The 72,089-nt window shown below is 48.9% G+C and overlaps 1 protein-coding gene across 2 annotated transcripts; it reads right to left on the bottom strand.

Annotated features, from left to right (window-relative positions):
• Window positions 1–13,753: 13,753 nt before the first annotated feature.
• On the bottom strand, window positions 13,754–64,504 carry LOC122388125. Of its 2 annotated transcripts, none has more exons than XM_043378923.1 (7): window positions 64,380–64,504; window positions 39,017–39,257; window positions 33,971–34,194; window positions 30,058–30,359; window positions 28,315–28,452; window positions 19,819–20,028; window positions 13,754–14,474 (listed from the first exon to the last, which is right to left on the bottom strand). In XM_043378923.1, the coding sequence occupies exons 3-7, from the start codon at window positions 34,192–34,194 to the stop codon at window positions 14,287–14,289; spliced, it is 1,062 nt and encodes a 353-aa protein (XP_043234858.1). In that variant the 5' UTR covers window positions 39,017–39,257; window positions 64,380–64,504; the 3' UTR covers window positions 13,754–14,286. The 2 variants fall into 2 exon arrangements, with proteins under 2 accessions (XP_043234858.1, XP_043234859.1); XM_043378924.1 differs by having other exon boundaries at window positions 39,017–39,176; window positions 64,380–64,498.
• Between the last annotated feature and the right edge of the window lie 7,585 nt (window positions 64,505–72,089).

The raw sequence follows: 72,089 nt of genomic DNA, 5'->3' as shown, positions 1-72,089 counted from the left end.
GCCGGAGTAAATCGACTGACAGCGGGGTGGCCAGTACCGACTTACCGCGATCACCCGACTCGCATGCTTTGGTATTTAATGTTCACCCCCGTCCTGCAGCATCACACGTTTCTTCGCGGGACATTACTTAACCGGCGGCATACGTCTCCTCGCTGGGACGCCTGGGGTCCTAACCATCTCCGAAACTACCTACGTCGCTTATCGAATGTCATCCTGCGCTGATCACTCAATGGACCGATAGCGGACCTAACCTATCTTTTAAAACCGGGCGGGGTCACTAGGTCCCTCCGGGCTGCCTGCATCGTCTCCGTATAGCCACGGCTTTATGGGGCCCGCGCCGGCAACCGAACGGATTAGCCTTCGTCGGCTATGCACTCATCCTCAATAATCGATCCTCAACTCGCTCTCATCCTTTCTCCTCACTTCGCGACTTATTGCACGTATCCAGGGCTTAACCAAGCGAGGCCTACTATTTAAGTGGGGTCTATCCGAGCTGAGCTTCATTCAGGAAATCCGATTCCTCTACGTGTACAGTCTTCTTCCATTTCACTCGCTTCTCATCTCCCTCCTAACCCGTAGCCGCGTCGGTGGACTTCCCACGCACAGGGGCGTGACGTGCATTATCTGTCCCCTTGGAGTCCCTTATTCATCTTAGGTGTGGGTTGACTTTAGTGGGGAGGATTTACTGAGACTCTAGCTCGAACTAACAACTCGTCTTTCTCGTTCTCGTCCTCCACCGTCACCCCCTTTTTTCAAAGTTAAGCCACCGACCAGTGCGGACCAGGCTGAGCGGAAATCCCTTAGTTGAGGCCGTTCTGGGTTGGAAAATGGGAACGTATGACCCGGCCAGTGCTGACCAGACGAGGACGCTGTTAGGCAGGAGGATGAACAGCTCCTGTGCGGGCGCTGTTAGGCAGGAGAATGAACAGCTCCTGTGCGGGCGCTGTTAGGCAGGAGGATGAACAGCTCCTGTGCGGGCGCTGTTAGGCAGGAGGATGAACAGCTCCTGTGCGGGCGCTGTTAGGCAGGAGAATGAATAGCTCCTGTGCGGGCGCTGTTAGGCAGGAGAATGAACAGCTCCTGTGCGGGCGCTGTTAGGCAGGAGAATGAACAGCTCCTGTGCGGGCGCTGTTAGGCAGGAGAATGAACAGCTCCTGTGCGGGCGCTGTTAGGCAGGAGAATGAACAGCTCCTGTGCGGGCGCTGTTAGGCAGGAGAATGAACAGCTCCTGTGCGGGCGCTGTTAGGCAGGAGAATGAACAGCTCCTGTGCGGGCGCTGTTAGGCAGGAGGATGAACAGCTCCTGTGCGGGCGCTGTTAGGCAGGAGAATGAACAGCTCCTGTGCGGGCGCTGTTAGGCAGGAGGAGGAGAATGAACAGCTCCTGTGCGGGCGCTGTTAGGCAGGAGAATGAACAGCTCCTGTGCGGGCGCTGTTAGGCAGGAGAATGAACAGCTCCTGTGCGGGCGCTGCGTTGGTCTTAGGACAGGAGGATAAGCAGCGCCTGTGCGGGCGCCACGTTTGTTAGGCAGGAGGATAAACAGCTCCTGTGCGGGCGCTGCGTTGGTCTTAGGACAGGAGGATAAGCAGCGCCTGTGCGGGCGCCACGTTTGTTAGGTAGGAGGATAAACAGCTCCTGTGCGGGCGCTGCGTTGGTCTTAGGACAGGAGGATAAGCAGCGCCTGTGCGGGCGCCACGTTTGTTAGGCAGGAGGGTAACCGGCCAGCACTGACCAGACGATAACAAGGGGTGGAATCGGTTCAGATGTTTGAGGCCAGCCTGGCCACTCCCGTGGTCTCCGAAACGTGTATAGTTCTGGTCGTCCCGTACGCTGTACTACCAAACCACTGAGCCAATCACTGACGGCCGCGCCGGCCGGCTCCACCCACCTTGAGCGGGATCGGCCGTACGGGCTCGACACCTATTGGAACCCCATCGGATTGAGGACACTCCCCTCAGCTGACCATATTTAACGGGGTACGGAAGGACCCAACTCCCGAGTAGCAAGTCTTCTCGAAATGTCCGCGCATCAGGTTCCCGACGGTGAGGCCCCTGCGGCTCCTCCAGCGTTCTCCCCCGAGGACCTGATGGACGACGAGGGGAACTTGGTGTGGGTTCCTGAGATCGTGATCGGGGTCGATCCGAGCCGGATTTCTACGGCCGAATTTCAAACCGAAGTCGGCCGCCGCCTGCGTAAACTGCAGGCCCGATTTCACCCGGACCGACCGACCGGGAGCGCAGAGATGGCGAGGTGAGTCTCCTAGGTTTTCCCTGGGTAATTTTGTTGCTGTTGTTGTTGTTTGTTTTGTTTTTGTTTCACTGCAGCGCTTCTCCCACGACTGTTGATCGTTTGTTGCCTAGTGACGTCAATCCTAGCTTACCCGTTTCTCTGGTCGACCGTTCCTAACACCGGTGCATTTCTTTTCTTCCCAGGGTCGTTAATACGTGTGCCCGTGTCCTACGTGACCACGGTGCACGTTACCTGAACTGGGCTCGGAACGGTGATATTCTCACCCCCTTTTTACTTCTGCGAGCGGCGATCAAACTCCCGTCTCCTTTTGTGGAGCTAGCGGAGGAGGCTAGAAACGCCTTCATGGGTCTCCTCCAAGGGATGACCCGCTCGCTCCAGCGGGAGCGCCGGTCGTCCGCCAGAAAGATCTACGAGATGGAGAAACAGCTGCGGGCGGCCGGCGAGCGGGAGGCCATGTTGGAGGCCCGCCTAGCCGAGGAGGCGGCGGCGCTGTCCGCCGTGACGCGGCAGCTGGAGGTTGCCGAGACCCTCTCGGCTTCCAGGGAGGCCGAGCTGGCGATACTACGTCGCCGGTTAGAGGAGGCCTCCTTGGCGACTGCCGCCGCCGAGGGGACGGCCGCCGAGCTGCGGGTACAGCTCCGACGGTGGCCGGACTTGAATCCGGCCCGTGTGCGGCGCGCTCTGGCCTTGGCCATGGACGGCAAGCCAGGGCGGAAGCTACGCCACGATTTAAAAGTCATGTCTCAGCGTTTTGCCGCCGTCGCAGAATAAAAAAAACATGTCGTGGAAACGCAGGAGTTTCGTCTGCTCGTTTGGGAGAGTGGTTTCAGTGAACTGATCTCACAAACGATCCCGTGAACCTAATTAGTTGCCGAAACCTCGCAATTAAACAGCCCGGGAGTGGGGGGAGGCCTACACCGTCAGATACTACCTCCACTAGCGACTCAGATGATTTGCGACGTATTTAACAACCTAACTTACGATTGCGTAATGCCCGCTCTTTGCCGTGCCCGACGTTTCCCTCACTTCTGAAATCTAGCGATGTACCTCGGTGACAAGAAATAGAGGAAAGTTTTTTCTTTTGACGTGTCTGTATTGAGCACTTTGTGAGAAGTTGGTGACGCAAACCCACTTACAACCAGGGCGCAGTTACGAGACCGGAACAGTCAGTCTAACGGGATGCGAGAAATTACTACTCGATACAACGAAATATGTTACGACACGAACACTCAGGTAGGCTCCTTTCATCAGTATCTATTCTGCATTACGGCGAACCGCGACGGTTAACTCAATTTGTAGAGTTGGGGATTTCCAACACACGCTCACCAACAACGGAAATTTTTCGGCACCGGCCAGTCGATCTGTCAGCCCTTCCGCGACGCTTAATCCTATGAGACACACGTGGGGTGGCAGCCTCGGTCGGCCAGCCGGCCTGGCGCGTGCCATGCCGCGCGCTCCCCTTCTCTAATCCCCCCCGGTCTTGGCCGAGCGGCCCGCCTACCGTGCCGCGCCGCGCACCCTCCCCTTTCCCTTTCATTTGGGTCGGGAGCCTGTCATCGGGCGCGCTCCCGCTCGCTTCCCCTCCCCACATATCTACCCCCCGTCCCAGAGACGCCCGTCGGGAGGCATGGGTCAGCTTACAAGAGGGAGGGAGAGTAGGTCATTATGGGAGATGAAAGGGGGCGGGCATTATAGCGGGTGGACTGGGAATGGCCGTCTGTGCTCCGAGAATGACTGACCTCCTTGAAGAGAGTAGGCTGCTGCTGCGTCGTCGGCTGCTGCTAGTGGCACTCCCGCCGCCCAGGTGGATCGTCACCGAGTGTCCCTTTTTCCTTCTTGCTCTAGTTTAAATACTCCTGGTGACGTCATTTCAGCGATCCAGTTTGGTGGGCGGAGTAAATTTGGTGAAGGGACATAGGTACCGCCCTCGAACCAATGCGATGTCTTCTTCGGCTTGAAGCACCGCCCCAGTTCCTCGTGATTTGATGGCGGTGGCTGTGCATCCCCTCAGGGTGTAGTATTGACGGTCCTCCCAGCAGCCCCTGGGGCGTGCCACCCTCTTTTCCCAGATTCCTGGTTAATTGTATCGGAAATGTGGGTCGTTTCCCCGCTCCCCTTGTTTGGTGCCCCACTGAAGTCCGGGTCGGCTGCTGCGCCCTTTCTCTTGTTTGGCTTCTGTCAGTAATGGTCCGCTTGATGAATGTCCCCATCGGGGTGCCGAGCGTGGGACCAAGTCCTGTTTTCCAAAGGTTCACTGATTATGACTCGCCACTGGCAGGTGGTGCGCTCTGGCATGCTATTTGTTGACTTCAGAATCCGGGTTCTCACGAAGTGGGGGGGGGGGGGTGGTCACCATAGTGGACCCTTGTTGTCAAAGTCGGCTGCACCGCTTGCATTGGCGCCAGTCCGGGGCGGACATGGGGTATCGCAACCGATTTAGCCGGCTGGCCGTGCCTGTGCGGCGCTCGCAGATGGTCATGAGGCCGGCAGTCAGAGGGTTAATAGCTTTATTTGCGTGGACGGCCCGGTTTTCCATTTATCAGACGGCATGGCTGATCGGCGTCCTGGTCCCAGCCGTCCTGTTTTCGTCGGTGTCGGGTACAGCGGCTATTTTGGGCCGGCCCGAGTTCGCCGGTGCCCGGCTGAACCCGGGACGCGGTCGGCCTTCCTGCGGTCTGGTCCATTTTGCTTGTGGCACAGCTTGCTTGTTAAATTTAAAAAAAATGTGGCGCATCTGCGTTACAGCCCCCCAAAGACAAATCAGGGGCCATCATATAATTTGCCCCCTTAAACAACCGATGGGCCTCGATGGGCGTAGGGGCCCTGGCTCTTACCGGGTCGTCACGAGGCTCAAGAAACCAACGCCAGGTATTATGTAACAGCCCCCATACCGGTCTTTGAGTATCCTGACTTCTGAGGGCGCTTCAGTGGCCTTCAAGGGCCCACCTTGACCGATGAGGGCCCACATCGACCGATGAGAGCCCACATCGACCTCCCAGGGCCCTCCACTGGCCCTTGAGGGCCCTAAAGCGGCATCAGGAGTCCCCCAACCGGCCTTTGAGGGCCCCACACTGATCTCTTGATGGCCTCATTTCTGTCTCTGGGGTTCAGGACTGACCTTTGGGTGCCGGTCACTAAGAGCCCGCATCGACCTCTGAGGGCCTCAAACTAGCCTTTGAGGGCCCTGTACTGGTCTCGAGGGCTCCCAAACTGGTCTCTGGGGGTCCACGCCTCTAATGGCCTCATTTCTTTTTCTGAGGGCCCAAGACTGGCCTTTGGGTGTCCCCGAGGGCTCGTACTGACTTCTGAAGGCCCGATGCCGGTCTCTAAAGGTCCACATCGGCCTCTGAGGGCCCTATGCTGACCTCTGGGGTCCAACACCGACCCATGCTGGTCTTTTAGGGCCCCACACTGACCTCTGAGGGCTCCACGCTGGCATGTAAGATACCACACCGGCATGTGAGGGCCCACGTCGGCCTCTGATGGTTCCAAACTGCCCTTTGAAGGCTCTGTACTGGTCTCTGAGGGCCTCACACTGCCGGTACGGACCCACGCTGGTCTTTTGAGGGTCCAAACTGGTCTCTGACGGCCCAAACTGGCCTCCTGGGGCCCAACACCGTGGCTTCGGACGGCCCAATTTCTGTCTCTGGCGGACAAAGACTAACCCTTGGGCACTTCTGAGGGCCCTTACTGGCTTCTGAAGGCCCGATGCCGGTCTCTTAGGACCAACATTGGCCTCTGAGGGCTCACCCTGGCTTTTGAGGACGCTCTGTCCGGTCTTTTAGCCCGCGCCCTGGTGGGGGGGGGGCTATTTTTTGCCCCCACCCCCTCCAGACTTTTCGATATATCTCCAGAACCGCTGCGCCGATCGTCACCAAACTTTCAGTACCCTCCCGGGCATCAATTTTACACATTGTGACCAAAAATTTTTCCAAAGGCTATGATAGTTGGCCGCAAATGACGTCAGAGTGACGTCATGTTCTGCCGTTTTCGACCAAAAAAAAGGCTTCGCCGGAAGAGCTGTCAGGCCTATATCTTTGAAGATACAGAAAAACATCTCAGACATAAAAGATGTAGAATTACCAGGGCTACTAAACTGCTATCTCGAAATTTTGAGATTTTTGAATTTGGACCCCCAAAAATCAAAAAAATATTTTTTTGAAAATATTAGTCAAAAAATCCAAAAAGTTTTTCGATTTTCGAAAAAAAAACGGAATATATGTGATAGCCCCTACCGATTTCTATTCACATACCAAATTTTAGATTGATACCTCTTTTTTTGGCCAAGTTATAGTGAAAAAACTGTTCAAATTTGATGACGTCAAATTTTCCAACTCGATTTTTAGCAATTCTAGACCACGTAGCGCAAAACAAAGACCACCATTAGACTCGCCGTGACGAGCTGCATCGAATCAATACCCATTTTATGCAAAAATATCAACTTTGAAATTTGACCTTTTTTGACCTAACATTGACCTGACCTCCGCCAGTAAGTGACCTAAACCGTTCCTGATGGTCTTATAACCAACACCATTGAGTTGGAAATGAAAAATTAGCCATAAAACATGCATCGCACAGCCCTAGTAAAATTGGGTTCATCTGTTGACCCTTGGTGACCTGACCTGTGACCTGACCTGGTATTATCAGTGACCTCTAATAGCAACATATGTACTAGGCAACTGACGCCCTATCGCTTATTTTAGATAAAATGCGTTTTACACGATGTTATAGCGCATTCCCTATGAGACCCGTGAACGGGAAAACATTTTATCTTTGACCTGACCTGTGACGTCATCGGTGACCCCGAGGTCAATGAAATTGGGTTTCCCGCGACAAATTTGACAGGGCTTTCGAACGCCGTTTGAATTTTGCGGATCCGTTCAGTAGTTTCGGAGATACGAGGGGGGGGGGCAATAAATAGCCCCCCCCCACCAGGTCGCGTTATAAACAGACCCCACCTGGGCGCGGGTTAGGGCCCCATACTGACCTCTGAGGGCTCCACGTTGGCCTGTAGAAATCACACTAGCCTCTGAGGACCCACGTCGGCCTCTAATGGTTTCAAACTGACATTTGAAGGCCCTGTACTGGTCTCAGAGCCCAGAGGGCCCTAAAATGACTTCTAAGGGTCCCAAACTGGCCTCTGAGGGCCCCAAACCGGCCGCTAAATGTCTCACACCGGCTGCTGATAACCCCATTTCTGTCACTGACACCCAAGGCTGGCCCTTGTCCCTTGGGTGCCTCTGAGGGCCCCGTACTGGCTTCTGAAGGCTCTATGCCGGCCTCTGAGGACCCATGGCGGTCTTAAGGGGCCCTGTGGTAGTGTGCTCCTCGATTGTCTCCCTGGAGCCGCCTCTGCGATGACTTGCCTGCCGGCGCATGGGCCGACGGCTGGGGTCAGCGGGCGCGGTCGGAATGTGGACCAGTCTTGTTCGAGACCCAATGCAAGCGGGAGCCGTACTGTCGCTTATAACAGGCCCCACACTGGACTCTGAGGGCCCCAAACTGGCCTCAATGGGCCCCAGCCGGTCTATGGGGTCTCTACACCGCCACTGATGGCCCTATTATGGTCTCTGGGGTGCCAGGTTAGTCTGGTCCCTGAGGGCCCACATCGGCCTCTGAGCCTGGGGGCCCCATACAGGCCTTTGAGGGCCAATACTGGCCTTTGAGGGCCCTACACCGACCTCTGAGGGCCCCGAATCGGGCTCCTCTGAGGGACCCACACTAGCCTCTGATGAACCCACTCCGGCCGCTGGGGGCTCAAGATTGAACTTTGGGTGCCTCGCACTGGGCTCTGAGGGCCCACATTGACCTCCGAGAGCTCCACACTGGCCTGTAAGGGATCATATTGGGCTGGCCTCTGATGACCAACTGGTTTTGGAGGGCCAGTACTGGCCAGTGGCCAGTCAGGGTCCCAAACCGGCTTTTGAGGGCCATAACCGGCATCTGATGGACCAAACCGGACCCTGGTGGCCCAAAACAGGCCTCAGAGGGTCCCGCACCAGACTCTGAGAGTCCCATTTTTAGTCTCTGGGGTCCAAGGAAGAACTTTTGGCGTTTCATGCCGTCCTCCAAGGTTCCCTGCCAGTCTCTGTTGGTCCCCATGTCGGAATTTCGGAATTTGAGGGCCGTTATCTCGTCGCAGCGGGCCGGCATTAAGGTCTATTACCATATCGGGGTCACATCGGTTTCTGAGGGCCCATGTCTGCTGCCAAGGGTCCCTGATCTCTGATAGTTCCATTTAGGTCTTTGACAGCCCGGGCCTGCCCATCATAGGCGCCTCATGCTATCTTCTTTTTCTCTGCCGATCTCGGAGGGCCCCTGTCGATCTGTTTGGCCCGTGCAGGTTTTTAAGGGCCGCTGCTAGTCTCTGAGAGCCCCATGTCGTTAGTTGTGTCTATTTTGGGTCGCATTGGCACCACACATGTCTCTTAGGGCCCATACCAGTCAAGGGGTCCCACATTGACCTCTCAAGGACCAACGCTGGCCTCAAGGGCTCACACCACCTCAGAGGTTCCGAACTGGCCTTTGACGACCCCGCACTGGCCTTTGATGACCCCGGGCCCGCACTGGCCTCTGATGGCTCAGGCAGGTCTCGTAAGACCCACGTTGGAGTTCAAAGACCCATACTGCTGTGCGAGGTCTCACCCGGTTTATGAGGGTCAATTTCAATACTGGCCTTAACCCTCGCCGGCCGAGGGGGGGGGGGGCGGGTGCCGCCCCCCCCATAGGGTTTTTTCGCGATAGCTCCGAACACGCCGGCGATAGAGAGCTGAAACTTGGCATACCTGACCTTTGATTCAAGCCGGATCTTTTGACACCAACCGCATTTCCGGGTCATGTCAGGTCACTGACCTATGACGTCATAAGTGAACCTCTGCACGGTCTTCAGATGTCGCAACTTCGCAACGCCCTCACTGCCAGAGGAGCTTTCACAGGGAAATGAAACTTGCAGGAACTGGTATCCATGAGGAGTCCCACAACTTGTATATCTCGGATTTTTCCTAAAGGTCATACGAGGTCAGGTCATTTTCGTGACCTCACCATTATAAGTCAATGGGGAAAAATGAAAACTGCTATTCTGGCGCCGGGAACGATCTCCAACTATCTCAAGCACACAGAATCGTGATTTCATACACTCCTTGCAAGGTCCCATGCGTCACTTTTGCAATGTTGACCTTGCGTGACGTCATTTATGACGTCATTAGGGTCATATAAGTTTTTCGTCAATAACTTCCGATCAAATTGAGCTAGCGAGTCGGGAAAGCCACCAATGGACTCAGGAAGACCTGCCGAATCGAATGATATGCGATATGACCTCCTTCGACCAACTCCGTGACCTGGGGGCGCTGACCTGACCGTGACCTGAGGTCAACACCCTAAGATGACCTCACCCAAACAAAAAGTATATCATTCGACGCGCCTGAGCAAGGCGAACACGATGCTGCCAAAATCGCGGCTCTGCGGCCGTTTTTTGCGAAGTTATTCACCAAAAACCAAACCGTACCTTGGGGCACTTGACCTGACCTCAGAGGTCACCGGTTGACCTAGGACCTTAAAATCGGGTATCAATCTCTGCGTCTTGAAACGGCGCACACGCTCGTTTTTTCCGCGACGCGCTAGCTCCACCAGGGGCGAAACGGCGAGGGGGGGGTCGTACCCGCCCCCCCCCCTCGGCCGGCGCGTATGTAGAAAACCAATAGGTCCGGCGAGGGTTAAATGATCTTACGCCGGGCTTATATAAGGGTCTCATACTGGTTTCAGAAGTTTTCCGCTACTTACGAAAAACTTCAGGGGGAGGGGGGCGGATATTCCCCCCCCCCCCTCCGCGCTACGCGGGTTAAGCTAACACACCGCCCCCCAGCGAGGGTCTACAGGGGCCCCTTTGCCAATTCGCCCTCCCCCCCCCCCCAACGCCAAGTTTACGTCCGTACCTGGTGGCGCCCACTTTCGGACTATTGCGCCCCTCGGAACCGCTTTGGGCGCCCTTTCAGGGCTGTGCAACCCCAATAAAAAACAAAAAAATCCACCCCTGGACAATGGTAAAACAGTGCTATTATATGATATATGCAATCAGTTAAGCAAATACCGTAAACCGGGGTGAGTTGATATGGATTTTGAGGTTTTTCTATATTTCTTTAAAAGCCTCATTCATTTACGGAATTCTTTTTGTGCTAGTTTCATGGCACATGCCTTGGGGAGGCAATCAGCAAAAATGAATAAAAAATGTTTATATTAAGCCCCTTTTTTAAAACGCCAAAGTTCATATCAACTCACCCCCTGGGGGGGTGGTGAGTTGATATGGTTTTGGATTTATCAAAATTTCTCGGCTAGAGAAGCTCAGAGGTGAGTTGATAAAATGCCAGTGTTTAAAAAAAGGATGAGAGAACACATCCTGAAAGAAACCGTCAGAAAAAATGGTAGTAGTTTGGCAGCAGACCTCACATTCATGAAAACGCAATCATGTCCAACACAGCGCTATATAAATAGCTTGATTTTAGCAGCATCATTTTTTTGCTTTATGATGCTTAGTTTCACTTAGAACATTCTGAACTTGGCTAGTCACGTGTCCTCAAGCCAACGGTATCAAAACTGCCAATATATTTTGGAATTACAAGTGTATTTTCTTGTAATTAAAACACATTGTCAGTTACGGGTCAAGGTTGATATGCCTCTGACAGAGATAATGGATTGAAATGAAAGAATACATATGCTTCTGAGCTTTTGTTGACTGGTAGTCAACAAAATATTAATGAAGTGAAGTGAAGCGAATCTAATTCGGACTGTATTCTATCAGGTGAAATAAGCGACATAAAACAAAATTCGGCATCAAAGGCCAAAATTAACTCTCGCACTTATAGGCGGTCGAACGGACCACCTCGGCTTTTCGCACATAACTCGCGCAAAAAGCGGCTGATCGCGACGAAACTTTCAGTACCTCTCGAGTTTATCAATTTTACACATGTTTTAAAAATTTCATGACCCTGATCCAAATGGCTTTTGACTTGTTACCTGATTCTCGAGACCATGCTTGGCCGGAATCGCGATTTGGCGTATGTCGGCTCACATTATCCGCGCATTTCCATTCTTTTTGTGATTGTAACGTCCAAACATGTGAAATGATGTTGGTCCCATGCAGTATGGTGGGGTCAACTGTCAAGGTCACCTGAAGGTCAGGTCAGGTCATTGACCTTTGGTGACCTCGGTTCACTTTTTGGAGTTTTACATGTTCCTAGGGTATTTTTTTCGGGCCGATTTCGAATTTAACATGCATTTGATCATTTGCGAAGTAGTTTTAGTGCCTTCGTAACATGTTACGACACCGTCAGTGGTAGTTGACACTTGACACTTCCTATGGATAGCCGGCAGGACACCTACTGGTTGACCTGACCTGACCTGACCTGGCCTAAATGTACGAAGACATCTGTGATCAAAACTAACATGACATTCGTGATCAGCAACCCCCCAAAAATAATAACAACCTCGCTTTACGAACTTCAAATAACCCCCTACTTTCCAGACTTCTGGGTAATTGACCTGACCTGGAAGGTTAACCAATGACCTAGGACCTTAAAGTTGGTTATCATCGGCTTCCTCGCGTCTCGGGCAACACGCTCGTTTTTTCCGCGAAGCTCTAGCTCCATCGGCCAAACGACGATTGGATTCCAACAGACCCCCCGTCCCCTATACGACAGACGCTGGCAAAACACGAATACGGGCGAGGGTTAAAACACCAGTCAATTTCTTTATATTGGTTGTTCCATTTCATTTTGTCACTCATTCTCGGTTGGCAACTGCCAAGCAGGAAAACTAATCAGTTTCACGAGATCAGAATTCCCGCGCTGAAAGCCATACAGAAACGACAGTTCTGTTTTTTCGAAACTACGGATAATTATAGCAATTTTTTAATCTGTATGTATATAGGTATTCTATAGTATTCCTTTGTAACTTGTAGGGAGCCATCTTGTGACTTGACAGGGAGTTGTGCTGTGCCTTTTGCATGTTAGGTATGTCCACAGAAAAAAAAAACACTTTGGGGTCACTAATGTTAGTTGTCGGACCTTTGTCCCCGTCTTGAGTTGAGGTGTTTCTTTCGCAACGTATCGGCCAGTTACTCTCCGGCCGTCGTCAGGTGTTTTTTGACCCTCAGAAGGGCGTGGATGTTGGTGGCGTTGCGCCGTACGCGTCATACCGTTCGAAAGCTCCTGTAGTCAGCGGGAATCGAACTCGGGTTTCCCCGGTGATGGTCCACGGTTCTAAGCACTCCACTATCGAGGCAAATATGACTACCGCCAGAGAAGTTACTGGCTGAAACGTTGTGAAACTAACATCTCAACTCAAGACGGGGACGAAAGTCCGACAACTAACATCAGTGATACCTCGTCTCAAGCATTCAGAAAAGCTAAAGCTTTGGGGGGGGGGGTTGCTGGGGTGATGCATGGGGAGAGAAAAGGAGAAGAGTTGGTCTAATTGGCTTTGTCTTACCTGCAGACCCATATTTCATGCTAAGTTGCATGCATACCAGCCTGGTATCAGCCCTTATCATGCATATCAACTCACCACCTGATGGCATATCAACTCACCACCTGTCACTTTTCTTAAAATTTAAAAAAAAAACGTTGTTATAGATGAAACCCAAAACTACCTGGGATCAACAGTAAATTGATGGTAGATTCTTTCCCACTGCATGTTGTTCCATGAATATCCACCGTCTCTGCTGTAGGGTGGGGACTTTTCCTTAGTTTCAAAATCAGAAGAAAAAAGGACTTTGAAAAAAGTAATGTGTTAAGAAGGCACTGCACCACATGCATGCCTTTCTCAGCAATATGCATCACTTATTAGTTGCTTCACTTCACAAAAAAAAGAAAACTGAAAATTGGTTTACAAATGGATGAGCAGCACACATTTTAACATTTTTCGAGCAATTTATATCAACTCACCACCCCATATCAACTCACCCCGGTTTACGGTACATTGAACTTAACACGCGCAGTGGAAGGGGGGGGGGGGGGCGGATTACGCCCACCCCTCCTGTTTTTCGCCAATAACTCGCGCCGAAAGCATAATATCAATGTGAAATTTCGGCTACCTATCCAGAATTGAATTGCGGATCTTCTCGTGCAAGAAGTAAGAAAATCGGTTCACAACTTTTCTAGTAATAGCGGTGTAAAGTCAAACATCCTGCCGCCGCCGCGGCGCGGCGGCGCGGCGGCCGGCGCTAGCCGTTACGCGCCGCCTGAATTGTAGACTGTGCCGGGGCGGGACGGTTCCGTCTTTACATCGCGCTCCTTACCGCTGATTACATTAGATTCGCGTCAAATTCGGTGAGAAGACTGAGAAATGTACAGGCAATCATATGGTTAAAGAATTTTGAAAATCGGCCGGTAAAAACTTGAGTTATGAGTGTGTAAACACAAAATTGTGATTGCCGCGTTTCCCGCGTCGGCCGATGCCGCTTCAGCCGGCGACATCTTACCCTTAGCAGGCTTCTAACTGCCATATTTATTGTTGGATTATCTAGAAATTCACCATACATACTCACAAATGTTTGCTCTTTCGTATAATGAAACATTAAAAAAATCGGCCGGTAACTTTTTGAGTTATCGGCGTGTAAACGCAAAAAAGTCGCTAATATGGCAGATTTGACCACATTTGACCTCATTTGACCTTGAAGATATTGACCTAGGGTCATGAAATTCACACACAACAGAGTTCCCCATGGCCTTCACCTACCCTCCAAATTTCGTCTTTCTAGCTCCAGTGGGAGCTGAGATCTTAGGGGGGGGCGACATCCGCCCCCCCCCCCCCTTCCACTGGGCGTAGTACTCGCAACCCTTCCACTGCGCGTGTTAATTGAACAGTGCAACACAATTGTTATGAGTATGATCAACTAACTCTGAACGAATATGTCACTGAGTGAACAGTCCTCCTCCATTTTGGAGCTCAGTTAGCTTCATTATTTCGTAAAGCACATTGGCTATGTATCACACCTGTCTCCATGAGGTCCGACAACGGCACACCGTTACTCGGTGTCCGCCATTCACTGAGCCCGTATATCAGCGGTCTGTCCGTGCTGCCGCTGCTCACCGTATATCTCCAGTACTGTGACCGTCCGTCCCAGGTCAGCCAGGCGGCTGATGGTGTCGGCAGCCACCCCCTGGAGCGACACTGACAGACCACGAACCAACGGGTTTAATTCCGGCCACCTCGGCTCCGTCACCTCCGGCCCTGTCGGACAGAGCTGTGTCAGCCGACTGCAGTCGGACAGAGCTGCCGCCAGCTCCCCGCTGCACCACTGACACCAGAGTGTCAGACACTGACACAGCCAGCACTGACACAGCCGAGCGGCTTGAGAGCGATATTTAGCACCACCTATCATATGCAAATGTGCGAATATCAACAACATAAGTAACTGCGACATTCCCTCAGGCCTCAGCTCAGCACATGCGTTATAAACAGTGAAGGTATAAGGGTAACATCAAATTGGCAGTTTAACGAATTACACTACACTGTAAACCAAATTGACAAGTCTTGCGTAAGATAACCAATCATCTCTTGGTATATTTACCAACTGATACTTTTTAAACAAGCCATTGTCTGGTGCATTGCTTGTCAGGTGACAACTACGAGTCAATAGTTACTATGCACACCAACTTCTCAGTATCCAGACCAACTCTACATTTGTTTCAACGTTTGTTTCTTAACCAGTTTTGGAAACTTGTTTCCGCATGGTTATTCAACCGGCGTCTGACTTGTACTGGTCAGCTGGTCAGCATACACATGGTCAGCTGCGCCTGACGTCAGACTTGGCGGACCAATCAGCGGTCGCCTGCAGCCGTTGGCGGGCCCCGGCGATGCAGGTTTCAAACCAACAGTCGTTGCGCGACCGTCACGCGATGGAGCAGCGACGAGGGCTGTTCCAGAATTTGTGCAGTGAGAAGTGAAATCTGTGAACTGCGGTGTTCGTGCTGTGAGTGATGCCCCCGCTGGCCTGCGGGATGCACTAACCGTGCCTACCCGCGACCGAGGCGCCTCGCTTCCCCTGCGTGCGCAATGTAAGTGGGCCAGACCTGTGCACGCACATGTGAACAGATGTTTTGCGGTCGGCGGTTTCTTATATAAATACATTTATTTGCCTTTAATTCAACTCTTTGTATTTTTAACTTACTGATGGACATATATGGGCTGTAAAAGCTAATCTCATGATTTATTAAAAGTTGGCACTCATGATTTATTCGAATTATCTGCGTGATCGTGCAACTGCGACGATTGTTAGGCTTAGTGTTCAGGAAATATTCGTCATACGGGCAATGGGCATGCTATACTTCTGGCTTGATGCGGTGCACAAAACCATGTTCTTCCACATGGGCATCAATTCTTGCTTCAAAGACTTATATGATGACGGTGCACGATATACCTACTGGGGTTAGCTCATGCATTCACCACATCCATTCGAAAATATGCACTCGGAATTGTCTCCAGTCATAGTATTAATTACGTGACCGTAATAAATACTATTCATTCCAGAAACTTCCGAATGGATGTGGTGTATAACCCATCAGTATTTCATCAACAAACCAGTTTATCAACAAACCAGGGGTGGGTGAACCAACAAGGAAACGCCTATGCCTATCCAGAAGTTGGTAGGTCCACAAGGCTCAGACTAGTACATCAACAAGGCGACGCCTATGCGAATTGGAACCAAACTTGTAGATAAACTGTTAGTTTGTTGGCCAACACGCCTGGGGTTGGTGAATCGACAAGGTATCGACAAGGTGACGCCTATGCGAATTGGAACCAAACTTGTAGACAAACTGTTAGTTTGTTGGCCAACAAGCCTGGGATTGGTGAATCGACAAGGTATCGACAAGGTGACGCCTATGCGAATTGGAACCAAACTTGTAACAAGGAGCCAACTTGTAGATTTGGTTTACAGTGTACTCGAAGCAGTTGCAAGGTAAAATTAGCCCTCATCTACATTAAAATTAGCCCTCATGTATATGATTGTTAATTAATAGTGATGTCAATTACGGAAAATTGTGATACCGATACCAAACCAAATACCAACAATAGCAATGGAAAAATACCGAAACCGAACCGACTTGGGAATGGTGAGGGAAATACCAACTATTTACCAAGTTCTCAGCCTCTTTTACATTAATGAGGATTCATAATACCAACAAAATACCAAATGCATTCGCTTTGAAATACCAAATACCAAGTTGGTATCGGTTTGGTATCGGTATACCAAAAAGTTGGTATCCGATTGACATCTCTAATTGAACATATACACCTTTTTTCAATCCGAATCGGCATCCGTTCATTCAATTACGGCAGCGGGCACCTTATCTCGACAGGCACTCCAACAACTCGACACTGGAGCACGCATTTCGACACGTTTCACGGATTTAGACTAGCATCTGTTGATATTCGACCAGGGTCATTGAACAACGGCAGGGGCATTTAATATCGACAAAGGGCATTCTGTTTTGTCATATTGCATTTTATGTCGGCAGCTTGCAGCCAAGCTAGACAATGGTCAATTTATCTAATCAGTGAATTAGGCAACTCTTATCTTTTCGGAAAGGCATTTTAAGAATGTGCGTTTAAACGTTCCACGGTACTGTAAAGAGACACTCAATATGGGCGCTTGGTTGCTAAGTAACCACACCTTTTTCAATCGGAATCGGCAACCGTTCATTGAAATACGGCAACGGGCACCTACACCTTTTTTCAATCCGAATCGGCATCCGTTCATTCAAATACGGCAGCGGGCACCTTATCTCGACAGGCATTCTAACAACTCGACACTGGAGCACGCATTTCGACACGTTTCACGGATTTAGACTAGCATCTGTTGATATTCGACCAGGGTCACTGAACAACGGCAGGGGCATTTAATATCGACAAAGGGCATTCCGTTTAGTCATATTGCATTTTACTTCGGCAGCTTGCAGCCTAGCTAGACATTGGTCAATTTATTTCATCAGTGAATTAAGCAACTCTAATCTTTTTGGAAAGGCATTTTAAGGATCCGTGTTAAAATGCTCCACGATGCTGTAAAGAGCCCCTCAATATGGGCGCTTGGTTGCTAAGTAACCACACCTTCTTCGATCCGAATCGGCAACCGTTCATTCGAATACGGCAACGGGCACCTATGTAATTTCGTCAGTCACTCTGGAACCTCTGGAACACCAGTTCGTCCTTGCGTGTTATTGTGTGACAATGTGGAAGCACAGGCAAATCCAAAGGGTGACTGGGGTCATTCGGGACCTCGCTCCGGGCGGATCCAAAGGGTGAAGGGGGTCATTTGGGGCCTCGCTCCTTCCCACCGCATCCAAAGCATAACGTTGTTTTTGCCATGTTTCTTGCATGAAAAAAGAAACAAAAATATTGGTTTTTCCATTTTTGTGGACCTGTCGACACATCGTGAGTGGTGCTGACCGCCAGCACGGATGGTTCAGGTCTGCCGAGATGGACATGGGTGTGTCACCGAAGAGCGACAGCAATGTTTACAGGACGGCGGTGTGGTCAGCCATTGGTCAACTGCATCTCTGAGTCTGGACGAAAAAAAGACTGCCGTCCAGAAAGGTGGAAACGCAACGGGCTGACCCTTTGATCGTTTTGGCCACTTCTCCTTACCGAGGTCCGAGACCATTTTATACCAGCGCCGGGTCAGCTACCGCGGCTCACCGGTCACTGGTAGACTCACCCCAATGTTCCCTCCGCACGATCCTCTTATCTCACGACTTTGACTTGGCTTGCAAGCCTACTCACCCTCCATCTACAGAAAAAAAAAAACACTTTTAGACCTCAAAACCACGGCTTTGGTGTACTATGAGTTCCATTAGTCCTCGGAAAGTCTAACAAAAGGAAAATGCCATAAATTCAAGTGGTAAGCATTGGAAACACATCAATATACAAAATGTGGTATGAAATTTGCTTGATTTTGCTTGTTATAACGCCAACGAAACTGAATGACCATTGCCATTGTAAAATGAAATTTGCCTTTTTCCAATGCCCGATGTCACAGTCCTATGCCGTGTGCCGAAGTCCATTGGCCAGTGTCGAAACCACGCTCAATGTCGAAATTAAATGCCCCATGTCACGCTGCTGCACTATGCCGAGTTTGGAGCGTGGTTTGTCGAAGGCGCACTCCGGCTGACGTTCCTAATGCAGATCTGCCGAAACTAACTGACCGGATGCCGATTCGGATTGAAAAAAGGTGTAATTTCGTCAGTCGCTCTGGAACCTTAACACCGGTTCGTCCCTAACATCACCCGCTTCCGGCACACAAACTGACCTCATTCGAGGTCACCATCCTTGCGTCACTCTGTGACAATGTGGAAGCACTGGCGAATCCAAAGGGCGACGGGGGTCATTCGGGGCCACGCTCCTGGCGAATCTAAAGGTTGACGGGGGTGATTCGGGGCCTCGCTCCTCTCAACGCATCTAAAGTTGACAATGTTTTAGCCGTATTTCTTGCATGAAAAACAAAAATCTTGATTTTTTTCATTTGTGTCTATCTGTCGACACATTGTGAGTGGCGCTGACCGCCAGCGCGGATGGTTCAGGTCTGCCGAGATGGGAATGGGCGTGTCACCGGAGAGCGGCAACAATGTTTGCAGGACGGCGGTGTGGTCAGTCATGGTCAACTGTATTTCCGGACAAAAAAAAAACTGCCCTCTGGAAAGGTGGAAACCCTGCGGGCTGACCCATCGATCGCTTTGGCTGCATATCCGTAGCGGGACAATTTACCGGCGCCTTGTCAGCCGCCGCAGCTCACCGGTCACTGGTAGACTCACCCAAATGCTTCCTTCGCATGATCTTCTCATCTCACGACTCTGACATGGCTTGCTAGCCTACTCACCCTCCATTCACAGAAAAAAAAAAACGTTTAGACCTTAAAACAACGGCCTTGACGTACATTTTGTATTTTGTGTTCCATTACTCCAAGGGAAGTCTAAGAAAAGGAAAAAATGCTATAAATTCTAGTGGTAAGCATTGAAAACGCATCAATATAAAAAGTATGGTTTGAAATTTGTTCGATTTAACTTGTTATACCGCCAACGAAACTGCATGACCATTGCCATTGTAAAATGAAATTTGCCTTTTTCCAATGCCCGATGTCACAGTCCTTTGCCGTGTGCCGAAATCCATTGGCCAGTGTCGAAATCACGCTCATTGTCGACATTAAATGCCCCATGTCACGCTGCTGCACTATGCCGAGTTTGAGGCGTGGTTTGTCGAAAGCGCACTCCAGCTGACGTTCCTAATGCAGATCTGCCGAAACTAACTGACCAGATGCCGATTCGGATCGAAAAAAGGTGTATATACCTATTACATACATATAGACACCGCGTATGCATTGGTATAACTTTGTATGTTTATGTATTACATGCATGCACTTCATACAGCTGTAAGCATTGCAAGTTGCAACCCATCCCCCAATGTCATGCACATGCAACGCTGTGTTTTGTTGGCCAAATCTGATTGGCTCGTCCATTTGCCGTCTTCGCTGACCATTTGCATATACCGGCATTACACGTGTGATCCGCGGTATGTACCTCACCTCTGACATTGAGGAAGCTGAGACCCTCCGGCAGCTGTCCCCTCAGTCGCGGGAGGTCGGCGGCGGAGACTGACAGGCGTTTCACAGTCTCCCGTGAGCTCCGCAGCTTCGTCAGCTCGCTGTCACCGACTCCGGCCGGAAGGATGACAGTGTTTGGGCCCACCCTGATGATGGCACCACGAAGTTGACTTGGGATAGTAGTCACTTGTGCTGGAAAGGTGATCGAACCAATGTCAGGCATTGGCCTAGGTCAAACATAAGTGTGCGTACACTTACAGGTGTAGCAAACACAAAGTAAAAACTGTTTGTGGCTACATTCAACAATGCTGTGATAATTCCGTGCTTACACTGTAAACTCAGTTTGACAAGGGGTTGTCGTACAACGACGAGCGTTTGTCAAAAATACTAATAAAGGTAATGTCGAACAATGAATATCTTGTCATAGTTGGTTGAATCAACAGGGCAAATATAAGTATCAGCCCCAGCACCTAGTCGACCATTCATACCATTGACGAGGATTATGGAGGCTATTGTGAAAACTACTAGGGGCTTATTCGTAATATGGAACATAGATTCGCTTGTGATTTGTAATTTATATCATTGTCGAAAGAACCAGCTACACCTTTGCAACAATACTGATACATACTTATGTAATCTATGTCCTTGTAGAAGGTATCAGCTACACCTTTGCAACACGGACTTAGTTACGCTAGTTAGACATGTTAGTGTAACATACACAAAGCTGTTACTTGTTATATAGGTGGCGCCAAAAACGTTTCCGGTCGTTTTATTTTGAAATAATTTCAGTTGCGCGCCAACCGCCGTGCAGTGATGTGGCCTCCTGCGCACTTCCGTGAAAGTGGTATAGGTATAGTTCGTTTTTTTTCAAAAGGACTCTGGCCCCAAGTTCATTATCGAAGCTCTCACGTGAATTTTGGCAGCTTTAGCGTCTGGCCAAGAATTTCTTACCGAAAAAATATTCAATTTCAAATTATGCTCGGTAAGTACCTGGAAATTGTGTCTTAAAAAATGAACATACTATGATGACGTCACTGGAGGCAGCAGGCATCCAATTTCCGAACGACGTGACAAAGTGTCGACGAATTTGGGGGAAACTTCGTTTTTCGCTGTTGCCGAAGTTATAATCGAGTACGCGGTTCCGTCCATGATAGTTATACGCCACATTGCAATACAAGTTCGACAGCATGACGTAACCAATGTTCTCATATTATGTTCCAAAACGCACGTATGGAAATTATCGGGAAGAAATCACATGTTAAAATTAGTCGACGTTCGATTTTCTCAGGTTCAGTTTTTGCCCGTTTTGCTCGCTAAAACACGTGCTTATTCGAAAATCATACTTGGAGCCAGAGTCCTTTTGAAAAAAAACGAACTATAATAACAGTGTTCGGTTGCTTTTGCCATTTTTTATTGAAATGTATACGTGAAAACTTTATCACCAGTATAACGCCTTTTGGGGCGAGTAACGGAGCGAGCGAGAGGGTTAGCCTTGCACGTGCGAAATTTCGCCGGGGTACCTCCAACTGACTTGTGCACGGCACCCTACTAACCGGTCTCTAGCGATGTGCCAAATTTGAGCACAATCGGCCCAGCCGTTCTCGAGATCTGGAAGCGGCACCCTGCACGTGCGCACGTGCAAAATGGGTCCCAACTGACTTGTGCACGGCACCCTACTAACTAGTCCCTAACCGTGTACCAAATTCGAGCGCCATCGGTCCAGCCGTTCTCGAGATCTGGAAACGACCCCTGCACGTGCGCACGTGCAGCAGCACCCCAACTCTGGCACATGGATATGCAGTGCCTAGTGGGTGCCTACCTACATGCCAACTTTCAGCGCAATCGGCCAAGTAGTTACCGAGAATTTCTAACAATTACAAAAGTGACACCTCTTCGTTTTGCACGTGGCACGTGCATAAGGTGTCACCCACATGCATCAGGAATAGTCCAATACTTGGTAGAAGGAATGAAGCTACCCTACAAAAATTACCGCATGTAAATCGGTCAAGTGGTTGCGGAGATATAAGCGTCGCAGAATCGTGACCACGGCCGGCCGGCCGGCCGGCCGGCCGCTCATACTCAGAAATTTCCGTTGTTCTACGTAAGACTCCGCTCGCTTCGCTCGCTCCGTAAAAACGATTATAATTACCTAAATTAGGTACGTGTGACTATCTGAACAAGAATATTCACCAGTATAACGCCTTTTGGGGCGACTAACGGAGCGAGCGAGAGGGTGGGCCTTGCACGTGCGAAATTTCGAGGGGGTACCTCCAACTGACTTGTGCACGGCACCATACTAACCGGTCTCTAGCAATGTGCCAAATTTGAGCACAATCGGCCCAGCCGTTCTCGAGATCTGGAAGCGGCACCCTGCACGTGCGCACGTGCAAAATGGGTCCCAACTGACTTGTGCACGGCACCCTACTAACTGGTCCCTAACCGTGTACCAAATTTGAGCGCAATCGGTCCAGCCGTTCTCGAGATCTGTAAACGACCCCTGCACGTGCGCACGTGCAGCAGCACCCCAACTCTGGCACATGGATATGCAGTGCCTAGTGGGTGCCCACCTACATGCCAACTTTCAGCGCAATCGGCCGAGTAGTTACCGAGATATTGCAACAATTACAAAACTGACACCTCTTCGTTTTGCACGTGGCACGTGCATAAGGGGTCACCCACATGCATCGGGAATAGTCCAATACTTGGTAGAAGGAATGAAGCTACCCTACAAAAATTACCGCGTGTAAATCGGTCAAGTGGTTGCTGAGATATAAGCCTCGCAAAAGCGTCCGCACGGCCGGCCGGCCGGCCGGCCGGCCGGCCGCTCATACCCAGAAATTTCCGTTAATCTAAGGAAAGACTCCGCTCGCTTCGCTCGCTCCGTAAACACACCAAATGATCATGTTTTTTTTGCATATAAAATAAAAATATATTTTAACCCTATTAGTGGCAGGCTCCTGGCTACCCCTATTAGTGGCAGGGGGGCTGTTTACGACCCCCCTGATATCTCGAGATCTAACGGGCCGATTTTCAAAATTCAAACGGCATTCGATTTCGCTCAACGTGATCTACATTTCTAAAAAAATGTCAATAGGGGGGTAGAGGGGGGTAAAAACGGGCAAAATGCAGATACATTTTAGACTGTTTATCACGGCCAGGTTTCTAAACCAATCTTAACGCAACTTTTGCCGATCGATAGAGAATGAACCAGGAATTCACATGGATCCTAAAAATAAGCATTTTCAAAAACCATAGGCGGATACAGAGCATTGAGATTGGGGGTACACAAAAAGTATAGTAAATAAGGTTTTTGTTGGTACTGTTTCTAAAAAGGGTGGTAATGGTCTTGTTATGTTACAATTTTCTTATGAGAGAACGACTACAATAAACAATTGTATTGGTCATGCATAGGCGGTGTCAGGGCACCTATGTTGGGAGGTAAAACATAACCCCCCCTTTTTTGGACGCCTGGATCCGCCTATTATAGCAAAAATGTGTCAAAAGAGGATGCACAATTATTTTGTATATGTTATCACATGATATCTTTCATTCACTGTTCGTAAAACTGGTGCATACAGTTATAATACATCAGCATCGTGATCTTCGCCCAAATGACTCGCTTCACGAATAGGACCCCCCATTCCCAGTGCTCTGGAGCCGCCCCTGGTAAAGTTATGAGCTTGAAATTTTCAGGGAATGTGCCCAATTTAGTTTTAGGAAAAGTCAGAAAATTTCAGCATCGTAGCTTCAGCGGTTTCGGAGATATTCCCGAAAAACCTGAGGGGTGGATGAAAACAACCCCCCCTGCCACTAATAGGGTTAAATCAGTACATTATATTCCGCGCTAAGCATACTTTTCATATTGTCAATTTATCAATAGGTATGATACCTTTTAGAACCCTGTTACATATTTTGTTCAGCACTGTAATTATTCCATGTTTGTATCGTTATCAATATTTCATCACCAATCCCACGTCGGATACAAGCCCCAATCATTGATCATCACCATTCACCACACGACTTGTCATCCTACGGCTTACCATGGCTTATGGCGTGCGTCTTACCTTGGGATGAGGCAGCATTACCTACCCACATAACCCGCGCCGGGCCGGTGCTCTGAGATTCCGCGCCGGGCCGGGGGGGGTGGTGTCTGAACACCCCCCCCCCCTTCTAACTCGGCTCCTGGGCCACGTAGCGACACGCGGTAAGCGGCAATCGAAAGAACGTCCAAAATAAGGACGAAAACACTTCGGTCATTTTTTGGGTCAGGTCAAAGGTCAGGTCACCAGAGGTCACCAAAGGTAAAATGTTGACTATTTCAACATTTTGGAAACTGCCAACGGCTATCTCGGGAACCGATAGAGCTACAGCGCCGCGGAAAAGCGCATTCGATAGCCCTTTTACAGGCCTTTCTGAGTAATGTTCTCAGATTTGACCTCAGGTCAACGGTTTAGCCTCCAGAGGACAAAAACTCCAAAAATAGCCGTTTTTACGAAAATCGGTTTTTCGGCGATAACTTTTGACTCAAAAGAGCCATGACATTACTTTTGCCAGCATCGTGTTCCTCTCGTCGAGACGCGTCGAGTGAACTATAAGTTGACCTTGAAAGGTCAACTTGAAAATTTGACCTCAGGTCAAGGTCATGACCTGACCGGAAAAGGTCATGTTGCATATCAGTCGATCCGCAACGTCGAGCCGAACACATCTAAGGCGTTTTCAGCGCTCTAGGACGCCTCTATCAGAAGTTATTAGCGAAAAACTGTTAGATTCTGTTCGTGACCTGAGATGACCTCGGGGACATAACGAGGGGTCACAGTTGCCATTTTCTGGTTCAGTGTGTCAATTTTACCTACATCTCGATGTTTGAGAGTGTCTAGAATGGCGTTCGTGCAAAACAGACGCTTTTCAATTTTCTCCCATTGACTTATAATGGAGAGGCCGCAAAATTGGCCTGACCTTAGGTCACCGATATCAAAATTCCGAGATATACATTTTGTAGATACTGTTGCTCTAATCAATCGCTGAAAGTTTCAAGGCAATCGATCAATCGGTGTAGCTATGACGAGCATTCTTATTTTTTTCTGAGGTGAGGTCACTTGGCGTGACCTGGTGACCTGACCTAAGGCGACCTGGGTCTGAAGTTTTCACAACATGTGCGGAAAAGATGTACCAACAGGTGTGCCAAAAACGGCGGCGCTCCGCGCCGCCGTTTTTGAGATATCTGCGAAAAACCGCAGGGGGGGTGTTCAAACACCCCCCCCCGGCCCGGCGCGGGATAAGTATGTGTGTGCTGGGTCCAGTGATTCTTGGTTTGATTTAGGCTTTGGAGGTCCAGGGAGAAACTGATTTAACTTATTTATAGATATTTGCTGAAAAAGACTATGGCAGTGCAGTACTTTAGAAGAGATTACGTTCAAAGCACGGTGCCGCCGGCCTGTTTCTCCGTTCTTCGTGTCCCCGTGTCGCCCCTGGCCCCTGCCCCGTTCAGGAGCGCCCGGCAGCGCCACCTGCACCTGACCAGTCCGGCAGCGTTTGGGGTCGCCTCGCACCGCCGACAATCAGCTGACGCGGCCGGCGGCGAGTCTCAAGGTCACTGGAGGTCAGCCGGGCCGCGGCCCGCCGGGGTGGCCGTGACGTCACAGCCAGCGAACGCTGAGCGCCGGAACAGCTACTGTTGTTTATCCCATAGGCGTAGGAACAGGGGGGCCAGGTGGGCAAGTGCCCACCCACTTTTCGAGGTGGGGGGCCAACCATGTGTTTTGGCCCACCCACTTTTTACTCGAGGCCCCTCGTCTCGATTTGAGAGGACGTCGTCACCTTCCAGAATAAACAAACTCGGTAAAAATAAGTTCCACGAATCCCCACGCACGGACTCCAAGGGGCCGTGATTGATCCAAGGAGGGCCTCTGTTCATACTTATCAGTCGAAGCCCCTGAGACTGATGGCCTGAGAGGCCCTAGTGGATCTGAGGAGGCCCCAATATCCACACTGGTCTGGGAGGCCCCTCCATCCACACTAGTCTGGGAGGCCCCTCCATCCACACTAGTCAGAATAGGCCCCTGACACTGGCGGTCTAGCCGAGGCCCCCTACCCTCACTAGTCAGAGGAGGCCCATCTATCCTCAATAGTCAGAAGAGGCCCCTGAGACTGATGGTCTGGGAGGCCTATCCATCTACACTGTAGTCAGAGGAGGCCCCTGAGACTGATGACCTGAGAGGCCCTTATAATCACACCAGGCAGAAGAGGCCCATGATACTGATGGACTGAGAGGCCCTTCTATTCATACTGGCCACAGGAGACCCCCAAAACTTTCGGTCTAGGAGGTCCCTCAATCCGGCACCAGTCAGAAGAGTCCCCTGAGACTGATGCCCTGGGAAGCCCTTATATTCACACTAGGCAGAGGAGGCCCCTGAGACTGATGGTATGAGAGGCCCTCATATTCACACCAGTCAGAAGAGGCCCCCGAGGCTGATGGCTGTGAGGCCCTTCTGTTCATATAACTGGCCACTGGAGACCCCTGAAACCGGTGGTCTGGGAGGGCCCTCTATCCACACTAGTCAGAAGAGGCCCATGAGACCGATGGTCTGAGAGGCTCTTATATGCATACTGGCCACAAGAGGCCCCTGAGACTGATAGAGAGGTCCACTCGTAATGAATCTGAGGGGGCCCTCTATCCACATTTACACTTTTCTAGGGAGGCCCCCGGGATTGATGGTCTGAGAGGCCCTTTTATTCATACTGTCCACAGGGGCCCCCTGAGATTAATGGTCTGAGAGGCTCTTCTATTTATACTAACCAGAAGAGGCCCCTAGGATTGATGGTCTAACAGGCCCTTCTATTTATACTAGCCAGAGGAGGCCCATGAGACTGATGGTCTGAGAGGCCCTTCTATTCAAACTAGGCAGATGAGGCCCCTGAGAATGATAGTCCGAAGAGCCATGCGGCGGCAACTGGCCGTGGCCATATTTCGGCTCGGTAGGGCCCTACAGAGCTCATGAGAGCACCTCAAGGGCTCCTAAGTAGACACGCTTATCCCCATAAGGGTGCCACACCGGCTTCTGAAGGCTCCTTGTAGGCATCTAAGGGCCCTTTTCGGCCTCTAACGGCTCCACCCGCCTGTGATGGCTCCACACCAGTGGTTATGAGCGCCACACAGCGGCGCCTTTGAGGGTCATACTAGTGTCTCTTAGGGCCCTATATCGGTGGCTCTGGGGGCCCCACACCGGCGCCTCTGTGGGCCACCACACCTGTGCATCTCAAGGCTCTATATGTACATCTGAAGGACCCACACCGACACCTCTGAGGGCCCCACACCAGTATCTTGGAGCTCTGAAGGCCCCACACCGCGGTGACTCTGAGGACTCACCGGCTCCTGAGAGCACCATGTTGATGTCTAACGGCTCCACAAGGCCACTGAAGGCACCACGCGAACTCTCACTGAGCTCTAATGTCCATGTACCGGCCTCTGAGGGATTTAAGCCAGCGCATTCATAGCTCCACACCAGCAATTGTAAGGGCTTCACACTGAAGTATCTGAGGGTTCCACACCGGTGTCTCTAAGGGCCACATACTGGCATCTCTGAGGGCCCCATACCGGCGTCTCCGAGGGTCCACATCTGGCGGGCACCCATCAGCGACTGAAGGTCCCACACTGTCGACTCCGAGAGCCCCATCTGCGTCTGGGAGCACCATGCCGTCTCTAAGAACCACAGCGGCTCCTCCGTACGAAAGATGGGCGTCTGCATGCCAAAGGGGAGCGGTTCTGAGACAGTAGGGCACCTACGTGCAATAGAGAGGCGCCTATGAAGCCCATAGGGGCGCCTCAATGCGAAAGAGGGGCGCCTCTGAGGCCTACATATATGGGCGTCCACATGCAATAGAGGTCAGCAAATTGCAATTGATCAATGCCATGGGGGTGCATTCATAAGAAACAGGGGCGCCGGCATGGCAAAAGAGCATGGCCTTCAAGTGTCCATAAGAGAGAGACGCCTATGATAAGCGCACATTGTATGCGACAACGGGGCGAGTGTGGGACATATAGGGATGTCTCTGATGACTATAGGCACATAGGGCGCTTATATGCCAAAGAGGGCGCCTATGAAGCTAATGGGGGCACCTGGGAAACGACGAAGACATTTGTGTAAGGGTTTTCAGGGGTCATGCGCCGTTTGCGGCAAATAGATTCTAAAAAAAATCGGAGGGGGAAGAAGTTTTAAAAATGGTGCGGACTTTCCGCACTGTTCGCTTTAGCGGTTACGCCCCTGGGTACATCTGCCCGATCTCAGAAGCTAGATTTGGAGGTCATACTTGAAAGCAGCCAGCAGGATGAGGCAAAAGTTGGAGGCCCCTGAAAATAGGAGGCCCCTGGAAAAGGAGGCCCCTTGACAGGGTGGCCCACCCACTTTTCATGACGTTCCTACGCCCATGGTTTATCCCTTCCTAGCCATTCATATATGAGTAACTTCAACCGCTGCTCACCATCCGTGACTAGTAGGGTAATCCGTGACCCCAGCTCCGTGGCCAGGTGACTGATGGTGTCGGCAGCCACTCCCTGGAGAGATACTGACAGACCACTCCCGTACCGTCCAGGCCACATCGACTTCGTCACCTCCGGCCCTGTCGGACAGAGCTGTGTCAGCTGACAGCAGTCGGACGGAGCTGCTGCCGGGTCGGGAGGCGGCTGACACTGTGGTGTCAAACCCTGACACAGACGACACTGACAAAGCCAGGGTCGATCGGCACTGTTGGACAGTAATTGAACACTGTGCACAATGCATGCACTACGCTTATACATGCGTCAGTTAATTAATACAGTTCAGTACATACAGGTCATACAGGTTCAGTACATACAGGTCATATTCGTTTGCAATAGTATAAAGTAGGTATGTACAGCCCACCGCTAAAGTAATGTAGGGTTTTACCAATCTCAACGGTTGGCTTTGACTGGCGATTGTTTAACCCTCGCACGACCAGGCCATTTCTCATAACACGAACGACCAGGGGGGGGGTTGTTACGACCCCCCCCTGGCGTTTCGAAACGGAAGGTCGTAGAGCTTAGCGGAAAAGACCAACGGATTGCTCTCGCCGAGATCTCGCGATTGGTGGTATATTTTTTGGTCCTAGGTCAACATTTGACCTACTTTTGACCGGTCAAAGGTCAAATTTTCGGAAAAATAGACTTTTTTCAACTTTCGGCGGCGATTGCGGCAAAACGGTGGGAGATATCGACTTGAAACCTTCACTATCGTGTTCCTTGATCAATTCTCTATCGTTTGGTATGTATTTCGTTTCCCTAGCTCTAAAAATGGCGCGTTGGGAGCGCCGGAAGTCGGCAAGGTCACAGTCGGCGGCAGAAATTCGAAAAATCAAAATTTAAATTTTTGAAATCTGATTGTATTTTTGGATTTGGGAGGTCCATTTGCTCCCTGTAGAAGCTAATATTGCTGCATATTCCCATTGAGGTGACAAGAATTAGCAAAATAGTGGTTCGGGCGCTTTTCAAAAATAGTACCGGACGCTGTTCCTCTTGTGACGTCATAGCTCCGTGACCTGACCTGACCCGGTCAAATTTCTTATACCATATGATAGCCAATACTTGCCCCAACATGCATGGGAAGTTTCATCACGATCCATCAACCGATGTCCGTACCACCGGCAGGAAACCTCGGGCGTTGACACTCAGTTTGTGAAAATCCGGCCGGAGGCTGTACCTCTTATGACGTCATAACTCCGTGACCTGACATGACCCGATCAAATTTTTTTCGGCAAAAGATGCGCAAAGGTTGCCCCATAAGGTACCCAAAATTTGGCGGCGCTGCGCGCCGCCGTTTTTGCACTATTTCCGAAAAACCTCAGGGGGGGGGTTGATACAACCCCCCCCCTAGGCGTTCTAGGGTTAATGCGGAGTGATCGAAAAGAAGATGTCAATAGCTAAAGTTGCAGCTGCAAGGGTGACGATACATATAAGCTACATTTCAAGTTTCATTGTAGTCTGGCTAATCGTTCCTAAGCTTCAGAAGCAGAACATACCCTTGACTGAAACCCCACATTACTTCTGCTGTGAACTGTACAATACAGTGGCTAATATTTGTGTAGCATGTAGGTAGCATGGCACACATATGTCCGCTGAACGTTTATCACTGAAACTGTTACTTTATGTACCATGTAAGTACCTACCACCATTCAGAAGTAATAGTACGCGTTTCCTCAACATATTCTTACCGGCAACGTATAGCGTCCTCAGTGACGTCGGCAGCAGCCGCAGCCACCGCCCCGTTCCGAAGGACGGGACCCTGACGGTCAGCTCCTCCAAGCGGGGAAGACTCTGCAGGAGCGCCGTCAGCTGATCCTCGCCAAGGGCTGACGGAGCGTCGAACGTCGTCACGGTCCTTAGCGCCTCTCTCAGCACTGTGGTATCACTGTGTGCCGGTGGCTGCGGCTCCGTCTGTACCGTGACGTCACTGACTGCCGATGGCTGGGGCTCCGTCTGTACCGTGACGTCATTGGCAAGTTTTCTAGCCCTACTGAAGAAAAAAAGAACAAAGTCTATAAATCCACTGATCAGGCATAACAATTCCGCACTTATTGTCGGCTCATTTGATATTTCGATATACCTTTCCATATCATCGTCGTCAGTAATGGCATCGTCAAATCTACTCGGTTGTATAAAATCGTTCAGAGTTAATTTGATACGACTCTGAACGATTTGATACGACCGACTAACTAGATTATGTGACACGATTGCTGATGAAGACATGTAAATAAGTGCGGGATATGGTGCCCCGAACTGGCCAACTTTATGCAGGACATCTGTCGAAAACTTGAACAATATGATCGAGACTAGACGGCTGACTTGCAAAAGATGGTACGAATTCAAGGCATGTTTTTTTAATTGGGCGGAAATTACAATTACAAGCTACTCGACCTTCAAAGACCTACTGTTAACGCCAGACCCCTTGAGACCCTATTTTTTCGCGATTATGTTTAAATGCGTGGAAGAATTTCAACCAAGTTCAGGACATGGCCGTTTCAAAACCTGCCGACACTTTTACAATTTAGATATTTTATCGCCATCTCAATATTTCAGGCACTTCTCATTGACTCGTAATGTTAAATTTCGAGCAAGATTTTCACCCGGTGTGTAGAGGCTATCACCAGTCAGTCTGTGATACGTTATGACGTCACAGCTAAGCCCCGCCTCTGTGGTCTTGGCCTGCGGCGGTTTCGGGCCGGCGCGCGGTCACTCGCGCTGTGGCGGGGAGCAGGGACGGTCGAGCGGTGCCGAAAGCCGGCGGAGTTGTGCGATAACGTCTTGGCTGACAGTGCCCAAAGAACGACATGATGACTGAGGAGCCATAAATGCTCAATGCGCATTGCTTGCACATTACTGATATGTTCGCTGATATTTGTTTTATTTTTATACGCTGCAAATGACGGGCAGATGGCATATAACTGACATAAGGTTAGGAAATATTCACCTGTATTTAACCCTCGCCGGCACAGGGGGGGGGTTGATGCAACCCCCCTAAGGTTTTTCGCGAATAATTCGTGTAAAAAGCAGCCGATCGCAACGAAACTTTCAGTACCCTCGCATTGATCAATTTTACACGTTTCCTGAAAATTTCATGACCCTGACCCCAATGACCTTTGACCTGTGACCTCTTTTCCGTGACCATGTTTGGCCGAAATCACGATTCGGCGTATGTCGGCTCGCATTAGCCGCGCGTTTGCAAGCTTTTCGTGGTTTCAAACGTTCAAATATGTGATTTGATGTTGCTCCCATACATTAGGGTGGGTGTCAAGGTCACCTGAAGGTCAGGTCAGGTCACTGACCTTTGGTGACCTCGGGTGACCTCGGTTCACTTTTTCGAGTTTTTCATGTTTATAGGCTAGCTTTTGGAGCTGAATTCGAATTTAGCAACCATTTGAACATTTACGAGTAGTTTTGGTGCCTTCGTAACATGTTACGAAGCTGTCAGAGGCGGCTGACTGACACGTATTACGAATACCCGTCACAACCCCTACCGGTTGACCTGACCTGACCCGACCTGGTCTAAATGCTTAAAAACATCATCTCTGATCAAAACTAACACGATATTCGTAATCAGCACCCCGGAAAACCACTTAGCAGCCATACTTTACGACTTTCTAACAGGTCCCGATTTTCCCGGTTTTCGGGTCATTGACCTGACCTGGAAGGTCACTCGATGACCTAGGACCTAAAACTTGGGTATCATCGGCTTCCTCTCGTGACGGGCAACACGCTCGTTTTTTCCGCGAAGCTCTAGCTCGATCAGGGGCCAAACGCGAGGGGGGTCGTACCAACCCCCCCCCCCCCCTTGTGCCGTCGAAGGACTCAAAATGGCCTGTGCCGGCGAGGGTTAAAGCCTATGGCGTTGCAGATAATGCGATAATGGGATGTCGAATGTCACCAAGTAGCTGCCGATTTGTACATCGCTATGAAACCATCGAACAACGCAATAATAAGTTAATTGCCTTCGCTTCACATCTTAACCCTATTCCTGGCGGGGGGGGCCTCAGGAGCCCCCCCCCCCCCTGAGGTTTTTTGGTTATTTCTCCCAAACGCGTTGAGCTAGGAAGCTCAAATTTTCTGACTTTTCCTAAAAGGCTTCTACGCAACATGTCTGAAAATTTTGAGTTGATTTGACCTCAGGTCAGGTCACCAGAGGCGGTTTGGTGACCCTACCTCAGAAAAGTTTGCAATCACGCCAGAGCTAGAGTTTTTGACCGATCAATTTCTTCTCTTCAGGCCTTAGTTAGGGTACCAGTATGTGCAATTTGTATATCTCGGAATTTTGATATCGGTGACCTAAGGTCAGGTCAGTTTCGCGACCTCCCCATTATAAGTCAATGGGGGAAAAATCAATTCCCTGTTTTTACCACTAAAATGGGTCGGAATGGCCCCATTTACCATACATGACTTCATATACGATCAACCTTCACTACCTTGAGGTCTGTTTTGCTGTTGGGCAGCTGTGAGGTCATGTGACGTCATCAAAGGTCACCAAAGGTTTTTGGCCAATAACTCCGTACAGGAACAAGATACAGAAGCGTGGATGGTCTCATTGTGTTCAGCTCGTCAAGACGCATCGAATTATATACATGATGACCTCGAGGTCACGTGACCTGAGGTCAACCTTTGACCTTGACCTTTCGAGGTCAACATATATATCATTCGATGCGGATTGACGAGAGGATCACGATGATGCCCTTAGTTTGTTCCTATCTTGACTAATTCGAAAGTTATTCGAGAAAAACTCTCTCCATATCTAGCGCCGCCATTTTGACTTTTTCGACCCCTGTAACGTCATCTTTGACCTGACCTGAAAATGACCTGAGTAAAAATTGTAGATCTTGACCGTGCGTATCCGATGCCGTTTACCGTTTGTCGCTGCGATGTGTAGTTTTTGAGATCTGAAGCGGGGGCCGAATCGGCCCCCCCCCCCCCCCCCCCGCCAGTTTCTTGTCCCGGCGGAGCCCGCCAGGAATAGGGTTAAGGCTCGCTCGTATTTCAAACAGATATCCTACATCGAAAATCGTATTTGTTAGGAATCGTTAACGCACGTGTGAGTAGTGGGTTGAGGAGTGATGGTCATCTTGGTCCTATATTACAAGAGTCAACAAGAGCCTAACATTTACTTGACCGTCTGCTGCAATTGATTCATAGCACGTGAAGCGTCAGCGAAATTCATAAAGTCCTTTACAGATGGCAGGGGTGTCGTTTGTACAGAGGTCGCTGATGGGCACGGGTCAATGCTGCAGTCGTGGGCGGAGCCAAATGTCATATGGCGTATGAAAGCCTCTATCCAGGATGGAAAAACAGTTAACATTACGAGTCAATGACAAGTGTCACAAATATTTAAGTGACAACAAAATGTATTTGAAGAAAAAAAATCGGCAGGTCTTGAAACAGCTCCTTTCTAACTAAATATGGTTGAAATTATTCCACGCATTTAAAAATAATCGCGAAAAATTAGGGTCTCAAGGGGTCTGGCGTTAACAGTAGTGGTGGTTTATTTCTTACACCTTCTACAAAGAACGTTTACTTCTCACCATGACAGCTCTCCGAAATATCTCAGCCCCCACAGCCACCCCTGCTGCCTCCCAGTCTCACCCCTGGGGACGGCCGGATGGCGCCGCTCGCCGGCGGACCTCCTGCCGCAGATCCTCCACCACGGTCTGGCGAGTGGTCCGCTCCTCGATAACTGCCTGCTCCAGGCGGACCATCGCACCGTGAAGTGCGGCGTACTCCCCCTGGACTTTGGCCACCACTTTGCTCAGTGCGGCCACCTCCCGGCGAAGGGCGGCCAGGTCTTCACGCACATCTGTCATCTCCATCTGGAATGCAGAATTACAGTTTTTTACGTTTCTACTAATCATAAAAAGGTTACATAGTACGTAGCGTTACGTCGTACGCATTACGACATGACGTGCAGATCAATCACGTCACAAAACGACATGTCATTACTATTACGACATGTTTTGTCATGCAACCCGTATTGTAGCATACCAGGCAGGCAAGCTTGGCAGGCAGGCAGACAGGTCTTAGGTAACCAATATCAAAATTTACTATCGTTACTAGTTTTTCGCAAAAAAAACGAGATAATAAAGACACGTTTATCACTACGAATGTTTACCCCGTGGCCAGGCCTTTTTCATAACGCGGACGGTGCAGGGGGAGGGTCTGGTTGAACGACCCCTGGCGATTGGCTCCTGATGTACTTAGAAACACCAGATGTATACTTATAGGATGGATCGGATGTATAGGATACAGCCAGTCACACAGCAGGACTGACACAGTCACACAGCAGGACCTCGGCTAAGGAATTTCGACTGGGGGATGGGGGGCAAACCAGACTCCAGTAATCAGAATGTCATATACCACCTAATATGCACCGTATAAGCGGACCTTTACACCATACCTAACATTCATACCATATACCGTAGGTAACGGTATACCAAAATTCTGCCTAATCAGTTAAGCATACGTAAACATGTCTAAACAAACTTCTATCAAAGGTTTGGAGGCCAGCGTAGGGCCTTCAGAAGCCGAAGTCGAGCCGTCGGAGGCTAGCATGGTCATTTAGAGTCCGCTTTGGGACCTTAAATAGCCAAATGTGGACGTGGGGCCCAAAGAAGCCAGTGCGTAGCCCTTTTAGACCAGCGTGGGGTAATATAAGGGCAGCGTGGGTTCCTCTAAGACCAGCGGCGTGGGGTCTTCTAAGCCAGATTGGGGCCCACTGGGAACAGCTCAGCTTGGGGCTATCTAAGGACAATGTAGGCCCTCTTAGGTTAACGTGGGGCCCTCTGTCCTCTGAAGTCTAAGGTTGGCGCTGGGCCCTCAGAGGCTGGCGTTGGACCATCAGAGGCCACCTAGAGGGCCTCGACGGTCAGACTGTAGCCCTTATGCATGTTTAACCCACAAGCCGCTGGATGAGACATAAAGTTGCCCCCCTTTACATTTTGCGGAATATCTCCGAAACCTGATAAGCTACGAACGTGAAACTCAAGGTAGCTTCAAATGAATACCTAGGCAATGTTTGAGCAAAATTTGGTGGTTGTAGCACTTAAGATGGCGTCAGAGTGACGTCATAAAATATTGTCGTTTTCCTATACGGACCGTTTCTGATGTCGCTGAGCATGAAACTCAACTGTAAATGAACTAGACAGCACCTGCTGTCATCTTGAAACACCTAAATACACTTCCATCTAGTTCCTGACCAATAATCGGCCCTTTATATACGGTCCCATATATCTGATACATCGTGAGGAAACTGGAGAGTCGCAAATCTATAATTTCACTTATGACGTCACTGTGACGTCATTTCAGATGAAATCGACATTAAATTTGGACACAACCTCGGCTATGTATTCAGGAAGATATGTGCAAAGTTTCGCTTCATTATCTCTTCGCGTTGCGACGATATCGTCGCAGAAGTAAAGGGGGGCAACTATATGCCCCCCCCCCCAGCGGCCGGCGGGTGGCGCGGAGGCCCAGCGGCCGCCGGGTACTTTAACCCTCGCCCGTAAACGCTGTTTTGCCACCTTCGCCCATGCAGGGGGGGGGGGGTTGGTGCGACCCCCCCCCCTGGCGTTTGAAAACGAAGCGTCGTAGAGCTTAGCGGAAAAGACCAACGGATTGCTTTCAACGAGATCTCGCGATTGGTGGTATATTTTTTTGGTCCTAGGTCAATATTTGACCTACTTATGACCGGTCAAAGGTCAAATTTTCGAAAAAAATCTAACTTTTTCAGATTTCCGCGCCGATTGCGGCAAAACGTTAAGAGATATCGACTTGAAACCTTCACTATCGTGATCCTTGATCAATTCTCTATCGTTTGGTGTGTATTTCGATGTCATAACTCTAAAAATGATGCGTTGGGAGCATCGGAAGTCTGCAAGGTCATTTTTGCATTGGGTCACGTCAGGCGTGTGACGTCACTGACCTGACCCTGACCCAAAATGAACTACAAGAAACAACCGACGATGCCTGAAATGGATAGCAAATTCGAATTCAGGGCATCAAAATACCCCGAAAAGGCATACAAGTGCAAGAAGTCATTACAGGTCAACCGAGGTCACTGACCTTACCTTGAACTTTAGTGACCTTCAAAATGTCAACGGACATTGTGCCAATGTCAAATCAGCCAGTTGTGATTCTAAAACAATCCATCAGTGCGTCAGGTCAGTCGGCATTTATACCAATGTGAAGCAATCTCCAATTTAGCGTAAATCTGGCCGGAGGTTGTTCCCTTTATGACGTCATAACTCCGTGACCTGACATGACCTTGACAAAAAAATACCAAAAGTTGCGCAAAGGATGCCCCAAAGGGTACTGAAAATTTGAGCAGGCTATCTGAAGCGGTTCGGCGTGTAGCTAAGAAAAACCTCAGGGGGGGTTGCACCAACCCCCCCCCCTACATGGGCGAGGGTTAAACAAGGATTACACGACACTTTCATATTGTCATCCTCAGTGACCTGACCTCTGTTACCTGACCTGGTATCAGTGACCTCAAATAGCAAAATATGTGTTTCACGCTCAATTTTTGCGCGGGTTAACAAAAAGATCGGTTTTTTATTTTGTTTTACATTTTAGGGGATTATTTCAAAAGTCACTTTTTTAATTTGGGGTTCAAAATCAAAATAAATATATAACAAACAAGATAGCAGTTTTGTAGCGCTGCTCGTTTTATATCTTTTTGTTTTTCAACATTTTTCTTTATCTTTAAAACTTTGGGCTTGGCAGCTCCTCCCATCAAACCTCTTTTGGGTCGGAAATGCCTGAACGTGACGTCACTCTGACGTCATTTGCGGCCCACCTATCATAGACTGTGGAAGAAAAGGTAACGAGGTGTAAAACCGATTTACAAGAGGGTTCTGAAATTTTCGCGGCGATCGGCGCATTAATTTGGGAGATAGTGCGAAACGACTGGAACGGGGGGCATAAAATGCCCCCCACCAGGACGCGGGTTAAAAAGTTGTCATTGGTTCCCCTAAAGTAAAGGTAATCTCAATATTGTGGATACGCCGCTGGATGTTCTCTACGGTATTAGACTAAGAGCAGTGTAAACACGGGCGACAAAATATGAAAAGGAAATAGGATTGATTGACTTTCACATTGGGTTTGACAGCTTGGAGAATATTTATTTGAAGCGCATTATATTTACTCTTACAGGGTGGGCAAAATCTCGTCACTGCCGGGGCAACTGGCAGCCACTGCGGGACATTTGCCCCCTCCCCAGTAGCGCGGAACACCTTCAATTAACCCTCGCCGGACCTATTGGTTTTCTACATACGCGCCGGCCGAGGGGGGGGGGGGCGGGTACGACCCCCCCTCGCCGTTTCGCCCCTGGTGGAGCTAGCGCGTCGCGGAAAAAACGAGCGTGTGCGCCGTTACGAGACGCAGAGATTGGTACCCGATTTTAAGGTCCTAGGTCAACCGGTGACCTCTGAGGTCAGGTCAAGTGCCCCAAGGTACGGTTCAGTTTTTGGTGAATAACTTCGCAAAAAACGGCCGCAGAGCCGCGATTTTGGCAGCATCGTGTTCGCCTTGATCAGGCGCGTCGAATGATATACTTTTTGTCCGGGTCAGGTCAACTTGGGGTGTTGACCTCAGGTCAAGGTCAGGTCAGCACCCCCAGGTCACGAAGTTGGTCGAAAGAGGTCAAGTCGCATATCATTCGATTCGGCAGGTCTTCCTGAGTCCATTGGTGGCTTTCCCGACTCGCTAGCTCAATTTGATCGGGAGTTATTGACGAAAAACTAATATGACCTTGATGACGTCATAAATGACGTCACGGAAGGTCAACATTGCAAAAGTGACGCATCTAACCTTGCAAGGAGTGCATCAAATCACGATTCTGTGTGCTTGAGATAGTTGGAGATCGTTCCCGGCGCCAGAATAGCAGTTTTCATTTTTCCCCATTGACTTATAATGGTGAGGTCACGAAAATGACCTGACCTCATATGACCTTTAGGAAAAATCCGAGATATACAAGTTGTGAGACTCATAATGGATACTAGATCCTGCAAGTTTCATTTCCCTGTGACATCTCCTCTGGCAGTGAGGGCGTTGCGAAGTTGCGACATCTGAAGACCGTGCAGAGGTTCACTTATGACGTCATAGGTCAGTGACCTGACCTGACCCAAAAATGCGGTTGGTGTCAAAAGATGCGGCTTGGATCAAAGGTCAGGTATGCCAAGTTTCAGCTCTCTATCGCCAGCGTGTTCGGAGCTATCGCGAAAAAACCCTATGGGGGGGGGGGGCGGCACCCGCCCCCCCCCTCGGCCGGCGAGGGTTAAGGTGGGGGGGGGGGGGCATTGCCGACTTTTGGTCCCATTCTTTCCATGCAACGCCCATAGGGCTTATGTTAAAATGCCGAAATCAAGGGGACACGGTTCCCCGGTGCACCCCCCCCCCGTTCCGCCCCTTATGCCCTCTTCCCCGTTAATGCATGTAAGCACCCACATCCAAACACTCAGACGGGTACCTAGCACACAGAGAAGACACACAAAGTCTCACAGAATCACATACACACCGTTACACAAACACATGTAGTCTGACTATAGACACAGACGCACAAAACACACTCAACAACAGACACAGGGACACACAGATCCCCCCCCCTCACACACACACACACAGGTCGGTCCTGCTCACCTGATATTCGCCGCCTCCGCCGTGGTCGGCTCCGGTGGACAGAGCTCAGTACCGTCCACACACTGTTGGACCACCCGCTCTGTCGACTGACCCGGCCGGTGGACGCAGTGCAGCTCGTGCGGCTCCGGCTCCTCCGTCGGCCCTTTGTCCCGGTCTGGAACTGCGTCGGACATCAACACCGCGAGTCGGTGTGTCGGCAGAATCGATCGTGTTCAGTGAGTCGGCGGCGCGGCGTTCCAGACTGATGACGTCAGCGGGGGGTCACCAGGGTTACAGGGACAACACGGGCCGCCGGTCGATGTGCAGCAGCACCCTCCACCCCTTCCCTTCCCTTCCTCAGTACCCGGGACAACTCTGCAACTCGGCAAAACACAACATAGTGACGACTGACGAGCAGGCATGAACGGTTGAAAAACAAAACCGATGATAGGCGTAAATGGGTAATGGTGAGCGGTGGCGCAAAAGGACCGCTCGATTTGCATAGGCCGTGAACAAAGGGTCGCCGCCGCCGCCGCCGCCGGGGAGTCGCGGTGTCGCGGCCTGCAGCCGGCAGCGGCCCCTCCCCGTCGGAGCAGCGGAGGAGGGTGCGTGCCGCGGGGAGGGGAGCCGGCGGCGGGGGAGGGCGCCGGCACCTGCCGACCACCTGGTGCCCCGCGGCGCCCCGGCGCCCTCCAGCCAGGCGTGACCGCGCCGCCGGCGCCCTCCCCGCCCTTGACCAGACATAGACCCACCGCCGCCGCTGCGCCGCGACCGCCGCCAGCGCGAGCCGACGGTGACCATTGTGACGCACATTGGACGGGGCGTGCGCCGCGCTCGCCCCCAGTGCGCCGCATTCGTGCTCAGCCGTCCGTGAAATCCCATTTGGCGCATTGTGCGAGCGGGAGACGCGTGCGGCGGCGCCGTTGAGAACAGGTGGAAAGGTTTCCCGGCGGTTGGGTCACAGCGCGCAGGCCAGCGGGCGGCCGCGGGCCGGGACGACAACCGAGGTCCTTCGGCGGCTCGCCGACAACGTTGACAAATCGTGTTTTGTATTTTACACTCGCACAAGGTCGCACGGGTCGCCTGTGCGACACTGTGCCAAATTTGTTCTCAACGAGAATAAAGTGAGTCGGTGACAAGCAAAAATCGGCACGGAGCACCGTACCGGAACTTATGGCCATTTAGCACGGTATGTCGGTTTACCGCGGACCATGTAAAAGGCACAGTGGGTGGCGACATTCCTTCTTGCACTGGTCGTTTGCCGCTGGCACTGTCAGGGAGCCGACCAAGGTAACTACGGCCCCCCCTCGATAAACCAGGAATTGAGCTGAGCTGCTCACACCTCGGTACATACCGAGAGACAATGGCGCGGCGTCTTCCGTGGGTGAAAAACCGACATTTTTCTGGCTTTGAAAATTGCAGCCTGCATTTGAAAAAAAAAATGCATTTGCATTTGAGCCTACAGTGAAGTATGCAAAAGTCAAACAAATATGTGACGCCTCAATCAAAAATGAATTTATCGCTGCTTTTGATAAAGCTATTTTAGATTTACACCGAAAGAGTAGTACCTTGCTTGAAATACTCGTGCTTCTACCTCATGCTGCTTGTCACGGAAAATTTATTTTCTACCGTGGATCTGGTAAGGCACTAATGGCTCTGTCCACCACCACCGGTAAGCCACCAAGGCTTGTGGTAGGCCATCATCACTGTAAGACATCATGGAATGCCACCAATCAGGGTGGTCACATTGATCTGTAAAGAGCTGCTGATGGGCCCCGGTAGCTCTGTTTGCTATACACTTCGTCAGGCGTGTGACACATTCATGGCAGCTGGGACCTGACCGATAAACTGTGGCAAACGGTGGCGTGCAGATTTCTACCGTGAAACCCACCAAACCCACTCTTTCTCTTGATATGCAGACATTAAAAATCCGACAAATTGTTGCGAAAAGGAAATCGAAAGTCAGGAGCAATTCAATGCATAACGCCTTAATTCCGCTGCACGTTGCTCCACTACCACCACACGGCAGTGTGTTGGTAGCTCAGTGCTCCGCCCGTCTGTGACCACTGCACGTGTAGCTGACCACGTGTGCTGCGCCCCCCCCCCCACCCGGTGCGGCAGGCGGCCCCTTTGTGCGCCCGCCGGTGTGACGGCCTCCCTCCGGCCCGGAGCAGGCCGGTCAGCTCTGGCGTCACGGCCCGTGACGACCGTCACCGCGGCGGCAGGGGAGCGTCACGGCCCGGCGCCCCGGCCGGTGAATCGGGCCACCCGGCGCCGCCAGACGGGCGGGAGCGTGGGGCAATTACCCACTGCCCACCGCCGCGGGCCCACGATACAGGCCAGTGATAGAGTCGCTGCACCAGTCACACCGGGAGCCATCATTGCCATCAAAACCATCAACACCAGCTGCATGGTCAACCCTGGCCGGCAGCCGGCAACAGCCCGACGTTCACTGAAAAATATAAAACACTGGTCGGGTGTTTTATCAGTGTATTATGGGTGTTAAGCACCATTAATGATGTATCATGACACAAATAGCAGTGTCATTACCACGCTCAACACCGTTATTGGTGTAATGGCATTGCTTGAACACGGTTTAAGGTGTCACATGACACTTGAAATAACACACTTGGGGTGTAATCGAGGTGTCTCAACTCCCATCTAACACATTTTTTGGTGTTACAGAGAAAACATAACACCCGTTAGGTGTACTGAGGGTGCCATGTCATCCCTTAAACACCGTTTAAGGTGTCACACGACACTTGAAAAGCACACTTGGGATGTACTCGAAGTGTCGTAGCTCCCATTCAACACTCCTTTTGGTGTCAAAGAGAAAACAAAACACCCTCTGGGTGTATTGAAAGTGTCATGTCATCACTTAAACACCGTTTAAGGTGTCACACGACACTTGAAAGAGCACACCTGGGATGTAATCGAGGTGTCGTAACTCCCATTCAACACTCATAGCAGTGTCATTACCCCGTTGAACACCGTTATTGGTGTAATGACATTGCTTGAACACCGTTTAAGGTGTCACATGACACTTGAAATAACACACTTGGGGTGTAATCGAGGTGTCTCAACTCCCATCCAACACCTTTTTTGGTGTTGCAGAGAAAACATAACACCCGTTAGGTGTACTGAGTGTGCCATGTCATCCCTTAAACACCGTTTAAGGTGTCACACGACACTTGAAAAGCACACTTGGGATGTACCCAATCGAAGTGTCGATCCCATAAACACTCCTTTTGCAGGTGTCAAAGAGAAAACAAAACACCCTCTGGGTGTAGGTATTGAAAGTGTCATGTCATCACTTAAACACCGTTGAAGGTGTCAGTGACACTTGAAAGAACACAATGATAGGTATCATATCACATCACATCACAATGTAGGTATTGAAGTGTTATGAAATGTAAGTGTTAGCTAGTATTATCGTAGGGGTCTGAGCCGTAGGGGGTCTGAGCCAGGGAATGACTAACACCGTTCGTATTCTCTTGGTACTTCATGTAGTTATACATGTTATTGTTTAGCTGGGACAGAGACATTCTAGCATAAACATATTCAAATTACCAGCTTCGTTTATTAGTTACGGGAGCTTTCGAAAGACGTTCGTCTTTCTTCGTCAGCCTGTCTTTGCACTGTCAGACACCCTTGAAATTCCCTATGGGTGCAGTTGGGTAGATGGCGCTGCTGTGCTGTATGGTGTACAGAGTTTGCATTTATATTCTAATGGATTTGCTTCAACTACATCAAATAAACAAATCCACGATAATAAATAAATAAATTCATATACAATACTTCAAAGAAAACGCGCCGGGAAAATATTGGGAACATAATGCAGCCCTAGTAGCCCATGTTCAACCGTTGGCTTCCATGCGGCCGGCCGCCATACTAGTTTGAATCGTGCGCGACTGCGGGCGGAGGCGCTGGTGGGATTACGGTGTGTTGGGAGTATAAGTGTGTGCAAGTGAGTTAGAAGTGATCGTGAGTGGTGTCTTGGTACTCGAAGAGCTCCAGTTTTAGCAAAGGTGAGCTATTCTTGGCTAGCAATGGCACTGCTGCGGATTCCGAAAGACATGGTACTGGCCGCTGGGGGGGGGGGGGGATGGCGGCATACCCCCGATAGGGGTTCTTTAATATCCGAAAAATATATCCTCAGATTTTTTTCTCTTGTGTTGGTGTGCAATTTAACACGCACCCTGCTTGGGTATTTATCCGAATTCGTAACCCCACTGGAGAGGGGGAGGGGGTTGGATTCTGCTTATTTCTATTATGCTCCGCATATCCGTGCTGCTAGACTGATTTGCGATGCAATGTGGTGGCATTTGTTCCCTGCAACCTACATTCTGTGTGTAACTTCATAACGCTGTATCATATAGGTATGCATACAACTTATTGATTCCCCATTGGGTACAGGGTGTCAGGTACAAATGTATCACTGGTAGTTTAAATGAATTGTTTATAATAACAAGGTTGAATAACACCAATGATGAAAGTGGGTGTTCAGTTTATCACACATGTGAGCGTCATTCCCTGCAATGTCAGTGTTTGTTATCAATTTTACACCGTTACGAGTGTTACTAGGGTGTCTTAACAGTGTTGAAGTACACCCTTAATGGACGCCTGAAGGATGAGCTTAAATTCCAAAGGGCGTTAAAAACAACGTAACCCGAAGCTGATATTAAGGGAGCCTTAGATTAGGTCAAAGGTCAGCAGGGGCGGATCCAGGAATTTTCGGGAGGGGGGGGGCGGCAAGTCGAAATAGGGGCGACCTGGCAATCCGGGGGCGCTCCATACAAAGGGGGCGCCAAACCGTCAAAATCGGGAGCTAAAAGCCCGCGCCGTGCTAGGGGGCGTTATCGCGCTCCCCCTCAGGTTTTTCGCAAATATCTGAAAGACGGCTGCGCGCAGCGTCGCCATTTTCAGCTTACCTTATCATGCATCTTTTTCCACATGATGTAAAAATGTCTGACGCGGGTGATGGAAGGTCAGGTCACCAGGTTATGCCAAGTGACCTAGCCTAAGAAAAAGTTCAAATGCTTACCATTGCTATACCGACTGAACGATTGCTTTGAACCTTTCAGCGATTGATGAAAGCAACACTACTCATGAAATGTATATCTCGGAATTTCGATATCTGTGACCTAAGGTCAGGTCAGTTGTGCGACGTCTCCATTAGGTAGGTAGGTATAATTAAGTCTTTGGGAGAAAACTGAAAGGCATCTCTTTTGGACGAGCGCCGTTTTAGACAATATCAAGCATTGGGATACATATAAAATTAACACACTGAATAAGAACATTGCACCTAGTGTGACCATTCATTATGTCCCAGAGGTCATCCCATGTCATGAAAGGTCCGCAGCAGTTTTTTTTTAATAACTTATGATAGATTCAAGCTAGAGCGATAAAAACACCTCAGCTGTGTTCAGCTCGACGATACGCATCGACTGCTATGCAGCATGACCTTTCCCGGTCAGATCATGACCTTGACCTGAGGTCAAATTCTCAAAATTACCTTTCATAAGGTCAACCTTTAGTTTGGTCGACGTGTCTCGACGACAGAAACGCAATGCTGGCAAACGTAATGTCGAGACTCTCTTGAGTCAAAAGTTAGTGCAGGAAAACATTGTTCTTAAAAAGGCTATTTTTAGAGTCTTTTGCCCTCTGAAGGCTAAACCGCTGACCTGAGGTCAAATCTGAGCGCAGCTTGCAGAAATACTGTTAAAAGGGCTATTGAATGCGCTTTTCTGCGGCGCTATAGCTCTATTGGTTTTCGAGTTATGTGCCGCTGCTTCGAAAACGGAAAATTGTTGAAACAGGCAACATTTTACCTTTGATGACCTCTGGTGACCTCACATTCGACCTGACCAAAAAATGACCGTTTTATTTTCGTCCTGTTTTTTTGACGACGTTAGGCGGCACGGGCGGACATCGATAGCAGCGCCTCTATCGGTCACTAGGAAAAGCTGGGCTGTAGGCGACGAAATACCGGCTGAGTTGTCACACGTTGAATAGGTTTATAATAGACATCCGTCTTGTGAAAAAGTTGAACTTTTGCCTTCAATATTTCTAAAGGCAATTTTAGAAGTGTCTTCACATATATTACAAAACCGTTTAGATTATTGTATTCACTTCAAGCCTTCCCTATTGTTCTTGACGATGATGCGGGAACTATTTCTAATAAGTGTTTCTAGCTTAGTAAAAGAACATATGGTGCAAACGATAAAAAAGCATAAATGGAAGATTTTGAATGCAATTTTATCTAGCAATTAATGCTAAATTCTCTACAGATCAAGGAAAAGGTGCATGCTAACTGATAATTTAAAGTTCTTGGGGCCAGTTGTTTTCTTCTTTTCTTACGTCGCCCCAATAGCCGCGAATACACTTGTGATAACGCCTATCGATCTTTCGAATGCCGCTTATCGCGTGTCACTACGCGGCCCAGGAACCGAGTTAGACGAGGGAGTGTGCCCCCCCCCCCTCCCCAGCAGGACACGGATAACTCAGATCACCAGCACGGCACGGGTTAAAAGTCGTAGATGGGCACCGTTACCCTAGCCAAAGATATTAGCAAAAAGGTGACCTCCATTTACTGGTGGGGCATTCCACGATAGATCGACCAAAAAAAAAATTAAATTGACACCCTCATATTTTATTTTTCGCTCAAAATTGGTGTATAGGGTAGAAATGGGCGGGAAAACCAGCTGTGGCAAGGATAATTTTTTTTGACCTACATTTTTCGAGATATAGCCTCGGGCAATTCCTGGAGGTCACGCAGCAACCCTATGTTTGGCGGCTCATAACTCAGAGACTATTGATTTTTGTATAAGGATAACTTTATGTCTTCCAACTTAAAATTAACCAAGGAAACTTTTGGCTATCTCGGATTTTCGATTTTCGAAAATTTTGGTCACGTGACCTCTTGACCTATTTTTTGAAGAGTGACCTTGACACTTTCCCACCTGAAAGTTAAAATTTGGTCTGATGACGATTCAAGCCTTATCAATGGTCGTTCATATGCGACAATAAAAACATGGCTATCGGCCTGCATTGACCTCAGGTCAGGTCATCTTTGTGACCTGCCCATTATAAGTCAATGGCAAAAGTACCGGCTAGGCCACTAAAACGCATCGGACTGGTACAGTTACTTCATAATCATACCATATTAGGTTATTATTGATCACTCTGGTGCAATTTTGCATCAGTGACCCGCGGAAAGGTCATCCGAGGTCACATTATGACTCACGACATTCATATGCCTTTTATGTCTATATCTTTTGATAGAATAGGTATAGGGATTTGGGAAACACATCAATTAGTTCACTTTGGCCAGGCGCATCATGCCATACGCAGCATTATATGTTAAGGTCATTTCGTGACCTTGACCTAGGGTCAAATTTTGGTCAAATTTCATATTTGACCTTTCGAAATAAAAACTTATACAATTCGATCCGACTGGAAAAAGCAAACACGATGGCGCTATTTTATACATCTGACTTCATAAACATAATAAGATATTGGCGAAAAACGTTTTTATTCCGTGAAAAATGTTTATTTTCAGCCAGATTAAATAACAATATTTTGGCGTGGTAAAGGCATTCGAGGTGCATAGACACGTTGGCGTAAGTACTTGTACCTAAGCAATTCACGCTCATATGACTCGGTGTTGCGGTCATTTCTACAGGTACCAATCTAAAAAAAAATAGCATAGGTAGATATGTGATGATCAGCAGTTTCGTACATTTGGCATGAATAATAATCACTCACATAAATCACTCACAAGCTCGCTTCGCCAGGGCCAAAACTGTGAAGGGGACGAGACAGTACCACAGATTCTGTCCAGTTGACCTGACCACAGTCCGCGTCCACGAGCTTTCAGAAGATCGGGAGGGCAAGGAAGTCAAAGTGTCTTAGATAAGCACATACAAAGTAGACGAGCTTGGAAAGTTGCACTGTTGGATCGGACCAATGTTGTGTTGTGTTGTTGTGAATATGTTGTCGGTTTGCTGTGTGCCGTGCGTGCCGATTAGGGTGTACATAGGAAAATGTTTTATGTGAGTGATTATTATTCATGCCAAATGTACGAAACTGCTGATCATCACATATCAGCTACCTATGCTATTTTTTTTTTTAGATTGGTACAGGGACCCGCAGTTGCTTCTGTACACACTAGTAACGGGTTACAAATAAAAAATGAGACTTTTTTAAAAAGCGTATATTTCAGCATTCTGAAGCCGTGTCTCATCCGTAATAGCCTTGTTCGAAGCACCGAAGCTTTGCGTGTCAGCCTCAGAGACGAAGAAGCGTTTCGTGACCGCCGTCCGAGACGCGACGCACCTTGGTCTTGACACCTCTCATGAGGTTCTGGACGATGTTCAGGTCGAGCTTCTTCAGCTTGGCGCGGATCCGTCGCTTCAGGGCACCTGCTGTCTCAGCCTCCCAGTCGCCTTCGTACACAGCCTGCTTCAGGTGGCTCCAGAGCCTCTCAATTGGCCGGATCTGAGGTGCTGCTGGTGGGTTATGGGCACGTGCAACCGTTGGAATTTTGAGCTCCTTCAGCTTCTTGGTGACTGACGTCTTATAGTGAGCCGTGGCGAGGTCAGGCCAAAATATGACCTTTTTTCCACGATGGTGGGTTGTTATGAACTTCTTCACAATAGGTATGCAGTTCTTTTCGTAGAAATCTCCGTTCATGGCATTTCCTTCTACGAATACTGGTTCACTCATTCCTTCGCTTGAGATGGCCAGCCAGAGCATCACTTTTTTGGGGAACTTGCCTTTCTTCGCAAACCGGACTGCGGAGGGCGTGTTCTTCTTATCGCTTGTATAGAAGCCCTTATTGGCGACGCAGCTGTTGTTTTTTAATGAAAAGTACGTCTCATCGTCCATGATAATAACCGTTTTTCCACTAGGTTTCATTGCAGTCTTTCGAAGGATAGTGCAAGCCGTCTTCTGGCGTTTTTTCTGCTTTTCAGTAACGTCCGGAACGGTCTGTCGCTTTCGGTACTTTAGTGATGTTTTACCCTTGAGTATCCATGACACATATTGCTGGCTGATACCGTATTTTCTTGCGGCACGTGGCTGTGACGCCCCTATTTTTTCCTTCATGTCTGTCTGGAGACGTTGACATTTTGCCGGGGGCATTTTCTTTGCAGGACGACCACTCCCGCTCTTCCGCGACAATGGCACACCTTCATCACACTGTCGCATGATCCTGTATAGTGTTGATTTAGGAACGTGCATGTTTTTGAAGTGTTTGTATGTAAAAGCTTTGCCCTTACTCCAGTTCTCCATATAGAATTGTCCAACGACCTTTCGACGTAGGCCACATGATATTGCATCAAAGGGTGGCATGGCTGCACTGATATTTTTTTAATTTCATGTCATAAAAAACAACAATCACGCGCATCCACACATGCAAGATTTGCGGTTGCACGAGCTTTTCATGCGGAGAAATAACGCAAGCAAAAAAGTCTCATTTTTTATTTGTATGTCTATATTTCAGCGTATTCTTTGCCTGTGACACCGTTGGAGGCGAATTGGGAAATGATTGTGTGCTTATTAAAACCACCATCTGAAGGGCTTTAAACTGATGTGCTGCTCTCCTAATTCAGTGAACTTTTTATGGCTATATCAGCAAAACATTGTTTTCAGCGCTTTTTCCTGCCCCATTCCTTCCGAAACCTGGAACCGCTTATTCCATTTACTCCTGCCATCTGACGATGGTCGTGCTGACTACTAGTTCCGGCGCTAGTTACTGCTCCAGTTTTGCACCCGGCACAAACTCAGGCGGCACCGGGCCGTGGCTCGACCATGGGGAGGGTCGGACCGAGCCGACTGCCTGGGGCGCGATTAGATCGGACGCCCTGCTGGGGAAGGGGACGGGAGTGAGGGGGAGTGGAGGAGGTGGTCACGTGGTCCGTCCAAGCTCGCAGACGACCTGACCTGTCCTGCGCCCAGCCATGTTCCATGATCCAAAATGGCACGACAGCTGTGGAATGCCTGGAGGAGACGCTTCGAAAGCGAACTTCAGCAGCACTAATTAACCATATTCTGTGGATGACATCGATGCAGTAGTTATCTTTATTTTTTAAAAGATATATTTCAGCAGTTTTTTAAGCACATCATGGAAGCTTATAAACATTTGTGTATGTTATCGGCAACCCGGCTGGCCAGACCGAGACGGTGCCGCATTTAGTTCTCATCGATGTTAAACCTATACACTCATTTTCCTCCACTGACGAAGGCACGTTGTTGTCCGAAACGTTTGGTTTTATTCGCATTGTTTTTTTATATTGTCATTGTCCGTGAGAAAACATACTCATATGGACTGGTCTCAGTTCATATAGAAATTGTTGCACATTCATCAACACAGATAAAATGAATGTTAGCCCTCACCACACATATAAGTAGAGGTAAGTAGACCGCGCCCGCTGTTTTACACCAATAAATCGCGGCAAAGCGAAGGATTGCGACGATTCTTTGGTGCCCTGGAGTTAATCAATTTTACAACTTCCCGGAAAATTAAATAGCCTTTATCATTTTTGCATCTTGTCTGAGCATTTTAAATCCCTGAACCAAATTACCTTTAACCTGTGATTATTTTTCTCAAGATCATGTCAGGCCAGAATAGCAATTGAAAGTCAGCGCACATCTTCTGTGTGTTTCCATAGTCGTTTCGTGATTAGCAACGTGACAACATGTGAAATATACTATCTAATGTTTGTCTCATTAATTGTTGTGGGTGCCAAGGTCACGTGAAACTCAGGTTGTCATTTACTTAAAATGATCTCGGTTAACTTCCTTAAATTTACACCTTTTTACTGTGGTTTTTAGGAAGTGTTGGTTTGAAATTTAGCACCCATTTTAGCATTTGAAAACTAGGCATACTTAGGTATCAGTTATAGTGCCTATGCAATATGTTGCAAGGCTGTAAGTGCTGGTTAACATTCTATATAGCCGGCAGAACGCCTAATGGGTGATCTGGCGTGACCCGTCCTACCCCAAATGCTTTAATACATCATCTTTGATCAAAGCAAGTGCAAATTCGGAGCCAGAAGCAAGCCAAGTCCCAGCAAACTTCACTTGTAGAAATTCTAGCAGGACCCAATTTTCCGTGCTTTTGGGTTATTAACCTGATCTGGGAGGTCAACCAGTGACCTAGGATCTCAGCATTGACGAGGACATAAAAATAATTGGCTTTTTCTCGTCAGCGATGACCAGGACCCTCAAATCATCGGATTTCTCTCGTCACGAGCAGCACGCTCTTTTTTATTTTTCAGCGAAGCCATGGCTCTTTTTATCAAGGGCCGAATGGCTGAGGGTTTCTACGCCCCTCCGCTACATGTAAGACGCTGAAAAGAAATGCCTAAATAGGTGAGGGTTAAATATCGATTGCTTTTTAAGTGCCGAAGCCCGAAACACTTTAATTTACTTCGATAGCAGTTTTTAAGACCAACGAGCTCGAATAATATAACTTCTTGAACAATGTAAGCACCACATAAAATGAATCGTGAGAGAAGCGGCTCAAGATTAAGAAACTATGAGACACTTAATAAAAAACGGCATAGATTAGAAACTGCACCTAACTTGCACTGGTTTTTAAACCTTTTCGTTGCAGACTGGTAGATTAAATTTTAGGATTGATTTCAGCTGATGCTCAAATGGAGCTTTTCATTCGTTCATTCATGCGACCATCCAATTCCATTCATAAAAGAAGCCAGTGACAAAATTGTTCATTTTAGATAAGTGTGAAATACAAACTCAATAAAAGTTTAATGATACGGCAAATTTGACAGCTTTTATATGAACAGACAAATAACTTTAACGAATCAAGGTTGCGAGCCCCAAATAGGGGAGAGTGAGGTATAGATGAGCCAAGGGGCAAGTTTAGCCACCCCATGTTTCTCAGCTCCTGTCCTATGGCGCTGATTGACTTGAGCTTCCACGTGCCGTTCGCTTACGATGCTGCAGTCTTTCACGTGAGACGGCAACGTTCTCACGCTCAGCACCCGGTAACATGTGGTATCGCCCCTGATAACTAAGACATGTTTTGCCTTTAAAATGAGATGGTTGTTATCTGCGGTGCATGGTTATTTTCCTTAGCCGGTGTCATTAATCAAAAATGCAGATGAGCCATTTTCACCTGGGGGAAGATGAGCCGGATAAGCCATTGTTGTCTCCGCTGTCGAAAACCAAACTGAGCTGCGCTTGTTTCTGCTGAATAAAAATGGTAGGAAATTGTTTTTCTTTGTTGATTACACAAGTTGTAGGTGATTTGCCGATTATCTGAAGGATAAAATGATTTCTTCCGTGATAGAAAACTTGACGAGTTATTGGAAGGCTTAAAACAGTCACTTTTTGATGGAGGAAAAAAAAACTTTGCCATAAGTATGTATGTCATGGAGTAAATAAAAGAGCCAACTCTTCGCCGCGCCCGGGAAAAGAAGAGGTTCGCTTTTTCAATCCATGCTCAACTTTCCCCACGACGTGTCTCAACTTACCCCGCCCATGGGGTAAGATGAGCAACGTGCAAGATCATTTTTGACGTAGCCTTTCAGTACAAAAATAAGCGGTATGAAACATTTCTGGCCACCATTACATACGCAATGACCACTCTGTCCGTCCAACCCGTAAACGCAGAAAAATGATCAGTATCAGTCAAATCAGCCTGTAGCTTACGAAAAACAAAAGTGGCCCAACTTACCTCATTCTTCCCTACGTTACACAATTGAGGGCATTCTTAGGCCATCACAGTATTTGTCAACAATTGTTGTTTGGGGGGCTGGGGAGGGTGGTTACTGGCTCATAAACTGTCCCCTCCCCCCCCCCCCCCCCCAAATACAAGAAAACGAAACTGATCATCCGCGAAAAGAACTATTAAGCTCGAACCAAGGTGACGAATCGATTTATAAGTATGCAGGATGACTAACGATGCCACTTTTTGACTTCTTGTGTCAAATAAATTCCATCATCTGGATAGCATTAGCACGTCAACATTCTATTTGACATTTTACAACAAACGTATACTATTTGGCGCGACTAGCCTCATAAATGTTCTGAAACTAAAACCGTTTCTTCGCAATGAACTTGGACCACGTCATCCCAGCTTATGCACGACAAAAATAAAATAATGCTTCAGGATCACTGGCCTGAATTCGAATGCTTAAAGTTTACTCAAAACCGGTGTGGCTGAGGCACTCTTCGCCACATCTCGTGACGGCCACCATTGTATTGCATTTTTCGGTAAGCTATAAGTTAATAAGGAAAGCATTGGTGAGTGGGTTGAAAATAGCCCCCCCTCCAACCCCCCCCCCCTCCTTCTTCTTGAAACATAAGTAATCGAAAGATCTGGCGATGGTTTATCCACCTCCTCTGCCGCCGCGCTGCGAGGCCTCGATTCGTTCGGTATGTGGCTTCCTGAGCGGTCCTCCCCGGAGGCAAGGTGAAAGGTCATGGCCTGTATCAGAAATTTATACGTTGCTGAATATGTTTTATAGTTCTTCCAAGGCCTTGGACACCGTTTTATTATATCGGATAAACATTGCACTTTCTTGTCAATCAATATATTTAACACGCGCACTGCAGGGGGGGGGTTGTTTTCAACCCCCCCTGTGGTTTTTCGCAGATCGCAAGAAAACGGCGGCGCGCAGCGCCGCCAAATTTTGCATACCTGTTCTCCCAACTGTTGCGCACCTTGAGTGAAAATTTTGACCCCAGGTGACCTATGGTCAGGTCACCAGGTCAGGTCAAGTGACCCTACCTCAGAACGTAAATTTCGAAGTTTGCAATCCCACCAAGCCCACAGTTGTTGAGATAGGATCTTGAAACCCGCAGGAAGTAGTAAGGGCATCACGAGCTACAATTTGTATATCTCGGAATTTTTATATCGATGACCTAAGGTCAGGTCATTTTTGCGACCGGCCCATTATAAGTCAATGGGAGAAATTTCAACTTACTCTGAATGCCATCCTATGACTTCAATATGCTCAGGATCATAGTATTACAGGTCCCTGTTGGTGATTTCGCCGAAACATATCACTTGTGACCTTTGGAAGGTGACCTCCAGGTCATCTGAGGTCACCTGAGGTCACCAACGGTTTTTCTTCAATAACTTGAGATTGAATAGAGATAGAGACTCCGTTCGACGTTTATCGTGTTTGTCTCGTCAATGCGGATCGAATGATATGCAACATGACCTATTTCGGTCAGGTCATGACCTTGACCTGAGGTCAAATTTTCAACTTGACCTTTCGAGGTCATATTATATATCATTCGATGCGCCTTGATGAGCTAAGAACGATGGCGTTCGAATCAACTCTCTATCTCTTCTGTGTAACGAGTTATTCAAGAAAAACTACCGCGAAATTCCCGTTGTGAAAATCGTAACATTTTGTCTTCGGTGACCTCTGGTGACCTCGTTTTTGACCTAGGACAAAAATGACCTTAGTATTTCCTCTAGATAACATCCCGACCTATCCAACGCCGTTTACCGCTTGTCGCTACGTTGCGCCGTTTTCGAGATCTCAGGGGGGGTTGTTTTCAACCCCCCCCCCCTGCAGTTCGTGTTCGGCTCAGACCCGCTGCAGTGCGCGTGTTAAAGAAAACTTGATCATAATCTTATACTGCGGCAATTGTAGTTCTGCTTACGGTTGCCTCTTTATGATACGGGCCACCACCACTTCCACTGCGCTGGAGCTCAGGCGTTCCCCACTCCCCACTACGGACCAGCCCTCGGGCTAGGTGTGTTAGTACTGAGCGCAAACCTGTAGTAGTCACGTGACTTTCATTCACGTAGCGGGAACGGAAGCTATAGGCGATACCAAGGACGGGCTCTGGGGAGGCAACCGGCGCGGAAAAATAGCACGATTGTAGTTTTGGAAGAATATCTGTTGCGGTAAGAGGAATTATATAAAATATACGTGCTAGGAGCAAACATGTGTTATTCCTCCATACTTTGCGCTACATTTCCTTTCTCCAATGGCCAGCACTTAGCAAATAATAGCGCAATTCTAAATTGGTAATATATGTGTACAGTAGCAACTGCGGGTCCCTGTACCTGTAGAAATGACCGCAACACCGAGTCATATGAGCGTGAATTGCTTAGGTACAAGTACTTACGCCAACGTGTCTATGCACCTCGAATGCCTTTACCACGCCAAAATATTGTTATTTAATCTGGCTGAAAATAAACATTTTTCACGGAATAAAAACGTTTTTCGCCAATATCTTATTATGTTTATGAAGTCAGATGTATAAAATAGCGCCATCGTGTTTGCTTTTTCCAGTCGGATCGAATTGTATAAGTTTTTATTTCGAAAGGTCAAATATGAAATTTGACCAAAATTTGACCCTAGGTCAAGGTCACGAAATGACCTTAACAAGTAAGGCTGCGTATGGCATGATGCGCCTGGCCAAAGTGAACTAATTGATGTGTTTCCCAAATCCCTATACCTATTCTATCAAAAGATATAGACATAAAAGGCATATGAATGTCGTGAGTCATAATGTGACCTCGGATGACCTTTCCGCGGGTCACTGATGCAAAATTGCACCAGAGTGATCAATAATAACCTAATATGGTATGATTATGAAGTAACTGTACCAGTCCGATGCGTTTTAGTGGCCTAGCCGGTACTTTTGCCATTGACTTATAATGGGCAGGTCACAAAGATGACCTGACCTGAGGTCAATGCAGGCCGATAGCCATGTTTTTTATTGTCGCATATGAACGACCATTGATAAGGCTTGAATCGTCATCAGACCAAATTTTAACTTTCAGGTGGGAAAGTGTCAAGGTCACTCTTCAAAAAATAGGTCAGGAGGTCACGTGACCAAAATTTTCGAAAATCGAAAATCCGAGATAGCCAAAAGTTTCCTTGGTTGATTTTGAGTTGGAAGACATAAAGTTATCCTTATACAAAAGTCAATAGTTTTTGAGTTATGAGCCGCCAAACATAGGGTTGAAGCGTGACCTCCAGAAATTGCCCGAGGCTATATCTCGTTAACCGTTCGTCGAAAAAAAAAATCATCGCCACAGCTGGCTTTCCGGCCCAAAACAACCCCCTAGACGAATTTTGAGCGAAAAATAAAATATGAGGGTGCACAGCTTTGGTCGATCTATCGTGGAATGCCCCTGGTGCAGTCCTCTTTCTCCCGGTGATGCCCCCTCCTTGTTCTGGAAGCGTCTCACTTATGCTGGTATGCCTCACTTCCCGGGGGCGCCCAACCTCTGCTTGGATCGCCTAATCCATTATGGAGAGACCCACTTCGCCTCATTTCTTCCTTCTAAGAACGACCAATTTGCTGTAGGCGGCCCACTTATCTGGGACGCCCATCTTCTGCTAGAAGTGCCCCTCTTCTTCCTGATGCGTCCCACTTCTGCTACGAGTGCACCTTTTCTGTTAGGGCGCCCCTTTGCTGCTGAGGAGTCTTTTTTCTTCTGTCAATAGGGCGGCCCTCTCCTGTTGGGCGACCCCAAATTCTGCTGGAGGCGCCCCACTTCTGCCCAACTTTTGGTGGGGTGCCCCTCTCTTGCAGGGGGCACTTCTCTTTTGCTGGAGACGTCACTCTTGTGGGGGCGCCCTTCCACTGCGGGGAACGTCTCTCTTCTGCCAGAGGCACCCCTTTTCTTCTTATGGGGCTCCTGTTTTTTTTTTTTCTGGGGCGAGGCGACCCTGTGCTGCTCGGAACGGGGCACACCTCTCCTTTTACTGGGGCACCGCCCCTCTGATGGGGTTGCCCTTCCGCTGTCTCATGGGCGCCCCTCTTGGTAGAATATACTCCTTTTCTTTTTGTAATGGGGCGCCCCTCTTCTACCGGGGGCGCCCATCTGCTGCTGGGGCGTCTGTCTTCTGCCGGATATTGTCAATGGGGCGCCCATATCCTGTTTGGCGGGCCCAACCTCTGCTGGAGGCTCCCTATTTCTGATTAACTTTTGCTGTGGCGCCTCTCTTCTGCTGGGGCGCCCCTCTTCTGCTTGGGGCGCCCCTCTTCTGCTTGGGGCGCCCGTCTCCTGCTGGAGACCCCTCTCTTCTGCTGGGGCGCCCCTCTTCTGCCAGTGGCACCCATTTTCTTATTATGGGGCTCCTTTTTTGCTGGGGCGCCCAGCTGCTGTCAGGGCGCCCCTCTTCTCGGAATGGGGGCGCCTCTCTCCTTTTGCTGGGGCGTCGCTCCTCTTCAGGGGGACACGTCTCCTGCTAAGGGTGCCCTTCCGCTGCCAGGGGCGTCCCTCTTGAACAGAAGGTATTTTATATTCTTGTAACGAGACGCCCTCTTCTGCTGGGGGCGCCCATCTGCTGCTGGGGCGACTCTCATCTGCTGATAATAGGCAATTGGGCGTCACTCTCCTGCTTGGTGAGCCCAACTTCTGCTGGAGGCGCCCTATTTCTGCTGAACCTTTGCTGTGTCGCCGCTCTTATGCTCGGGGCGCCCTCTCTGCCGCGGGATATGGGCGCCTTTTTCGGATGGCGGGGGGGGGGGGGCGGCCGCCCCCGTCGCCCCCCCCCCTGGATCCGCGCCTGAAGGTCAGGTCACCAAAGTTCATCGAAGGACAAATTTTGCCTCTTACGCCACTTGTTGACGAATCGGCGAATAACTTGTGAACGAATAGAGTAGAGCACTTCATGGGCCGGATAAATCCGTTATCCACGGATAAATCCGCGGACCGGATAGGATTGGATTCTAAATTTGTTAAAAAAGAACGGATATGGGCGGGCCGGATTTGGGAATTGAAGGTTGAACCCGGATCAAAACGGATCAAAATTTTAACATTCAACATTGAAGTTAAAAATTAACCTAATGTGTTAACCCTATTAGTGGCAGGGGGGGTTGTTTTCATCCACCCCTCAGGTTTTTCGGGAATATCTCCGAAACCGCTGAAGCTACGATGCTGAAATTTTCTGACTTTTCCTAAAACTAAATTGGGCACATTCCCTGAAAATTTCAAGTTCATAACTTTACCAAGGGCGGCTCCAGAGCACTGGGAATTGGGGGGTCCTATTCGTGAAGCGAGTCATTTGGGCGATGATCACGATGCTGATGTATTATAACTGTATGCACCAGTTTTATCATGTGATAACATATACAAAGTTATTGTGCATCCTCTTTTGACACGTTTTTGCTATAATAGGCGGATCCAGGCGTCCAAAAAGGGGGGTTATGTTTTACCTCCCAACATAGGTGCCCTGACACCGCCTATGCATGACCAATACAATTGTAGTCGTTCTCTCATAAGAAAATTGTAACATAACAAGACCATTACCACCCTTTTTAGAAACAGTACCAACAAAAACCTTATTTGCTATACTTTTTGTGTACCCCCAATCTCAATGATCTGTATCCGCCTATGATTTTTGAAAATGCATATTTTTAGGATCCATGTGAATTCCTGGTTCATTCTTTATCGATCGGCAAAAGTTGCGTTAAGATTGGTTCAGAAACCTGGCCGTGATAAGCAGTCTAAAATGTATCTGCAATTTGCCCGTTTTTTACCCCCCTCAACCCCCCTTTTGACATTTTCTTAATTTTTTTTTTTGAAATGTAGATCACGTTGAGCGAAGTCGAATGCCGTTTGAATTTTGAAAATCGGACGGTTAGATCTCGAGATATCAAGGGGGGGTCGTAAACAGCCCCCCCCCCCTGCCACTAATAGGGGTAGCCAGGAGCCTGCCACTAATAGGGTTAAGCGGCAGCAGAGGTTTGATTAAAGTAATAGGCATCATTTTATGACACTCACTTGTCACAAGACTTGTATGGCTGTTTGGTCCCTTAGATTGAATTTGTTAGTCCAGTTTTGGGTGAAACCAGTTATTGGTGAAACGGATTATTACGGATATTTTTTGGAAGTTTGGCTGCAATACGGGCCATGGGTGGGCCGGATTCTGATATTCAAAGAAAGGCGGATAATGGGCGGATCTGGATATGACTTGCCGGATATGGGCCGGGCAGGATCCTAAAAAGCCTATCCGTGAAGTGCTCTAGAATAGAGCTACAGCGCCGCCGAAAAGTACACCCAGTAGCTCTTACAACGTTTTTTTTTTGTGTGTGGATGTGAAATGCGACCTCAGATTTGATCTAAGATCCACTAATTGCCCTACAGAGGAGAAAACCCATGAAATAAACGGTTTTACAGAAATTGTTTTCTGCAGCAATTCATTTGATTCAAAACCGACACGACATTTAATGTTCCGGCATCGTGTTCCTCGATTTGAGACGCGTCTAATTAAAAAATAATATAACCGTCAAATGTGATTTTGAAAATCTGACCAAGGGCTATGGTGATGACCCGACCAGAAAGGTCATGTTACAAATTAGTCGATTAGTATTGTCGAGCTGAACACATCTTATGTGTTTTCATCGCTCTAGCTCTATAAAAAGTTACTGTAAAAAAAAACTGAATAGTGGATAGTGGATACATGTCATGACCTGATAGCACGTCTTGGGTATAAATAGAGTCACGGGTGCAATTTTCCCATTCAGTGTGTAATGTTTCTCTGTTATTCAATGTTTGGGGGCGTTAAGTATGACTTTCGTCCAAAAGAACACATTTCAATTTGTTCCCGTTGACTTATGCATAATGTTTGCATTCTTGACCTTACAGGTTACAGATATCAAGCTTCAGAGATACGTATTTATTCATGCTGTTAATCTTATCAATCGCCCAAAATTTGAAAGTGATCACTCAGATAGTGTAGCATTGGCGAACAAACTCTTAATTTTCTGGGATGAGGTCACTTGATGTGGCCTGGTGACCTGACCTTGAGCGACCTGGGTATGAATTTTAACATGTGCAAAAATCTTGGACAAAAGTGGGCAGGGCGCCGCCGTTTTTTTAACCCTATTCCTGGCGGGCTCCGCCGGGACAAGAAACTGGCGGGGGGGGGCCGATTCGGCCCCCCCCTGAGATCTCGAGAACGAAGCAAGATAGCGACAAGCGGTAAACGGCATCGGATACGCACGGCCAGGATCTACAATTTTTACTAAGGTCATTTTCAGGTCAGGTCAAAGATGACGTCACAGGGGTCGAAAAAGTCAAAATGGCGGCGCTAGATATGGAGAGAGTTTTTCTCGAATAACTTTCGAATTAGTCAAGATAGGAACAAACTAAGGGCATCATCGTGATCCTCTCGTCAATCCGCATCGAATGATATATATGTTGACCTCGAAAGGTCAAGGTCAAAGGTTGACCTCAGGTCACGTGACCTCGAGGTCATCATGTATATCATTCGATGCGTCTTGACGAGCTGAACACAATGAGACCATCCACGCGTCTGTATCTTGTTCCTGTACGGAGTTATTGGCCAAAAACCTTTGGTGACCTTTGATGACGTCACATGACCTCACAGCTGCCCAACAGCAAAACAGACCTCAAGGTAGTGAAGGTTGACCGTATATGAAGTCATGTATGGTATATGGGGCCATTCCGACCCGTTTTAGTGGTAAAAACAGGGAGTTGATTTTTCCCCCATTGACTTATAATGGGGAGGTCGCGAAATTGACCTGACCTTAGGTCACCGATATCAAAATTCCGAGATATACAAATTGCACATACTGGTACCCTAACTAAACCCTGAAGAGAAGAAATTGATCGGTCAAAAACTCTAGCTCTGGCGTGATTGCAAACTTTTCTGAGGTAGGGTCACCAAACCGCCTCTGGTGACCTGACCTGAGGTCAGATCAACTCAAAATTTTCAGACATGTTGCGTAGAAGCCTTTTAGGAAAAGTCAGAAAATTTGAGCTTCCTAGCTCAACGCGTTTGGGAGAAATAACCAAAAAACCTCAGGGGGGGGCTCCTGAGGCCCCCCCCCGCCAGGAATAGGGTTAAGATCTGCGAAATACCGCAGGAGGGGGAGTGGTGTTCATGTTTAAACACCTCAAGCCCGCCGCGGAGTCATCCTATACTTGTTTCTGTAGTCTGTACGTGTTTCTATTTCTAAGTGTCGTCCTTCCGTGTTTCTCCAGAATATGCCTCCCTGGATCTTCCCAGATGCCGCCTAGTGAGAACCCAGCGGAGCTTCACTTATAGGGCTGCATCCGCCTGGAACGCCCAATTAACACGCAGTTAGACTGGATAGCACCGGAGAGGCCCAAGTGAATCACCAGCGCTGTGTTTTAAACAAAATGTTTTAGGTCTTGCAATGTGTCTCATTTTTAACCATGCTTTTACCAGTGTACAATGACTGAATTCGTAATACCCACCATGTGGAGAATTCTAATAAATGACTCTGACTCTGACTCTGAAAAGCCAAGAACATAAACATTTTCATGGAGCAAACGGTCTTCGAAGTGGAGCTCAGTTGCCATGTACCCACTCAAGTGCGCTCCGTTTTCAAAGAGCTGAAGCAAAGGGCAAAGAGATAGAAGGGCTCAGAGATCAAGCTTCGGGCCGCGCTGAAGTGAACAGAGCTGTAAAAGGTGTGTGTGGCGAGGGAGGGGGGGGAGGGATAGGCACGACAGGCGATTATGAACTGCGAAGTGTGTGAATAGGGCTAGAGAGAGCTAGCGTCCTACGGCGACCTCGGTGAACACTGAACTGATACGGACTTAAGAGGGAGGAGGGGGGCTGATATGGAGTAGACATGTGCATGGATCCGAGTGATTGATCCATGATCTCAGTGGATCTTAAAGCAAACGACAAGCTTGGATCTATAATCCCATTGTATCCCACGTAGAAAATGTATCCTGAATCTCTGAATCTATGATCTCATTGCATCTTATAACAAACCAAAATCAGGATCTGAGATCCGATTGAATCCCACCACATGCAACCTAATGAAACCATATTTCCATGCGACTTGTTTTGAATTTTGAATTTGAATTTGCGTTGTTTTAAATTTTCTCCGTGTACCAACTGCGCCACTGGAGCCGCCCATATACTCCATGACACCCACAGGGTGTCATGGAGTATATGGAGCCTGTGGGCTCCCTGTGGGTGTCATTTTGGTGACACCGTTATAAGTGTAAGCAGCGCTGTGACACCTTTAAATTACACCCGTGGGTATGCAGTTTAACACACCCAGGCGATTATTCCCCCCAGTATCCCTATGGGTGTCAACTTGGTGACACCGTTATAAGCGTTGTGTTGTGACACCTTTAACCCTATAAGTGGCAGGCTCCTGGCTACCCCATATTAGTGGCAGGGGGGGGGGGCTGTTTACGACCCCCCCCTTGATATCTCGAGATCTAACCGGCCGATTTTCAAAATTCAAACGGCATTCGATTTGGCTCAACGAGATCTACATTTCTAAAAAAAAAATAAAATTAAAAAATGTCAATAGGGGGTAGAGGGGGGTAAAAACGGGCAAATTGCAGATACATTTTAGACTGTTTATCACGGCCAGGTTTCTGAACCAATCTTAACGCAACTTTTGCCGATCGATAGAAAATGAACCAGGAATTCACATGGATCCTAAAAATATGCATTTTCAAAAATCATAGGCGGATACAGATCATTGAGATTGGGGGTACACAAAAAGTATAGTAAATAAGGTTTTTGTTGGCACTGTTTCTAAAAAGGGTGGCAATGGTCTTGTTATGTTACAATTTTCTTATGAGAGAACGACTAAAATTGTATTGGTCATGCATAGGCGGTGTCAGGGCACCTATGTTGGGAGGTAAAAAATAACCCCCCTTTTTGGACGCCTGGATCCGCCTATTATAGCAAAAACGTGTCAAAAGAGGATGCACAATAACTTTGTATATGTTATCACATGATACCTTTCATTCACTGTTCGTAAAACTGGTGCAGCATCGTGATCTTCGCCCAAATGACTCGCTTCACGAATAGGACCCCCCAATTCCCAGTGCTCTGGAGCCGCCCCTGGTAAAGTTATGAACTTGAAATTTTCAGGGAATGTGCCCAATTTAGTTTTAGGAAAAGTCAGAAAATTTCAGCATCGTAGCTTCAGCGGTTTCGGAGATATTCCCGAAAAACCTGAGGGGTGGATAAAAACAACCCCCCCCCTGCCACTAATAGGGTTAAATTACACCCGTGGGTATGCAGTTTAACACACACCCAAGCGATTATTCCCGCCAGTATCCCTACGGGTGTTATCTTGGTGACACCATTATAAGTGTAAATAGGGTATCTGAGGGGAGTCGAAACGCACCCTTGTCTGGGGTGTATGACACCATAGTACGGAAACTGGACACCCTTAGGGATAGTACAATGGTGTATCTTGACGCTCATATAAGTGTTATCTGACACCTTTCAAAAACACCCGTGGGTATGCAGTTTAACCACTTACACCGTTAGCAGTGTTTTAAATTTTCTCCGTGTTGTTTGACGAAGACCGACTCAATTCAGTGCCGTAAAACACGGCGGGGTCAATTAGTCAGCGACAGCGTTGTCAGATTTCTGAATAAGATTTCAATACTCCGATTATCTCATGACTGATGACATGTTGTGAACCGAGACGCATGTAAGCCACCGCGAGGAAAAATAGGCCACACCACGGGATGGAAACGCTCTAAGCACTGTATACCACACGCAACTCAAGTTGGGCGCCAGTAGTTCGGTCCAGGTCTCTCTTACACCCCGAGGGCCGGACTGGGAACAGACCCGGGCGCGGGACCCTCAGGGATCGCTCGGCCGGGGGCGTCGGGCGCGGCCAGTAGGACAGTCAGCCGGCCGGCCGGCGCCCCCCCCCCCCCCACACACAGCCCATGTCACACCGCTGATGGAGTGACTACCGACTCAGCCGCCGCCGCCGCCGCCCCGGGCGCGGCCAGTAGGACAGACAGCCGGCCGGCGCCCCCCACACAGCCCATGTCACACCGCTGATGGAGCGACTACCGACTCAGCCGCCGCCGCCGCCGCCCCGGGCGCGGCCAGTAGGACAGTCAGCCGGCCGGCCGGCGCCCCCCACACAGCCCATGTCACACCGCTGATGGAGCGACTACCGACTCAGCCGCCGCCGCCGCCGCCCCGGGCGCGGCCAGTAGGACAGTCAGCCGGCCGGCCGGCGCCCCCCACACAGCCCATGTCACACCGCTGATGGAGCGACTACCGACTCAGCCGCCGCCGCCGCCGCCCCGGGCGCGGCCAGTAGGACAGACGGCCGGCCGGCGCCCCCCACACAGCCCATGTCACACCGCTGATGGAGCGACTACCGACTCAGCCGCCGCCGCCGCCGCCCCGGGCGCGGCCAGTAGGACAGTCAGCCGGCCGGCCGGCGCCCCACACACAGCCCATGTCACACCGCTGATGGAGCGACTACCGACTCAGCCGCCGCCGCCGCCGCCCCGGGCGCGGCCAGCAGGACAGCCGGCCGGCGCCCCCCACACAGCCCATGTCACACCGCTGATGGAGTGACTACCGACTCAGCCGCCGCCGCCGCCACCCCGGGCGCGGCCAGTAGGACAGTCAGCCGGCCGGCCGGCGCCCCCCACACACAGCCCATGTCACACCGCTGATGGAGTGACTACCGACTCAGCCGCCGCCGCCGCCGCCCCGGGCGCGGCCAGCAGGACAGTCAGCCGGCCGGCCGGCGCCCCACACACACAGCCCATATCACACCGCTGATGGAGCGACTACCGACTCAGCCGCCGCCGCTGCCGCCCCGGGCGCGCTCATTACTGTTCATTAATAAAGCCTAATTAATGTCCTCCTCGTCTGCCTATTGTTGGGCAGCTGCGGAATTTAGTATCGGCCTTCTGTTCTCTGTAATTACGGTGACGATAAACAGCGAACGATGGAGAGAGAGAGCAGGGGCTCCGATAAACTCGTATATCGCCTCCGAGAGGGCCGTTCCATCCCTGCCCGATCCACGCCGGCCCTCACCCATTCGACCGGTCGTAACCCACTCCAAAGCACCTTCCCAACTCCTTGAAACACCCCTCCCCGTGCTGAAGGAGCCCCGTCGCTGAGCGGCAGGGGACGCCGCTAAGGTCATCCATCAAGACCACAGCCAGGTGGGTATATCGGCCGGGCCGGGACGACGGGCCGACTGACGTCTTTTTGTTGGCGGGCGGGCCGGCGCGGTCGGCCCCAGTGAAAGCAGGGCCGGACGGGTCGGGGTGACTTGGTGCAGTTGACGTCATGTAGAGTGGTTCACCTCGTCAATCAGAGCCGCGAGTGGAGAAGCGCCGACTTGGAGTGCTCGGAAACCGGCGGAGTTTGTGAGGGATTTTGGATCTGAATCTGAAGGAAGGAGAGTGAATGTCCGGTGCCTTATTGGTTGTGGAGGGTTCGGAGCATGCTACGGCATTTGTTGGAATGGAGGCAGGAATAAATAGCATTGTTAGCTAAAGTGTGAGTGCAACAAGAAGACCAAAAGAGACAAGACATGGCGACGTCATTTCGAAAATTTTCTTGACCTGAACTTCGAAACAGCAACAGCACAACACAAGCAGCAGCCACATTTGGCCATCGATTCTACTCACTCGTGGCAGGACGTTGAAGACGAAGCTTCTAGGGTACCCTCGTCTGAAAGGTAGTGGACGGCCCTCCTCGTTCAGCCGGCACCTCGGCCCAGAGACGGCGGTCTGAGGAAACGTCCTCACCCGAGCACCGTGACCACTGGAAGCGCTCGTCGCCGACGCCAGGCCCACTATCTCCTCCAGTTCCGGACCCTCGGACAGTAGAGGCGATGGCACAGCGCGCTAGGCGGCAAAATCGCCCCTAGGCGCAACTCCGCAACAAGAGGACACTGACGCACGAGTCGGTCGCTGCGCGGGGGACCACATCCTGGGCCGCTATCTGCAGCGGAGGGGCTGAAAACATGTCAGCCCGGACGGACGGACGGCGCCTCGGCCCCGCACCAGTGTCTCCCGGGCAGACACACTGAAAAACAATTGAACACCGTTAACTGGGTAAGTGGTTATTCTGCATACCGGAGTTTATATATACCCAATAATGGGTGTTCAGGGAGCCTTTGACACCTTTAACCGTGTATGACAGGCTTCATGACACTGTAATAAGTGTAACAGTACACATTTAAATGTGTCTGACACTCATCATACACTGCAAAAATTCCCCACCCCGTTTTTAAATTTTATCAGTGCAATATACGATAATACTAAACAATGTTTCATGGCTGCGACAACTGAGCTACATGCAAAACAGCTATCGCAACGCGACCCAAATCGTAGCCACATGAGACTCAAGAAAGGCACGAAAACTCGCCAATTAGGACCTCAAATGCTTTCATTTTGACCGTCTATATCACAGAACGGATATTACACACAGGACGGCCGGAACAGCCAAATGTGGTGAGGGAAACGACTAAGGAAGCCGCCGTCTCCGGGATGCACTCAGATAGATCTCTAACGATTTGAATGAAATCGTTCCTTTCAAAGACTGAGTCAAGCTTTGAAGTTACACTGAAAAAATAATAATGCCTGTGGGGAATTTTTGGGGTATCGGACACCGTTATGACACCCGTGAGGGTGTACGTTCTGCTAACATATATCTCACAGATCTTTATATAACTCCTAATAAGCATTCTTAGGGTGTATTTGGAGTGTCAGATAACCCAAAAACACCCATGCAAAGTGTCAACTTCATTATTAAAGGGAGTTTGTGAGGTGTACAAAACTAAGCCAACACCTTTAAGAGTGTCAGTTTGATATTTGACACCTACATAATGCCAGCATTACTCCCCACAATAATTTTACAGGTACCTATCTGGAAGGTGTAGAAAAATCCCACTTACAAATTTCAACAGTGTTTTAGGGGTGATAAACACCGTTCATATTACCATCGTACTCCCTTGACCACTTTTTGAGGAGTATCCCTCGCCCTGGCAGGACATTTTTCATAACACGGCCTGACAGGGGGGGTCGATGCGACCCCCCCTCGCGATTGGCTCCTATGGCATCTAGAAACACCAAATTTGGTAGGTAGGTGGGCCCCCTAGAGTTCTCGCCCCTGTGCAAATTTGGTTGCTCTAGGTCAATATTTAGGGGGTTTGGGGGTTATAAATGTCAAAATTTCGCTAAAAACAGGTCAAAAGTTTTTCGCCTATAACTTTTGATCTAATTAAGATAGAGCAAAAAGTAAAGTACCAGTGAACTCAGCACGTCAAGGCGCGTCAAATGATGTAATTTTAAGCTTGCTTAATTCTACTTAAAGTTTTTCTTAATTTTTAAGTAAACTTTAACCCGCGCCCCAGTGGCGGTCTCAGCCAACTTCGCCCTAGTGAGGGGGGGCATATGTTACCACCCACCTCTAACTCAAAAACTAAGAGGGCTAGAAAGACGCGGTAAAAAGCAGTCGATAGCTCTCAATGTGTACGTTTGAAAGTATTTCAGTCATTTTTCATCTTAGAGCAATATTGGGGTCACCAGAGGTCATCAAAGGTCAAAATCTGCCAATGGTCATTATATTTTTCAGATAATATGCCGTTCTTTCAGGAACTATGGTAGCTAGAAAAACGCATGGAAAAGCAATCGATAGCTTTTGAACTCTTCTTTTGATAAAGTCATTATCAAAATTGACCTCAGGTCAACGGTTTAGCCTCCAGAGGGCAAAAACTCCAAAAATAGCTGTTTTTACGAAAAGTGTTTTTCGACAATAACTTTCGACTACAAAAAGCCACGACATTTTTATTGCCAGAATCGTGTTCCTCTCGCCGAGACGCGTCGAGTGAACTATAATTTGACCTTGAAAGGTCAACTAGAAAATTTGACCTCAGGTCAAGGTCATGACCTGGCCGGAAAAGGTCATGTTGCATATCAATCGATGCGTCTCAACAAGACAAACACAATGAGACCGTCCCCAGCGTTCTATCTCTTTCCAATCGCGAGTTATTGGCAAAAATCTGTTTGTAGCCTCAAATGACCTCGGATGACCTTTCTAGAGGCTATCAGCAAAAATGACACCTTGGTCATCACGGGTGGTCCAAATGATTGTGATTCTGAAATATTTGGACTGGGCCTATGCGTACACACGGATCTAGAGGCATTTTCATTTTTCTCCATTGACTTGTAATGGTAAGGTCACGCCACTGACCTGACCTTAGGTCACAGATATAAAAAATCGGAGATTTACAAATTGTAGGCGCTCATAACATCATGCAATCCACCAAGTTTAAAACCTTTCTGACAAACACTGCAGGCTGGACATGATTGCAAACTTTGTTTTAGGCTTGGTCAGTTAACTTGACCTGGTGACCTGACCTGACATAACCTGGGGTCAAAAATTTCACACATTGTCCAAAATTGATGTACCAAAAGCTACCCCAAGCGGCGCGGCGCTACGCACCGCGGTTTTTTATTCACACGCCAAAAACGCGACAGGGTGGTAACATATGCCCCCCCCCCACTGGGGCGAAGGTTAATTAATCAATTAAGTTAATGTTAACCAAATTGCATCATATCGCATATCATTCGATTTGGCTGATCAGCAGGAACACAATGACACCATTTTTAAGCTCTAGCGTCATTACAGTGGCCGCAAAAGAAATCTTGACAAAGGTCAAATACAATGCAAACGCAATTAGCGAACCTGCTCGTATATCTCTCGTACCAGAGGTACTGGCGAATTCTTTTGACTTGGATATAATACGCATGGCCTCATCTTGCGAAATAAACAACAAGACTGTGGTCAGCGATCATTGTCAGGGAAGATACACCCTGTCTTGGAGTGCCTTTGAGGTGGTGCTTGTTTATCCCTATGGGAAAAAGATGAAACAAGTCAAAGACACTCCAATTCAGGGTGTATCTTTCCTGATAATGATCCCTGACCACAGTGTTGCTGTTTATTTCGCAAGTTGAGACCATATGTATTATGTCCATGTCAAAAGAAGTCGCCAGTACCCCCCGTACCTACAAGAGATATAGGAGCGGCTCGCTCATTGCGTTTGCATTACATTTAACCTTTGTCAAGATTTTTTTGCGGCCACTGTATGTGCCAAGTTATTGGCAAAAACGTCATTTGACCTCAGTTGACCTCATTTGAACTGACCCATGGATAAGTACACCAAACAAAGAAGCACCAAGTGACCTAATATTAAGTACTGTGGTTTTAACACGCGCAGTGGAAGGGTTGCGAGTACTACGCCCAGTGGAAGGGGGGGGGGGGCGGATGTCGCCCCCCTAAGATCTCAGCTCCCAGTGGAGCTAGAAACACGAAATTTAGAGGGTAGGTGGGGGCCATGGGGAACTCTGTTGTGTGTGAATTTCATGACCCTAGGTCAATATCTTCAAGGTCAAATGAGGTCAAATGTGGTCAAATCTGCCATATTAGCGACTTTTTTGCGTTTACACGCCGATAACTGAAAAAGTTATCGGCCGATTTTTTTTAAATCTTTCACTATACGAAAGAAAAAACATTTGCGAGTATGTATGGTGAATTTCTAGATAATCCAACAATAAATATGGCAGTTAGAAGCCTGCTAAGGGTAAGATGTCGCCGGCTGAAGCGGCATCGGCCGACGCGGGAAAAGCGGCAATCACAATTTTGTGTTTACATACTCATAACTCAAGTTGTTACCGGCCGATTTTCAAAATTCTTTAACCATATGATTGCCTGTACATTTCTCAGTCTTCCCACCGAATTTGACGCGAATCTGATATAATCAGCGGTAAGGAGCGCGATGTAAAGACGGAACCGTCCCGCCCCGGCACAGTCTACAATTCAGGCGGCGCGTAACGGCTAGCGCCGGCCGCCGCGCCGCCGCGCCGCGGCGGCGGCAGGATGTTTGACTTTACACCGCTATTACTAGAAAAGTTGTGAACCGATTTTCTTACTTCTTACACGAGAAGATCCGCAATTCAATTCTGGACAGGTAGCCGAAATTTCACATTGATATTATGCTTGCGACGCGAGTTATTGGCGAAAAACAGGAGGGGTGGGCGAAATCCGCCCCCCCCCCCTTCCACTGCGCGTGTTAACCCTCGCCCTGGCAGGGCATTTTTCATAACACGGCCTGGCAGGGGGGGGGTCGATGCGACCCCCCCCCTCGCGATTGGCTCCTATGGCACCTAGAAACACCAAATTTGGTAGGTAGGTGGGCCCCATGGAGTTCTCGCCCCTGTGCAAATTTGGTTGCTCTAGGTCAATATTTAGGGGGGTTTTGGGGGGTATAAATGTAAAAATTTCGCTAAAAACAGGTCAAAAGTTTTTCGCTTATAACTTTTGATCTAATTAAGATAGAGCAAAAAGAAAAGCACCAGTGAACTCAGCACGTCAAGGCGCGTCGAATGATATACTTTTTAGCTTGCTTAAGTGTACTTAAAGTTTTTCTTAAATTTTAAGTAAACTTAAATTAATAAATTAAGTTGAAGTTAACCAAATTGCATCATATCGCATATCATTCGATTCGGCTGATCACCAGGAACACAATGATACCATTTTTAAAGCTCTAGCGTCATTATGTGCCAAGTTATTGGCAAAAACGTCATTTGACCTCAGTTGACCTCATTTGACCTGACCCATGGATAAGTAATCCAAACAAAGAAGCACCAAGTGACCTGCTGTTAAGTACTGTGGTTTCAAAGCACAAAAGTGATAGAACGAAGCGGATATCTCCAGTATTTTCCGAATTTAGTATTTTCCCATAGGCTTAACATTACGACGTAATGACCTCTAACTGACCTCAGGTCACTGACCTCAAAAAACCCGAACTATATGTTATACAACTCGGTGACCTTAGCACATCCTGAAAGTTTGAAGGAAATCAGTGCAAAACTGTGAGTTGGACAGGTGCGAAAAGAAAATTGAAATTTGACCATGACCTTGTACCGGTTTTTCTGACCTGGTGACCTGACCCAAGGTCACCCGGACCTGAAATTTTCAGGTCATATGCAAAAAGGTTGCCCCATAGGCTGTGCCAAATTTGGCGGCGCTGCGCGCCGCCGTTTTTACGCTATCTTCGAAAAACCTTAGGGGGGGGGTCGCATCGACCCCCCCCCTGCCAGGGCGAGGGTTAAAGCACAAACGTGATAGAACGAAGCGGATATCTCCAGTATTTTCCGAATTTAGTATTTTCCCATAGGCCTAACATTACGACGTAATGACCTCTAGGCTCTAACTGACCTCAGGTCAGTGACCTAAAAAAACCCGAACTATATGTTATACATCTCGGTGAACTTAGCACCAGAGGTGAAAAAACCCTGCTACTCGCCTGCGTGCGTAGGTGACAGCCATAGGAATAAAGATACAGATTCGAGCATCTCAGTTAATGCATCTAAAATTGATAACTAGGCGGTTTCCGCTAAAATCAGAGCTGTCTTCCCATACATAGAGGGCCACTATGGACTACGGCACAAAAAATTTAACAGCGTCATCTCTTTGTAGACAGCTGGGGCTGAAAAATTCCGCCGGTGCGACAGCCGGTGCGTTGTGAAGCGCCATAGACAACGTAGGAAAAACGGCGACAGCGCGACAGCGGCGACAGCTCGTCCCCGCTCGACGCCGGTTGAGCGGTGGCGGGGACCGGCGCGGCCTTGGCCGCCGCTGGAGTAGGGGAGGACTGGGCGACCGTGACGGGGGACGTCACATCTGGGCCACAACTGGGGTGAGGTCCATGACCATCGGTCCCAGAAACCTGGTAGGAGCGTTGATAATTGGTTCTGACTACTGAAGCAAAGGCAAGTGAATCAGTGACAGTTCTGACAATCCTTTCGTGAGTTCTGACTGAACTGGATCAGGAAGCCAGGACAAGCTAGGAAGTCGATCAGACCTATAGGTAAGTTGGATGATAGTGTTTTTTGTTGTTGTTGTTGTTGTTGTTGTTGTTGTTGTTGTTGTTGTTGTTGTTGTTGTTGTTGTTGTGTCACTGAAATGTGGTGATGCGTATTGCGTTGTGATGCCCAGAGGCCGAAATTTGAAAGGTCAGTTCCTTTCTAACATTCTAGCCTCATTTTCAATTTTTAGGTGTTCAAAGGTGATGAGAAAACGCAAAAATATGGTACGTACCTACTCATACTCTTTCAAGATGACTTGTAAAAAATTCGTGACAGCTAGACATCGCGTAGGTGACAGCTATTGAGTTTTATTCACCTCTGCTTAGCACATCCTGAAAGTTTGAAGGAAATCAGTCAAAAACTGTGAGTTGGACAGCTGCAAAAAGAAAATTGAAATTTGACGATAACCTTGTACCGGTTTTTCTGACCTGGTGACCTGACCCAAGGTCACCCGGACCTGAAATTTTCAGGTCATATGTAAGAAGGCTGGCCCATAGGCTGTGCCAAATTTGGCCGCGCTGCGCGCTGCCGTTTTTACGTTATCTTCGAAAAACTTTAGGGGGTCGCATCGACCCCTCCCCCCTGCCAGGGCGAGGGATATGCTAGGTGTAAGTCGCTTGATAACACCCATGAAGGATGTCAAAAGATAATGGTAAACACTTGTTGTGAACATCTGCAGTGTCAGACACCTCTGAAACACCTCAAATAGTGTACGTTCTGCTGACACCGACACCTTAACCCTCGCATATGTAGGGGGGTGGTCGGATGGAACCCCCCATGTTTTTTCACGAATAACTCAAGTAAAAAGCGGCTGATCGCGACAAAACTTTCAGTATCCTCGCATTTATCAATTTTACACCTACCCTGAAAATTTCATGACCCTGACCCAAATGACCTTTGACCTGTGACCTCTTTTCCGAGACCATGTTTGGCCGGAATCGCGATTCCGCGTATGTCGGCTCGCATTAGCCGCGCGTTTGCAAGCTTTTCGTGGTTTCAAACGTTCAAACATGTGATTTGATGCTGCTCCCATGCGTAAGAGTGGGTGTCAAGGTCACCTGAAGGTCAAGTCAGGTTATTGACCTTTGGTGACCTCGGGTGACCTCGGTTCACTTTTTCGAGTTTTACATGTTTCTAGGCTAGTTTTTGGAGCTGAATTCGAATTTAGCAACCATTTGAACATTTACGAAGTAGTTTTAGTGCCTTCGTAACATGTTACGAAGCTGTCAGAGGTGGTTGACACGTACTACGAATACCCGTCACGACGCCTACTGGTTGACCTGACCTGACCTGACCCGACCTCGTCTAAATGCTTAAAGACATCATCTATGATCAAAACTAACACGATATTCGTGATCAGCACCCCGAAAAACCCCTTAGCAGCCACACTTTACGACTTTCTAATAGGTCCCGATTTTCTCGACTTTGGGTCATTGAACTGACCTGGAAGGTCAACCAATGACC

This window comes from Amphibalanus amphitrite, unplaced genomic scaffold (genome assembly GCF_019059575.1).
Source record: "Amphibalanus amphitrite isolate SeventyFive unplaced genomic scaffold, NRLGWU_Aamphi_draft 000309F_arrow, whole genome shotgun sequence".
Lineage (NCBI taxonomy): Eukaryota > Metazoa > Arthropoda > Thecostraca > Balanomorpha > Balanidae > Amphibalanus > Amphibalanus amphitrite.
Note: the sequence above shows the minus strand (reverse complement) of the source record. Positions and strands in the feature narration are given on the sequence as shown.

Coding starts and splice junctions, on each gene's coding strand:
- LOC122388125 (XM_043378923.1), bottom strand. CDS start 34,194: ATGGAGATGACAGATGTGCGTGAAGACCTGGCCGCCCTTCGCCGGGAG. Junction 30,360..33,970: donor CCATCCGGCCGTCCCCAGGG/GTGAGACTGGGA, acceptor TTTTTTCTTCAG/TAGGGCTAGAAAACTTGCCA. Junction 14,475..19,818: donor CAGCTTCCTCAATGTCAGAG/GTGAGGTACATA, acceptor TCTGTCCGACAG/GGCCGGAGGTGACGGAGCCG.